Source organism: Notolepis coatsorum (assembly GCF_963971535.1).
Source record: "Notolepis coatsorum genome assembly, chromosome: 5".
Classification (NCBI taxonomy): domain Eukaryota; kingdom Metazoa; phylum Chordata; class Actinopteri; order Aulopiformes; family Paralepididae; genus Notolepis; species Notolepis coatsorum.
Window position 1 is genome coordinate 11,226,100 of NC_140169.1, and position 72,089 is coordinate 11,298,188.

Below are 72,089 nucleotides of genomic sequence, written 5' to 3' on the forward strand. Positions count from 1 at the left end.
ATGCACTCATATTATTACTGGTTTGGAAAAACAAGTTTCTCTGTGTTTTAAACTATTTTTACAAACTTGAGTTAAAATTCACTCATACTTTCAGATTCTACTGGTGCAGACAGGAATCGATAAGACGCTTATTTATACTATACCCAGACTTTAACAGTCAATTGTTCCCCAGTTGGAGTTTGGAATCGTCAGCACTGCTTCTGTCCGCCCTCGAGCAGCTGTGGAGAAAGAAAGAAAAAACAAAGAACAAACTTAATTCGCAGTGGCATTTCCCTTTCACAATCCATCATTATCTTTAAGCATGGAATGTCGGGCGTCTCTATACTAATATCACTTTAGAGAGAATTAGTGCAATTTATTTGAATTATAACGACTCAACCTCAGCTGCGTTTTGTCCTTTGTCCAATCTGGAAAACTGGATCTTCCAATCATCTTGTCGTGTATCCCCTCACACGACTCTGCGGACTGCCCATTGTACATCAACCTCTCCCATCTACTTGGTACGTTGATGGTCCTTTAAACAATCAGAATTAGTTTTCACAGCCTATCATTTCTAAACACTTGTGCTGGATATGGTAATTTAGTTGATTAAAATTACTTCTTCACCTTAATGAATTTGTAATTCCTTTCTCATAAAATATTCTAAATCCAGTTTAATGACTATGTGTATATGTAATTATAACATTTCTATCTATGTGTAGCTGTATTTATTTCTATCTGAGAAAGTCTAAAATGTATTCCTATCATACATCGCTTTTTACACCACAGTATTCACATAATTTATTCATAATTAATACACATTCCCCCGTTAACACCTAATTTCAGGTGTTAAGTCCACGCTTCCATCTCACGAGAAAAAAATTAATTTTCAGTGACTCATATCACCGAATTCCCGTGGCTTGGCACAGCGTCCCACAACCTGTTCAATAAATTACAGGTGCAGACACTATCCCCATTGAAATCCCTGCAGACCAATGTGTTACCTTTTTCTGTGTTAACTCGAACCTTAGTAAGAGTACAGGAGAGTGTTATCTTCACTCTAGGGCCGAAGTGGTCATGTACAGTCACGTACTGTTTTAACGTACTGTCCGGACTTCGGGGTAAATCCCTCTTGATGTGTGGTGGTGACAATAATCACTGGAAACAGTTATCTTCAGGACTGTGCATTTATTTCCATTGTATTCTTCATATCATGCTGTTGACTAACGTTACATATCTCACAACAAGCTACCTGCTTCTGTTGTTCTTCCTGTGTACACACTGTCTCATCACATTATTCGCTCCTTGCGTAGCTGACCTGTATGCGTGGGTGCCTCCCTCTTAAAGGAACAGACCATAATCTTATAACACTACCCCCACTCTGGATGGCAATTAACAATTAAATATAATAACATTCCAGCACCCCTATGACTACACACAAAATATCCTAAACAGATTACATAGACTTTTTTCTTTTTGAACACCCCTTGAGTCTCTGGAGTCCTTTAGGGTCACAATGCCCAAGAACATCTCCCCTTGACGGAGTAACAGTCCATAAGAAACAGTCCATAGGAAACAGTCCATTATAATCCTTAAGATAGTTGTTTCCCTTGAGAACAGGGTGAAATTGTGGAAGGTAGTGCAGTGTTAGGAATTTAAACAGTCCACCTCCTTTCAGTGCTTCTGAGGTTCCAACACACTCTGAAAAAGAAGCATGAAACACACCTACAACGCAACGAATACAGCCCCAATATAACCACAGCTCTAACTCAATATTAAAGGCAACCTCCCAGTATCCTCTCTAGCTTCTAACTGAGTAAAACACCTGCTTCACCTGTTCACCCCAAAATAATTGTATGGTCTCACTTTTCTCACCGTAAACAAGATCACCACCAAAGTAAACTTACTCATGATGCCACAGTGCCTCAAGTGTTTTTCTTTAACCAAAACAATACAAAGTCTTTCAAACAACAAACTCCTTTCAACTATTTTTTTCTTTAAACAGGAGTAATATAACCCTTTTTTTTTTTTAGTAAGTCACCCACTCTCCATATTTATCTGGAGGTCTCCTGGTCCTGCTAGACCTGCCCCTGGATGTTTGGCACTGAGTGGAGTCCATAACCGTTGCTTTTTTAGTACGTTGCACTGCACTACCCCCACTAGCATGAACCTCCTCTGTACTCGAGGAGACTTGGGCTGTGTGTGGCGAAGAGGGGAAAGCAACAGGGCTCAAGGGAATGTCTGTAGATGACTCTGCTTCCTGTCCACTATCACTCCCCGCCGCCGTATCCGGGAACAGATTAGCCAGGAACAGATCAGAGTCGATGAGGCTGGTATCTGGAATGGGTGGTAGAACCTCAGCAGGGTTCCAGACTTGTGCTTGTTCGATGACCCAGACATTATCCAACAGGGTACGGGAGTGGTATGGTTTGAGTTTGTCATGGTGCACTACTTTGACTTTTGCCTTAGGCCCCTTTTTGATGCGGTACACCAAGTCGTCCAGTTGGCCTAGGACAAAGTATGGCCCCTCGTATGATGGCAAGAATTTCCTCACCTTATCTCTTACTCTCTTGGTGCCTTTTACTAGGTGCCAGACAGCATCACCTGTGTGGTACAGAGTGCGGCAAACGTTCTTGTCATATTGCTTTTTGGCCCGTTCCACAGACTGACCTAGGGCATCTCTGGCGATCTGGTGAGCAAGCTCCAGCCTTTCACGGAGCTGAGTGACATACTGTGGAGGAGTCTGGGCACTTTCATGGCCGGGTGGCAGACCAGCCACCAGGTCAATTGGCTCAGTCACTTCCCGCCCAAACAACATCATGTTGGGGGTAAACCCAGTGGAGCTGTGCTTTGTTGCCCTATAGGCCATTACAGCATAGGGAATCATGATATCCCAATCCCAGTGGCAGCGTTCAGCTGTTGTGGCTAAGATATTTTGCAGAGTGGCATTGAAACGTTCAACCTGCCCATCAGACTGTGGCCTGAAAGAAGTGGTGCGCGTCTTGTCTATTCCAAGTAGTTCACACATTTTCTGAAACACTTGTGATTCAAAATTGGTGCCCTTGTCACTGTGCAAAGTCTGAGGTGCTCCAAAACGACATACCCATTCAGAGGTGAATACTTCAGCGACAGTTACAGCCTGCTCATCTGGTAGGGGATAGGCTTCCACCCATTTGCTGAAGTAGTCTTGAACTACTAACACATAGCGACTATGACGATCAGTCTCGTTGAGGGGGCCCATTATATCCAGAGCCACTCGCTCCATAGGTGCTCCAACGCGGACAGTGCCCATGGGGGCCTGGGGTGTCTTAGAGGGCCTGGCTCTGGCAGCACAGCTAGTGCATGTGCGGCACCACAGCGTGACATCTTCTCTCATACGATACCAGTAGTATCTTGTCTGCAGACGGGTGAGAGTCCGATCCACTCCAAAGTGACCCCCCACAGGACCATCATGCATTTGTTTCAGGACATCTGACTGGTACATACGAGGTAGTATTATCTGAGGGTAGAATATGGTTTCCTCTGCACAATAGAAGCGTCGCACCAGAATACCTTCTTTGAAATACAGTCTTTTCCACTGACTCCAATATGTTTTGGTGGCCGGGCTATGAGGTGAGATCTCCGCCCATGAGGGACGTTCTGTTCCCTGTTCCAGCGCTTTCCTGATGGGAGTGATATCAGGGTCAGCTATCTGAGCCTCCCTCAGCTGCTCAACGGTCCAACCGTGGAATAATTGCGCCTCTGTAGTCTCTGTGAGAAGAATCCTTTCTTCAGTTTGTGAATTTCCATCAGACCTTAAGTCCTCCACACCTGTGCTTCCCATTCCAGGGGATGGGGAGTCCACTACCCCCACTAAGCTCAACTCTATGGGATGAGCTTCAGTAGTTCCTGCTGTCACACTACCGCCCAGGTCACACTGCACAGCCTGATGTCTTGACTTTTCCATGTTCAACAACGGGTCTGGCACTTTGCAAGGGCAGAACTGACGACAAGGCCTTCTAGACAGAACATCGGCATTGCAGTGCTGCCGTCCTGGGCGATGGATCACCTTGAAGTTGTATTCACCAAGCTTCTCAAGCCATCTGGCTAGCTGTCCCTCAGGCTCCTTCATCCGTATTAGCCAGCGGAGGCTACTATGATCCGTGCGGACGGTGAAAGATCTTCCCAGCAGGTACTGGCGGAAGTGTGATGTGAATTCCACCACGGCTAGCAACTCCCTCCGTGTGGTACAGTAGTTTTGTTCAGTCTGGGAGAGTCTTCTACTGCCATATGCCAGCACACGCTCCTCACCGTCCTGCATCTGAGAAAGGACAGCTCCGATTCCAGTGTCACAAGCATCTGTGTCTAGAATGAGGTCCCCGGTATCAAGGGGGTAGCCAAGGACAGGTGCAGTGGTAAGTAGTTGCTTTAGTTTATCAAATGCCTCCTGGCATTCCTGTGTCCAGTGGAAACGGGCATACTTTTTGGTCAGGGCATGTAGAGGTTGAGCGACAGCAGCAAAGTCTTTTACAAAACGTCTGTAGTATGACGCGAGGCCTACAAACTGGCGGACCTCACTGACGTCGGATGGTGTAGGCCACTCTCTGACTTTCTGGACTTTCTGTGAGTCGGTAGCGACCCCCTGCTCGGAGACGATGTGCCCAAGGTAGGCTACTTGCCGTTGGAACAGGCAACACTTTGCTGGTTTCAATTTCAACTTGGCTTGGCGCAGTCGGTCAAACACCTGGGATAGCCGCTGCAGCATTTCTGGTACATCTTTTCCCAGTGTAATGATGTCATCTAAGTATCTAAGTATACTAAGCAGGTCTCCCATTGCATGCCAGCAAGGACGCGGTCCATTAGACGTTGAAACGTTGCTGGGGCGTTACATAGCCCAAACGGCATAACATTCCACTCAAAGAGCCCCTTCCTGCTGCAGAATGCTGAGGCCTTGCGTGCTCTGGGGGTTAGTTCCACCTGCCAATAGCCAGATGCAAGGTCCAGAGTGCTGAACCATTTGGCGCTGGATAAAGTGTCCAGAGTATCTTGAATACGAGGTAATGGGTACGCATCTTTAATGGTACAGTCATTCAAAGCCCTGTAGTCCACACAGAGACGATAAGTATCGTCCTTTTTGCGTACCATGACAATGGGCGCGGCCCAACTGCTGTGGCTGTTACGGGCGAGTCCAGTCTCGAGGCTCTGCTGTATCTGCTGGTCAGCATTCAGTTGTTTTTCCTGGGCCATGCGGCGGGGGTGTTGTTTCACTGGGACACCTGGCAGGGTTTGAATGTCATGTTGCACTAGGTTAGTACGGCCTAGGTCAGTGGGTCCTGTAGAGAAGATGTCGCCGTAGTCTTGCAGGAGCTTCGCTAGACTGCACTTTTCCCCGGTAGTTAGCTCAATGGAACTCTGGGCGTACAGAGTGGTGAGATGTTCTGGCACGGTGGGGAAGGCACGGTCGGACTGTTGGGATTCAGTGATGATGGTAGGGGGCTCCATTATCTCAACAGACTGGAGAAACCCTGCTACAGCTCCTTTCTTGATGGTAACATCAGTGGTTCCTGGGTTAAATACTCTGATTGGTATACTCTTACTGGGCTGGGCTCCTACTAAGACCCGGGCCACCAGCAATCGGTGCTTCTCAACAAAGCCTTTTGTAGGGCATAGCATCACCTCTCCTTTCACAGGGGTCCGGAAATGAGCATTTCCCGGTATAATGTACTCACGTCCTGGTGCTAGAACTGTGGTGCGAGCTACTCTTACTGCATGTGCTCTCGGCCTGTTGTCCGGATGGAAGTATGGTATTTGTTCACCGAACAACACAATCTTTCGGTTGCCAAAGTCCAGATGTGCTCTTGACTGCTCTAAGAATGGATGGCCCAGGATGGCCTCAGCACTGCCTGGCAGGTCGGCAAGTATGAAATCTACACCCACAGTCTGGCTGCCAATCTGAACAGGTAAGTGAGCTTCACCCAAGGCAGGGACATTCCCAGGACCAATGCCATGCAGGGACTGTACAGTTGATGGCTGGATAGGTGGTCTGACCTCCGGGGGGATAGAATTATAGTATCGCAAAGGCAGCACATTCCTCCCTGCCCCAGAGTCTAAGATGGCACAAATCTCCATGTCATACATCAGCAGGTGGATACACATTTCTGGGCTCTCACCTTTACCACTGGACCCTCTGCGTGCATTTTGGTTTTTGGAGACATTCAAAACTGTGTCCGCCTGCAGCTTAGTTGGGTTTGTTAGAGAGTGGCAATTACGCCACATGTGTCCAATACCCGAGCAGTTGTGACAGCGGATGCTATCCCAATTTGTATCTTTTTGTCTCCTTTGTTTGTATTGCGCGGGGTGGTTCTGGTTCTGCTTTGTGGGTGCTGGTGCTGCACCATTATTTCCCTCAGCTTCATCAGAGTGGGCATAATCGCGCACCATAGCCATTCTGGTTCTCCGCTCAGCTACATTCCGTGCTCCAGTCTGCATGAGCTGTGCAACGCTGGTAGCTGCTCTCCTGGTAGTTTCATAACGACGAGCAATGTCGTAAGCTTGGGCTAATGTGCGAGGTCGGTCTTCTAGGAGCTTCTGAATAATGTTGGCGTCCCCCATAGCATTAGTGAACACCTCAACACTGATTGCATCCTGCTCCTTTTCAGAACGGTCAGCGTATGCAATAGACACTTTCTCATATATGTCGTCCCTCAAGATGTGTAGTGCCTCACCTGGCAGGCGGATTCGTTGCCTTAACTCGATGGCAACAGCCACTGCATACTCTGATGATGGGCCATAAGCAACCTCCACCTCCTCAACAATGTCTCTGTAGTCCCAGCGTGCTGACCTTGGGTTGCGGTGGACCACTGCTCCTGCTGCACCTATGAGACAGAACCTCAACTGGACAGCCATAGTGTTCTCTGACCAGCGATTAGCCTCAGCACAGCTCTCAAAGCGCTGCAAGAAGTCCTTCCATGGTGTGGTGCCATCATACTGACCCGGTCGTAGTGTAGGAATCCTCTCTCGCTGAACACTGTCGTCCTCGCTGTCTGAAGACAGGTTGTACTGCACACGCCGGGGCAGCCGGCCACTTGGATGGAAGCCTGCTCGCCTGCGATGGGACTGATCATAGCCATAAGTCACAGCTTCATTACCTCCATGGACCGGTGTACTCTGCCTGTGGTGTACAGCGCCCTCTGGCTGCACCTGACGGGAACACACACCCGGTGTCACAGGGGTGGAAAGCAGGGTTGCAGGTTCAATATGTGGGGAATAGACTGTCACATTGTTCATAGGTGTGCAGCGTGTGCTCTCCATAAAGGCTGCTGGTTTAGCAGCAATGCAGGGGTTAATGTTATGGGTAGCTGCATCTCCTATGGTCATTGAATGCATTTGTCCATACAACATATTCATATGGGGAGGCTCAGTTCCATAATGACTTTGCTGCATTTCAATGCCACTGTCTCTCATACTTTGATCATTCATATGAGCAAAGGGGTTTGTGCTTGACAACGACAGATGAGCATGTGGGTAATTGTCACTGGCCATTATCAATGGCTTATTATGTGCAGTAAATGGGTTTGACATTGCACCAGTAGGGGGCAGCTGATCCTCTGTTATGAACGGGTTGAGGCTTTGTCCATGTTGGTACTTCATTTCACGTCTCAGGTTAGCGACATCAGACTGAGAGTACATGGTTGTAGTTGTGGGGGTTAACATGAATGGGTTAGAGTAGTTGATCACTTGCTCTTCATAGTTGGTCATTTCCCCGTCAACGTTACTTCCATGGGCCGTCATCATCTCAACTCAGTTCATTGACTGACGAAATTGCCTCGTGCGTCCTTTAGCATGAGCTAACTATACGTGTCCATAGTTTACATTACAACTCATTGATGAAATCAGGATTTTTCATATCCCGGACTCGAGCCCCCAATGTTACCTTTTTCTGTGTTAACTCGAACCTTAGTAAGAGTACAGGAGAGTGTTATCTTCACTCTAGGGCCGAAGTGGTCATGTACAGTCACGTACTGTTTTAACGTACTGTCCGGACTTCGGGGTAAATCCCTCTTGATGTGTGGTGGTGACAATAATCACTGGAAACAGTTATCTTCAGGACTGTGCATTTATTTCCATTGTATTCTTCATATCATGCTGTTGACTAACGTTACATATCTCACAACAAGCTACCTGCTTCTGTTGTTCTTCCTGTGTACACACTGTCTCATCACATTATTCGCTCCTTGCGTAGCTGACCTGTATGCGTGGGTGCCTCCCTCTTAAAGGAACAGACCATAATCTTATAACAAATGATATCCCACCGGTCCGCCATTCGCAGCCCAAGACACCCCCTCTCAGTTTGCAACCTGAAAGAGAATCCCCGGGCTCCCCACAAGGATATTCAAAATTCACACAACCTCCATCCACCGCTGCCCTCACACAGCATCTCAGATTCACACCAATAACAACAACCACCTTCACCTAAATATCCACACATAACATGACACAAAGCCTAAACCCGTACCCCAATGCACCCCTCGACCCCCTGCGACCACAGTGGGGGAGTTGGGAGCCGGTACCCCGTTGAAATGAAAAAAAATTACACCCCCTTCGCCGAAACCTAAATACAACCGTGGCAGGCAAGAATCCCTACCACCGAACCACCAACGCACTCTCAGACTTATGGCCACACCACCATGAACGCCCTGTGACGTGGCTCCTAAACGCTGTTGAGTGAAGCTTATAGCGGGAAGAGAGGGGGGTGAGAGAAAGAGGAGGGGGAGAGAAAGAGAAAGGGAGAGCGCGTACCACTGTACCTCATCCCACTTCCTAAAACACCTGTGCGTTCCCAAACCTACCCCCCACATTGCTCCACCCACCCATTAACTTAACACTGCCTGCTCCATTCTCCTTACTCATCACCAGCACCCAAAAACCGGCCATAACTGTGTAAAACTGACAGTCCCAAGCCTAAAGCTCCCATCCTCAACATCAATTCAAAAGTAAGGAAAGAGGGGGGGGCACAGAATATTACCACTAAGCGAACCAATGAAAGTACATTGGAGAGGGGGGGTACTGAACACTTACCACTAAGTGAAGCAACCCCACCCACGGAAGGAAAGAAAGTGGAAAGGAATGAAGAGGAGAGGGAGGGAAATGGGGGGAGGAAGGGAGGGGGAGGGGAAGAGGGGGAGAGAGAGAGAGCGAGGGAGAGGGAGAGAGAGAGAAAGGGAGGGAGGGAGAGGAGAAGGAGGGGAGGGGGAGAGGAGAGAGAGGGAAGGAGGGGGAGGGAGAGAGGAGGGGAGAGAGGGAGGGAGAGAGAGAGGGAGAGAGGGAGGGAGAGAGAAAGAGAGAGAGGGAGAGAGAAAGAGAGAGAGAGAGAGGGAGGGAGGGAGGGAGGGAGAGAGGGAGGGAGAGAGAGAGGGAGAGAGGGAGGGAGGGGGGGAGGAAGCCAGGACCCCACATCCCACTACTAGATTAAACTATACCACCAACATTACTACAGCATAACAATCTAATTCCACTATCAAATTAACCTTTAAAAGAAAAAACCTCCTGTGTGTAGGAAAACATGAAAACCAAAGGAACTCTGAATGGAAACCTAAACCTGGCCTCTGCCGCCCCCTACTGCAATCCCAAACAAACACCACCTAGAAAAAATAAATCCCTCAAAATGGACGCCCCGCGCCCCTACCAAGATGGCCGCGCTCCTTGTTTACATGCCAAGTCGTATTACTAGCACATCGCGAGATATCCCGAGAGTCCCACCATGCTACGCGTTAGCATAGGTAGCTTAGCATATTAGCTTCGTTAGCTATATGTGTGATAGCCAGCGCGGCTAGCTAGCATTAGCTTAGCTTCAACCATGACCCCGCAATAACTGCCCCAAACGGCATATTGTCCCGTTTTGCCGCGCGGGCCGACACACCGCAATGTTAGCACAACACAGCTCCACCTCGCCGCCGAACTCTAATCCCTTTAAGTGCCAGTGTACAGATTTAATCAACACAAAAACATTACAACATACCTAGGCCATTCCAAATGCTAGCTTGACCCCGCCGCCATTGTTTTAGCTGAGCCTAGAACGACTTCCGGGTCAACATATTTGTCCCATTTGATTCCTTACTACATTAAACAATGACCTTAAACCCACCGAATTCGAAAATTCTAACGTACACTACACACCCCAATAGCCTCCTGACACTCCCGATCGCTTCCATACACTCGATACCCCGACGCCCCGTCCATAATTAACTTCGGTCGCCCCCGTGGCTAATGTAGCAGCTAATGACTGCCACGTCCCGATAGCCTCAGATAAAACGGCGTCTTTCATTACATTTCCCTGCGGTCGTTGGTCACTAGAATTTCATAATAATACAACAATAATCTACACACATATGGCATCCATTCCTAACCACTAACAAACACTCCTCAAACATACATAATTAGAGATACACATTACCTTAGTCATACACATCCATTCACAACATTCAGTGTTGAACAATCCCAGTAGTATGGTAGCCGTGAGCCACGACGAGCGGCCTACAATATTGAATAACCCCTAGTAGCATATAGCACGCAGCTAGGTAGCCGCTAGCCACGACGCCACGGCCTACAATATTGAATAACCCCTAGTAGCATATAGCATGCAGCTAGGTAGCCGCTAGCCACGACGCCGCGGCCTACAATATTGAATAAACTTTAAGTTAACATAAGCGCTTATTTTTATAGCTCAAAAATAACACTTCTCATACTTGAATTGCTAGAACGACTTCCGGTTGAGTGTTTGTTGTTCTCCGTTTCTGAAAGGCTATCTTGGCCTCCTAGCTAGTCGATAGCTCGGGCCTTAGCCTCAATGTTTTCCTAGCTTTAACACTAGTATCACCACACATTGTTACTATTTTCAATAGCTTCGCCGCACTCATTTTCACCGCGCTTAAGAGCATTAGTACACTATACATGCAATGAACGTTTACATTACAGACAGCATATTGAAACGAATTGTTGCTAAGCGCTTTTGTTCCCGTTTGCCACGACGAAACGTGTACCGAAATATGCTTCGAAGTCAAACACGTTCTAATTGGATTTCCGCCGGCTATTGTTTTTTGTAATCAACCATCTCACTGGTTAACAAACAACATCAGCATCTTCTTAATCCTCTTAACCAACCCTTAATCACGGATCGATTTATATTTAGTTCGGCTGATATCCCCCAGAGAAACTTGGGTTTGTCTATAAACCAGGATGCAAAAACCATTTCGTCTAGCGCAGCCCGGTACTTCAATTTGCGAGAGGCGTACTAAAAACGTCCCCGCTGGCTGATTGAACCAATCAATACGATATACTGCGCGTTACGCACCCCAACCACCCCATTATCTCCCTCCCCGAGAGACACTCATGAGGTAACCATCGATCCCAACCCCCGTTCGAACTGAACGCTCTCCATTTTCAGTCATCACGGCCCGTGTCCACTCACCTATTTTTCAGGATTCTGTCGTGATGAATCTCCCAGGCGCCGATTAGCCGAGAGTCAGAAAAAGATTCTTGAGCGTGTAACCTACTGTAATTCAACACTATCAGTTCTTTCTGCAGTGGTACAACTATCAGCTATAGGTTCAAGGAGACTGGCTCTAAGAAAAAATACACAGGCACCGTGATCTACGTTTTACCTTTTATATAACTTAAAGGAGTTCACCAGGTTCAGTACATATTACAACATCATAGCTTCCATGCAATGGTCCACATTTATAGAAAATAATAAATGAAATAAAAAAGGTACCCAATAAAGTCTGTTTTGAGTGCACTCAATTAAACAAAAAGGGAACGGATATTCTGTTCCTACCACCAGGGGCCAAGTTAAAGTTCACCAGCCGACCGTTGGGTGATGGTGAGTGGAGAAGGTCAATGAAGAAGACCACTTCAGTTGATGCAGATCCGTGTTTACTGAAGGGGGTAACAAAAACCAATCAGGATTCTTCCATTTGTTTATCAGTCTTTCAATTGGCAATGGTTTCTCCTCCAATTCGGTCTTCAAGTCAGCTAGTCTTTTCTTCTCTCTTCCTTGTCCAGTTCCAGCACGGAATCCTCTCTTTATCCTCTATATTTCATCTTCTGTCCAAGTAGTTTTCTGTTCAAGTATACCGTTTGTCACTTTTCTAATATTCTCCAACTGCTCCAATATTCTGTCTCTCCGTTGATTGCTTATCAAATGCTTGCAGCCAGGAACAGTTTTCCACACGCTGCTCACAAGCAGGGCTGTACCACGTAAATCTCAGGGGAGCGTCAACAAATTACACTCTTCCAGGGAGCGTCAACAAATTACACTCTTCCAGGGAGCGTCACCCAATTCACAGTCCATAATGAATGTTTCAGCTAGACAAGAAAATAGCATGGGCTACATACTCCCCCCCTAGAACGCTTGAGTCCCTTCATGCGCTTACCACCTCTCAGGTTCTGGGAGGAGGCCTTCCAAACTCTTGCAGAATGCAACAATTGCCAGAATCAGGGGTCTCCCAAGACTCTCATAGTGTAGTCTATCAGGCTGTTGCCGTGATCTACTTGACCTTCTGACTTCAGCTTGTGGCTCTAGGTTGCCTGACTGTTCAGCTTGAGACACAGGATCGATGGCTGCTGCCACATCTTCTACGGCTGAGTGGTCTGATCTTTCATTCCGTTCATGTTGATCTTCGTCCACAGGCTCAGCATTGGTAAGAGGTTCCATTGCATGTTCCTGACAGTCACCTTGGAGTGAATGACGTTGGTCACTGCAGACACTGTCAACATCAGCTTCTAGGGTCCCAGCAGTAGGAGTCTGATCTATGTCTGTTTCTTGTCTGGAGGGTCTCCTCTTGGCTCCCATCTCCAGAGTTTCGATGAGAGGTTCCATCACAGTGACTTTGGGCCTGTAGACAACTGTATATTCCTCTTCGTCGCAGCTGCTACAGACATCATCCTCTTCATGGCTCAGCATGTTGCCTCCTGTATCCATCACCGGCTGCTCCCGGGATCTCAACTTCATCCTCTTAGTGGACCTTTTTTGTTCGGTTTCCTTCTCCTCTGTGATGGGTAGGAACCCCCACGGTAAGAGGAGGTCTCTGTGGAGGGTGCGTACAGGCCCAATCCCCTTTTCTGGCTTCACAACGTACACTGGTCCATCTCCCATCCTCTTCTCCACTAGATAAATCTCTCTCTCCCATCTGTCCGCCAGCTTGTGCTTTCCTCTGATGTTTACGTTCTGTACCAAGACTCTGTCACCTGCCCTTAGTTCTGCAGCTCTGACCTTGGAGTTGAACCTTGTCTTGTTCTTTTCCCCCATCTCCCGTGCACTCTCTGCAGCTAGAGCATAGCTTTCCCGAAGCTTCTCTCGAAGGGCCTTTACATACTCAGAGTGAGTTCTGGCAGGATTCCCCTGTGGCTGGAGTCCCAGGACAAGGTCAATGGGAAGAGTCAGTTGCCTGCCGAACATCAGTTCATAAGGAGAGTATCCAGTAGTGTTGTTCCTCGTGCAATTGTATGCATGAACGAGTGGTTTTACAAAGTCTCTCCAGTGGTACTTATCTTTGTCCTCCAGTGTTCCAAGCATGCCAAGCAGGGTTCTGTTAAATCTTTCAACTGGGTTCCCGCGGGGGTGGTACGGGGTAGTCCTCACCTTTTTCGCTCCCATCAGGGAACACAGCTCTTTGATGGTGTGACTTTCAAAATCCCTCCCCTGATCACTGTGAAGGCGAGCAGGGAACCCGTAGTGAACAATGAAGTTCTCCCAGAGTGCCTTGGCTACGGTCTTTGCTTTTTGATCCCTTGTGGGAACAGCCACAGCAAATTTAGTGAAATGGACTGTAATCACTAATACATTTCGTGTATCTCTGCTGTCGGGTTCAATGGACAAATAGTCCATACAAACCAACTCAAGGGGGTAACTTGTACTGATGTTCATCATGGGAGCAGCCCTCTCGGGATTTGCTTTCCTTCTGAAGCACCTCTCGCATGTGTGACACTTCACATCAATCGCTTGAGCCATCTTTGGCCAGTAGAATCGGGTGCGGGCCAAGTTAAGGGCGCGCTCAAACCCAAGGTGGCCAACTTCATCATGCACCCCTTCCAGTGCTTTGGCTCTGTATTTCTCAGGTAAGACTAACTGGTAGCCCTCTGTTCCTCTGTCCACATATCTCCTGAACAGAACTCCCTCCTTGAGTTCAAGTCGGTTCCATTCTCTGAGGAAGCACCTCACCTCTGGTAGCTCTAACTTAGCCTCTCTGTACGAGGGTTTAGCTTCTCTCTCTATGAGTTCAATGATGCGCCTTATGGGTGGGTCTGCCCTCTGAGACTTATACCAGTCCGCTTGAGACATCCCTGGAACTGTTGTAACAGGTGTCACTTGGGGGAATGGCAGAGGGGGCCACCGCTAGGGATTCTGCTAAAACGATGGTTTCCTGGAAGTATTCACAGGGCTCCATCCGCACTGCGTGTCTTTGGCAAAGGGCAGTGAAGGTGTCCTTTGAAAGCATTTTGTGATCTCCATCCAGCACATGTTGACGGAGCTCGCGGATCCTCTCTCTTTCCTCGAGAAAAGCATGGTCTTCTGGTGAGGGTTCCTGAGGGCGCCTTGACAACCCATCTGCATCTTGGTTTGTATTACCAGGCCGATACTTTATCTCAAATCGGTATGTTGACAGGGCTGCTAGCCAGCGGTGGCCTGCCGCATCGAGTTTTGCAGAGGTCAACACATAAGTGAGAGGGTTATTATCTGTAAGAACTGTGAATTCTGCTCCATAAAGATAATCATGGAACTTCTCACACACAGCCCACTTCAGTGCTAAGTATTCAAGCTTGTGTGTTGGATAGTTTCGTTCGCTCTTGGACAGCCCTCGACTGGCGTAGGCTATGGCCCTTAGTTTCCCTTCTTGCTCTTGGTAAAGGGCTGCACCAAGGCCCTCTCCGCAGGCATCCGTGTGGAGAATGTAAGGGAGGTTGGGGTTGGCAAAAGCCAAGACAGGTGCTGATGTTAACTTGTCAATGAGCATTCTGAAAGCGGTTTCACAGTCCTGTGTCCACTCACTTCCAAAAGACTGACTGGGGCTCACTGACATCTGAGGTTTCGGCCTACTATAGTCCTTCCCTCTTTTCCTTGGAGCCACGTAGCCAGCTGTGAGGGCGTTCAATGGCTTTGCTATCTTTGAGTAGCCTTGCACGAAACGGCGGTAGTACCCCGCAAATCCCAAAAAGCACTTAAGCTCTTTGCGATTGGTGGGCCTTGGCCAGTCTTTTAAGGCTGAGATCTTTTCGGGATCAGTATGGACACCGTTAGCGTCTACAATGTGGCCCAGGTATCTTACGGAGGACTGAAAAAAGTGACATTTGTCAGGGGACAACTTCAGCCCGTAGTCCTTGAGTCTGTTCAAAGCCTTCATCAGTCTGGTTTCATGCTCCTCCAAGGTATCTGAGAAAACTATCAGGTCATCCAGAAAAACCAAGACTTCATTCAGGTGCAAGTCTCCGACGCACTTCTCCATCAATCGCTGAAATGTTGAGGGTGCATTAGTAATGCCCTGTGGCATGCGGTTAAATTCCCAAAAACCCAGCGGGCATGTGAACGCGGTCTTGTGTTTGTCTTCTTCAGCCATTTCAACCTGATAGTAACCTGACTTAAGGTCCATCACAGAGAACCATCTAGCTCCACTAAGAGCCGAAAAGGTTTCCTCGATGTTGGGGAGGGCATAGGCATCTTTAACAGTGTGCAGGTTCAGTTTTCGATAGTCCACGCATAGTCGGATCTTTCCGTTTTTCTTTTTCACAACAACTATAGGGGAAGCAAATGGACTCTCCGATTCTCTGATGATCCCAGCCTCCAGCAACTCCCTAATATGTTGCTTCACAGCTTCCCTATCACATGGATGAATTGGTCGGGACCTCTCCTTGAAGGGGGTTTCATCTTTTAGTCTTATCCTGTGTTTGACAGCAGAGGTACACCCATGGGTTAAGTCGTCAACTGCGAACACTTCAGGTAGGGCATTCAACTTGTCCATGATGCGTTTCTTCCAATCGGCTGGAATGGGAGAGTCTGCTAGGCTGCATGTTACTTTGTCACTCAGGGGGGTTTCTGTGTCAAACGTCTGAAGACCACACAAGATGGGGGTGTCATCGGATTTCATAGGTATCACACACTGAGCTGCCGTCATTTCTGCTATCACACGGTTTGGGTGTAGTGTGACGTCGTGTGCACTCATATTGCAGAGAAGAACAGGAACTTTGCTGAAAGACTGATAAGGAACATCCAGTAGTGTTGGTACTACGAAGATGCCACCGGGCAGAGGGGAGTTCATTGGAGCCTCTACTGCACATGAGGTTTGATCTGAGGATGCGTCCATCCTAACGCCTCCTAGCACACGCACTTTCTGTCCAGCTGGAACGATGACCGGGTGACGCCCAATCAACTTCACCGGTCTTGTTCCTACTTTTTCATTGTGAGTCTGAGCAATGTGCTGAAATAGCATGACACACTCAGCACTTAGTTCACACCCCTGTAGGAATTTCTGCCCTTCTCGGGTAACTCCTTTTTCGTACAATCTATTAAGTACATTTGTCCCTATCAACAGAGGGATCTCACGGCTTAGGTCACAGTCGGGTACAATGAGAACTAGGGAAGACACATTTTCTTCTATGCCAGTAACACTCTTAGGGAGAGTTAAAAAGACCTGGGTGTAGCCTATGTAAGGGACTAGCTGACCCCCTGTGCCTGTAATCTCAAGTAGTGCATTAATGGGTTCAACAGGGAATGATGAGAGGTGTTCTGAGTAATAGGTCTCTGAGACTGTACTAACCTGTGATCCAGTATCTAGAAGACATTTACATGGGAGGCCTTCAACAAGCACAGTCAAGGTGCAACATGGCCCCACAAGACCACTGGGTAAGGGTCTATAGTTACAGGGTGGGCCATTCTGAGCATAGTTTGTGGCCCTAACTACATTAACTTCTAAGTCTTGCATGGGACTAGATAAAGGGGGGTTCATGGCTCCTGATTGCCCCACAACAGGGGCCACTACATGTTTAAAGGGAACTCGGGCTGGCCCTGGTGCTGCATGTTCTGAGTTCAAAGTTCTTTTGCCGTACAGCGGCAGGGTTTGGCTCATTCGAACATTGGGCAGCAATGTGGCCGTCTTCTCCACATCTAAAACAGAACCATGCTCAGGGCATGTCGGAGGTGTTCCTGTTCATCTTGCGGCTTGTCGCATTAGAGGCCATACAGTTCCCCCTAACAGCATTCTCGCCCACCGGGGTTGTTTACATTCTGGGGTCCAACTGCTCTTAAAGTTAGCTACTTCTTTAGCTCCGCCACTTCCTGAGCGAGCCTTTGGGTCTCCGTGAGATGTTTTTTCACTTCCTTCTCGCTTGCAACAGGTTCTGTCTCTTCCAGCTCTTCACATTGGGGCAGGCCATAGACTGTATGCATATGTGACATAGCTTTATTGCTCCCAAGGTGTTTCTTCATCCTGTTGAATTTTGTTTGTCGTCTATCCTCCTGTTTCCTCAATAGCAGTAGTAGCTCAGGGAAGGATGGGGGATTGGCCTTCTTTTCCTCAAGCTGGAGCTCAATGAGCATGGCCTGGTCCCAGCAACCCCTACAAAACTGCCTGAGAAGTTGCTTCTGGGAATTTTCAGCAGACACCCCTCCTCCAGTAACAGCTTTCTCCAGCATCAGGTGTAGGCGATTCAAGTAATCTGAGGATTTCTCTCCGGCATTTTGATTTGCACCCAGGAATGCTGCATATAGCTCTTCTCCATCTGCTACTGCCCCAAAAGCTGCGTCAAGCTGATTGAGATACTGTGAGGGCAAGGAGTCAATACCAAGGCTTTTGACTAGGTCACTTGCTGGGCTCAGTAAGCTCTCTAAAATCCTTCTGACCTTCTGAGTATCCGAGCTGGAAGGATCACTCAGTAACAGTTCAACTTGAGTGTGCCACGTCTCATAATCAACTTCTCCACTGGGTTTTGGTGTTCTTCCTGAGAAGGTGCGGATTTTGCTGACATGTGAAGATTGATGTTCAGTTTTTATTCCATGCTCCACAACTACTTTCTGAACACTGGGGGGGGGGGGGGGGGTTGATGAGGCTCTCATCCAGACATGGCGGTGTTCGAGGGGACTCAGGCGCCAGAGTTTCAATTGTCTCTTTACCTGCTGTGTCACTATCAGTCATCTGAAGTTTAGAAAGATAAGTTTGGAGCATCTGGATTTGACTAGTCTTGCTTAGACCTGCTACTGCTGCAGCAAACTTTTGTTCATCAACGTTTTCTTGTTCTTCTGTTTCCTGAACTGTCTCGTCTTGTATGGTGGTGATGTACCATGTGGCATCATCAGAAATTAATGGTTCAGTGAAGAACGCTGGATCCATACGAGCTATTACTCTTTCATCTTTATATTGGACCAGAGCCCTGCCTTTAGGTTTACCTGGTTCATTAGGGACTCGTACACATTTCACTACTTCTCCATGTGTCTTAAAGACATTAGCAATGTCAATTTCTAAATACTTATTATCGATATTGGAGACAAAAAGGCAGCCCTGCTCATGCATTTTATAATGGTTACAATATTCCATTTTGTATTACCAGTCTCCTGGCTGGCTCGCCACTTTATGTAACCTACTGTAATTCAACACTATCAGTTCTTTCTGCAGTGGTACAACTATCAACTATAGGTTCAAGGAGACTGGCTCTAAGAAAAAATACACAGGCACCGTGATCTACGTTTTACCTTTTATATAACTTAAAGGAGTTCACCAGGTTCAGTACATATTACAACATCATAGCTTCCATGCAATGGTCCACATTTATAGAAAATAATAAATGAAATAAAAAAGGTACCCAATAAAGTCTGTTTTGAGTGCACTCAATTAAACAAAAAGGGAACGGATATTCTGTTCCTACCACCAGGGGCCAAGTTAAAGTTCACCAGCCGACCGTTGGGTGATGGTGAGTGGAGAAGGTCAATGAAGAAGACCACTTCAGTTGATGCAGATCCGTGTTCACTGAAGGGGGTAACAAAAACCAATCAGGATTCTTCCATTTGTTTATCAGTCTTTCAATTGGCAATGGTTTCTCCTCCAATTCGGTCTTCAAGTCAGCTAGTCTTTTCTTCTCTCTTCCTTGTCCAGTTCCAGCACGGAATCCTCTCTTTATCCTCTATATTTCATCTTCTGTCCAAGTAGTTTTCTGTTCAAGTATACCGTTTGTCACTTTTCTAATATTCTCCAACTGCTCCAATATATGTGAACCGGACTTGCATTGCTGCACTATACAATACTTCATCCTTTGCAAGTCAACGCCCCCCCCCCCCCCCCTCCTTCCATCAACTCACTGGACTGAAATATTTATATTTATTAATTTATTTGCACAAGCACTAAATGCACTTGGGACAATGATGGTATGTTATATATTGGGACATTGGGACACTGATACTTTATTACTTTATTACTATATTACTATTATTATTGACATTATTATTTTGCACATGTTATATCTTATGTTGTATGCCAGTGGTGATGTTCCTAACAAATTTCGTTGTACCAACAATGACAAATAAAGATCTATCTATCTATCTATCTATTCTGTCTCTCCGTTGATTGCTTATCAAATGCTTGCAGCCAGGAACAGTTTTCCACACGCTGCTCACAAGCAGGGCTGTACCACGTAAATCTCAGGGGAGCGTCAACAAATTACACTCTTCCAGGGAGCGTCAACAAATTACACTCTTCCAGGGAGCGTCACCCAATTCACAGTCCATAATGAATGTTTCAGCTAGACAAGAAAATAGCATGGGCTACATAGGGTCAAAGCACCAATTTGAAGTAAAAAGGGTTCTTGGTTCTTATATTAAGAACCAGCTAATTCCTCTGCGTTGTGTTTGTCCGTTTACTAATTCCCTTTTACTCAAAAAGGCCAGGGATGGCCTTGTAACGACGGCGGAGCAGGAGAATGAAATGAAGACCATGAGAGTTTGCTAGTTCTCAGATCCAGCTTTATTTCAGAGTAAAAAGTGAAATAACAAAAGGCTTGAATTCAAAACGTGCAATGAAACAAAGATACCATTGAGACTATGCCCTCAGCTCTTTGTTTCAGACTAATCAAAAGGAAGTTACTAAAGGAATGGTCAATGTAGGCCTCTGTTGCCTGGTGGCAACAAAGGAATCTGGTTTCGTCTGAAGAGCGTCTTCTTCTCTGTTCCTGCTGCTGTCCTCCTGTGGGTCTCTGTCTGGGCTCAAGAAAGCGTGTGTGTGTTGTTGCGTTCGTTCTTCTTGTCCTCTCTCTAACTAGACTGCTAGTCTTAAAGCCTTAACTCCTCCCCTTCGGAACCTGCTAGATCTTACATCAGAGGCGGAGGACCCCTTTGTTCTGATTGGCTGAAACCCTAGAGCGGCCATTTTGAGCCACCCACTATGGAGACCTTTGAATTCTGGGGGCAGTCTTGACTATTTTAAAGTACAAATGTACTGTTTGGTTTTAACGTTTTTAAAACATGCTGCATTCCTATTTTACTGACTAAAACCCAAAGATTACTCTTAACTTTAATTACTTAAAATAGTTTAGTTCTTTTGCCGTATTTTAATACCTATGTTAACCTATTATTTGAGTATAAGATCTTCTCTTTGGTTTTAAGACACTCCTGTTATATTTTAATCATTATCCCTTATAAGCAGCTAGTTGTCAGTATTTATGGATATTCTAAAGATTGGTTCAGAAAGCGTTTTATGGCAACTTTGGTGCTCACTTTGGGTATGAACAATGCATGTTTCATATCATTTTTTTTTTTTGATCAAATTTTTATTATTATTCACATGAAACAAGACAACACATTAACCACAATCACAATACATAGAACTTCACAAGAAAATAACAAAAACAATAATAATAATACAGACTAACAATTATACAGACAAGAGAAAAGAAAACAGAGTTCAACCTTCTAAATTTTAATTCCAAGGGGTACTATCTAATAAATGGTCTTTCCCAGTGTTCAGCCCTGATTCCCGGCCGTGTGACCCTATATTAATAAAACGTACATCTCCAATCCACCACAAGGACCATTTTTTGCGAACACGACCCGAAAACAGAGCAATGAACCTTCATGAAAAAACAAAAACCTATAGAGGTGTTCCATAGACTCACAGAGACCGTGTAAAAGTGGCCAAACAGTGAAGAAATAGTTAAATAGTTAAATAGCTGCCCCCCCATAATATCCCCAGCTAAACTCAAGATGACAAGACAAAAGACAAGACAGACAAAAACATTTCCTCCTCCCCCTCCCAAGAGACCGCCGGACTCACCCGAACACGCACCCCAACCCCGCTCAGCCGCACACTGCGGTCTTTACCTTCTCAGCTGCTGCGAACCACAGGTCAATTCCAGCCTGCCCCACCCCAATCACCCGGGCTGTGGATATCTCAAGATAAATCACATCCAATAGAGTTAGGGACCAGTTAATCATTGTAAGTTTCTCAGGCTCCTTCCATCTCATTGTTATTAGCTTCTTCGCTGCTGTGACGCCCGCTAGGACAACCCGTTTCAGTTGTACGGACGCGGGTAGTGTCGTTATATCGTTCAGGAGTAGCGTAACAGCTGTGAATGGGATAGTTAAGCCACACAGATCTGAAAGTTTGTCCGTTATTGACCTCCAGAAGCGGGCCACTGGTGGGCAATCCCAATACATATGCATATACGTGCCAGTGGCCTTTTGAGAGCACAAAGTACACAGAGAGTCGGTTATCAGTCCCATAGCATACAGCTTCCTAGGTGTAAGATAGGTCCTATGAATATAATTAAAATTAATTTGCTGGTGATTGGGGTTGCGGGAAGATAATGCCACATTTGCCCAAACATCATCCCAGTCAAACTCGGGGTCCAACTCCGGGATATCCACACGCCAGATTGTATCCAATGATAAATTTGTATACGTGGATTGAATTAAGAGCGTATAAAAGTCGGAGACAAACCCTCTGGATGTCGTCCTGTCCACTATGAGCCTGAGGAAGGGGTGTGGGTGCAAGGCTTGAGCCCACGGTACGCCATGCGCCCTCAGTGCTGACCTTAGTTGAAGGTAAAGAAAGAAGGACTCGCCGGGAAGATCATAAAATTCTCGTAAGTCCTGAAACGCACGGAGGCCGTTCTTATCATAAATATCCTCCAGAGTATGCACTCCCCTCCTTTGCCATTGAGGAATATTAACCGGCTTGTGTCCAACAAGTAATTGCTGGTTATTAAAAATTGGAGAGTCCAGGTGCCAAGGGCATTTAACCCCACACGACCTCTGTACATTACGCCACGCTTGGATCACGTGAGTTATGATCGGTCCATACCTCAGCCGGCATTTCGAAATAGAGACAGTGGAGTACACTACATCCTGCAATCTTAGCGGAGATACCGCCGCCGCTTCTAAGGAGCGCCACGATACAGCCTCTACAGGGTCTAGCCAGCACATCAGAGGTCTCAGTGAAAAGGACCAGAAATAAAGTTTAAAATCAGGGATTGCGAGGCCCCCATCTTGTTTTCTACGTTGAGTAGTAGCCCTTTTGATTCTCGGGCGTTTGTTATTCCAGATAAACTTAGATACCATCGATTGTACCTTGCGCCAGTGGTCTATTGGAGGGGGCAGGGGGAGCATTGAGCTAATAAAATGTATCCTAGGCAGGATGTTCATTTTGATTATGGAAGCCCGGGCTTGTAAGGAGTTAGGAAGGGACGACCACCTGTCTAGATCCTGGCGTATTTTATCATAAGTACCCGTGAAGTTGTACTTAGTAGTTTGGTTCAGCGTGGGGAATATCTCTATGCCCAAGTATTTAAAATGTTCTACTATGGGGATATCAGCTGGTAGTCGTACCGCCTTGGCCAGTTCATTAAGAGGTAGGCAGGCTGATTTGTTCCAGTTAATCTTAAAACCTGACAATTTACCAAAGTCGTCGATTATCCTCAATAATTTTGTGGCCGACCGGGAGGGGTCGTCCATGAAAATCAGCAGGTCATCCGCATAGAAAGCTATTTTGTGTGAAGTATTGTTGACCATTATGGGGACGATGTCCTCCGATTGCCTAATAAATTGGGCCAAAGGTTCGAGGGAAAGCGCGAACAGTCCCGGGCTCAGAGGGCAACCCTGTCTAGAAGATCTGGAGACTGGAAAGAGTGTGGAACAGTTTTTGCCTGTCAGTATCATCGCAGACGGCGAGGCATACAGGACTTTAATCATATGAATAAAACTCTTTCCAAGACCCATGACCTCAAGTACCTTCCACAGGTATGACCACTCAAGTCTGTCAAACGCCTTCATGGCATCCAAAGACAGAACTGTGGACGGAGTTGTATTGTCTTTACTGTTATCGATTACATGCAACAGCCTCCTAAGATTATCTGCAGCCAGACGCCCCGGGATAAAACCAGTTTGATCGCAGTGTACCAATACAGACATAAATCTCTGCAGGCGACGGGCCAGCACCTTGGCAAACACCTTTAAATCGGCCCCGAGAAGACTCAAGGGTCTATAGCTACCACAATCATTGGGATCTTTGTCCTTCTTGAGAAGTAAAGAAATCAACGCCATATTGACATCTCTTGAGAACTCCCCTTGTTTGATAGCGTAATTGATCATATCGAGCATCAATGGACCCAGTTGGTCCCAGAAAGCTAAATACACTTCGGGTGGAATACCATCCCAGCCTGGTGCCTTACCCCTCTGCATTTCAACAATCGTCTCCCTCAATTCTACGAGAGTAATCGGTCTCCCCAGTTCCTTGGCCTCTTCCTCAGAAATGTGGGGTATCTCAAGCCCGCCAATGAACGATTCAAATTTAGAGTCATCAAGATTACCCTCTGAGCTATATGTGACCCCGACCAGTGCTATAGCCTACATGTCTATTTTTTCATTTTCCAGATTTTTCCAGATTGTGAAAGTACAGAATGTAAGCTTTCAAATGATGTGTCATACTTTGAAATCTGAGAATGTTATTATTGTGATGTGCTAATTTTAAATCTTGTAGCAGTCTTTTTTCCCCAGAGACCTAAGCAGAGAAAACAGCTCTTAAAGATTTGACACCTTTTGCCAGGATTCTGCTGGGCGTAAACAATACCTCCCAGCCACACCTCTCCCCTGAATAGTATTAACATAATTAAGTGCTGTGACAGCCATGCTGACAGATCAGATACAAAATCAAACATTTTCTATTGTAGTAGTAATATAACTACTAGTCTGAATAATGTATATTTCAGTTATTGAATTGAAAACCTTTATTTATGTATTCCAATATCTGTTTTATTGATTAATGATATATTTTGAAAGAATGCAGGTTATAGCTGTATAAAACAAATGTCTGTCCCATTGTACCAATCAATGGGATATATTGCATGTTGGCTATAATGATTTTATAAAAAAGAGAGAGATTAAATGCATGGCCATATATTTATACATTCATGTGACATCACAGCATATTCTTTGTATAGCCCAGTGTTTCCTGAAAACAGATATGTACAGTGTTCAGGTTATACATCTATCATTACACAATTACAACCAAAATAGGAAGAAATTATGTTGACCGCAGGGAATTGTAATGCATAGTTGGTAGAACTGGCCAGCGGAGTGATAGACACAAGCCTCATTATTATCATTATCATTGTTCCAACCTTTCATGTGACAACTGGATGAAAATCAGCAGACAATATCAAATCAATTGAAGAGGTTTATTAGTCACATACATACCAGGGCATACAGTGAAATGCGGGTGGTCATGCCCGCATCGATTGTGCAATAATACTAATAATAAAATACATAAACAGGTAATAAGAAGGCATAAGATGTGCATGATAAAAATAGACATGCTAATACAGTTTCAACTCTGTCATTATGCTATACTACAATAATCTAAACTATACAAGAACCACATCGGTTCTTTCCTTTAAAGTGACCTTTCCATTTAGTTTAAAGTGACATTTTTTTTAATTCATTGCATACCAGGGCATACAGTGAAATGCGGTTGGCCATGCCCGCTACGATTGTGCAATAAAACAATAGTAATAAAAATATAATGTACATGTATGATGTACCGGTACAACAATACAATTCTTCTATGTCCCTATGCTATACTAGTACTACTATACTATCAAGTCAAGTCAAGAATGCAATAATAAGAATCCAATAGGATGAGAATGCGACATTGTGCAATAATACAAGTAATAAGAACAAGTAATAAGAATAAGACATATCAGGTATATGTACATGAGTTTTACAAAAGCTTTTACTCTACAAGAACCACTCCTGTTCTTGTTTAATTTTTTTAAAGTGACCTTACATTGTGAGCGTGTGCAGCATGAGTGTGTGTGTGTGTTCATGTTAAAGTGACTGCTAGTACAGTGTGTGTGTGTGTGTGTGTGTGTGTGTGTGTGTGTGTGCTCTACATCCATGTGTCTAACATCGTACAGTCTTCTTGTTCTGAGGTGCTCTAGATGTTGGGAGTGGGCATGTAATGTCTTTTGCGTCATCAGAACAGTATTGTCTTATCTCCTTATACAGATATTCCTGTCGGTCATTGTCTAGACCAGGTGGGGGGAGGACAGGAAAACCAGAGATGGTTGGGTAGCGTTTTGGGTCTTTCAACAGCTGAAACGTGAATGGCTCTGTATCGTCACAGTGTAATTTCGCCGTCACCATGCCAGGACTGTTGGCATCGAAGCTGAAGTGCTGGTATTTCTTTATTTGTGGGAATCTTTTGAAGAAGCCTCCGAGATGTTGCTGCCAGTCGTAGCTTGGAACATAAACTGTGCCATCTTCGCGACCGACAAGTTGGGGGATATTGACTCCTTTCACTGCAGAGCTTTTCCTGACGATGTCTGCGATGCCTGCCAGGGTGTCGACCGCAGTCTTCCTGTAAACCTGCTTTATCAAACCAAAGCACCAGTCGGGGCCAAATTTAGTGTGGCCTGCAATTAGGAAGTGGAGAGCAAGCTGCAGGTGAAGTTTGTGAATAGTACGCCACGCAAAATACCACAAGACATAATTGTTTTTATTTTGCCCGGAGCAATTGTCGCAGTGCAGGTCCACTGATTTTTCTCCAACTCCATAGTTGGTGAAGAAATGATCCACATAGCTGATAACGGCATTGCTGCCTTTACCAGTTGACATCCCTTCATCAATTAGGTAATTCACTTGCTTCGTCAGCCCTTCACAGTGGACACCGAACAGGCCACATTTGCGCGGTGTTTGAAAAAAGATGGGACCCACTTGAAAAGGGTGAGATGGAAAATGAACCTGCAGGACAGAGAAAGAAGAAAAAGAAAAAAGGACATTGAAATAAGGGACATTGAAATAAGGGAACAGGGGAGGAAATTAGGCCACTTTACTAGCCAAATGCAAGTATTTTTTATGTTTGGCGAGTGATTCATGAAAAAATACTGCTAAAACTATAAGGAACTATTTTTACATAAAAAATTATCCTCTCTTTTCCTATTCTCTCCTCTCTTCTCCTATTTTCTCTCTCCTCTCTCCTCCCACTCTCATCTTATCTAAATACACTCCAAATACAACTCAAACGTTCCTGTAAGTTTTCCTTTAACAACAAAAAGCAACATTATATTGGATATTCACCTGCTGTGCGTAATCAAAGCTGTAGTGCATCGTGATATCTCTGCTTGCAGGTGGGGAGGGGCCTAGCGACAGATCCATGTTCTCGGCGCATGTGCGCTTTGTGGCGGCAGTCATCTCCTGCAACAGCTCGCGTTCTCTGTCAACAAGGGCCAGATGTTTTAACTGCACCTGGATGAAAGCATGAATGAAAGAAAACGTTATTTAACAGATTGCAGAATGGGTACAACACAGTACGGCTCAATACACACACACACACACACACACGGCTAATGAGGTGGCAGTGCTCAGTTATCCTCAGGTTATCCTAATGTCATGTGTGTTGAAGCTAGGGCTGGGCGATATGGCCTAAATATGATATCACGATATTTTCTGACCTTTCGGCGATACACGATACACATCACGATGTTTTTCTTTTTTTCCCCAAACAATTCATTATGAGGCTTACCAAGACAGTATTCGAGTTTGCAAGCTAACGTTAAAGACAAAATAAAATACCCATGCATTTAGCATTTTTATATTATATATTAGATTTAGATTATTGGATTATTAGATTATATATTGCATATATTTAGCAATGAGATATTATATGATTTAGATATGAAATATGATTAATTGAAAATGGGGGACCCTGATGGAAACAAGACGAAAGTCTTTCTCTGGTCTGCATCCCCTTAACAATTGTATGTATTGAGCTGTACTGTACCCATTCTGCAATATGTTAATAAAGTTTTAAATCAATCAATCAATCAATAGCATTTTAGCATTTTTATGAAACTACTGTATATTTGTATGTCTCTAAATGTTTTGATGAATTGAAAATGGAGGACCCTTATGTAAAAAAGGCGAAAGTCTTTTTCTGGTCTTCATCCTCCAGTCCACTGTTGTTGTATTGAGCTGTACTGTATTGTACCCATTCTATGTCGTCATCGGACGTTGCTATGTTTGGGTAAATACTGTAAACAAGCCACTATGGACGGGGGTACAGGGGAATAGATGGTGGTAAAAAACAGTCTGTAGTGTAGTAGTGAAAGTAGACTGTACACACCTGGAGTTTCTCCACCTGCAACTTCTCTGGCCTTCCCGCGGCTTGCTGTAATTGGTGATTGTTGGAGTAGCATTGAGCACACAGATCTGTCCTGGGTTTTGTGATCATTATCTGCGGAAGGAGTGCTTTCCACAACCGAAGGAAGGATCTCTGACCAACAACACGAAATCCTGAAAAGACAAGTGTTTTTGTTAGATTGGTAGAATAAGAAAAAGTGGGAACCATGTGTGTGTGTGAGAGAGAAAGAAAGGGGTGGTTTTGTGACATACCTTCTATACTGCTGTAAAGGCGCCACAGGGAAGCTTTGGTCAGATTGGTTGGCAGTAACTTTGCAGTGAAATCCTTGTGACCAGCATGACGGCCAGGCAACACAATCGCATGGAGGACAGCAAAGTTGATCAGAAATTTCACAACCCTTTTTACGTCAAAAAGAGACAAAAAACGCTTGTGATTTCTCGGCTGTTTCTTCCTCTCCCGCGGTGTGAGGCCATCTGTCTTGTAGTGTTTGAAAAGGCTTTTGAGAAGCGCATCGCTGATCCTAAACAAAAATGTTAACAATAGGGAAGAGAATTAATGAATGAAATACACACATTGTACACACTGTATCTATATGTCATATATTATGTTATGATGAATTGAAAATGGGGGACCCTGATGTAAACAAGATGGAAGTCTTTCTCTGGTCTGCATCCCCTTAACAATTGTATGTATTGAGCTGTACTGTACTGTACCCATTCTGCAATCTGTTAATAAACTTTTCAATCAATCAATCAATCACTCTTGTTTACATTCAGGTGTAGTTTTTAAGAATCCCTATCCTAGCGATGTGCATTACAAAATGGCCGCACAAAAACTACACTACCCAGAATATCCAAAATGGACGCCCTCGCAGGGTAGAATAGGATTCGACGACTATATCTAGACTTTAACACCTATTTAAACCGATTTATTGCTATTGCTAAACATACATATACGTCCAATACAATACATCTACGTCCAATACAATATACAAGCATAAAGACACTTACCCATAAATGAAACAGAACGTTGGACGACAGACAACAACGTCGTGAAATCTGTATGTTGTCCTCGAAGCCACACGGACAGCGTTCACTCTCTTGGTACTTTGCGTTTTTTCTGAAACATTTTGGCATGTTCCAATAATGGACAACAGACACATGTCCCTTTCTCTTGGTGTCAACGACGCGGTGTCCAATCGGTTTTGGTAAATTAGCTCAACCGACAGTTTTTTTGAACAAGACAGGGCAGATCGTTCTGAATTTTCCTTTCGGCGCGCCTGGCACTTGCAGTGGAAGGCGTTTATCTTTCTGAGTTCCTCTTCTATTTCGCCCTCCACCGTTAAACCAGACATCTTTTCAACTGATCGCATGGTCGATTCAGCTGAAAAGCCCAATGCTACAGTTTCAACGCAAAGGTCTCCGTCTTCCTCTGTTTCACCATCGTCGGCAGGTTCGATTGGATCTGGGACAATTTCATCTGCGTCTTCGGTCTCTTCATCGTCGGATGAAAGAGCTGGTGGCCGCTCACCTTCCGTGATGATCATGTAGTCCGTGATGTGGTCACTCATTAACGCCGAGGAGTCTATACTCATTCCATCTCTTCCTCTATTAAGAGCAGCTGATAATCTTTGTGCGGCCATGTCGATGTTATCTAAGCAGCAAAAAAGTGTTCTCTGGGCTACAGGTGCTGTGAATATAAACACCACACCGTGTGGGGGCGTACCTCACATCAACAGCAGCCTTTCACATGCAAAAATAGGACAGCCCGAGGGAACTGCCCCCACAGCTTCGTGAGAGACGATCAGAGTATGTCTCAAGGAGCCATTTTTAAACACAATTTAAACACAATTAGAGTTATTATATATGTTCGCTGTTATACTAAATATGTTCTTCAACCCTCGAACTGTAAGTATATATATATAAAAAAAAAAAAACGGAAATGAAAAAAAAAAAAAAAAAAAATCTTTCTCTTCTCGTGAGGAACCTGGGTCGCCGAGTTGTAGGCGCGCACGCTGGGCGGGGTCACATATAACTGTGAGTAAAACTCTTTAAAAGTGTCATTGATCTTTTTCGAATCAGTAGTGACTGCACCCTGGCTCGTTCTAATCGAGGGGATATCCGAGAAATGATCATTTGAGCGTATTTTCATTGCCAATAGATGGCTAGGTCTGGAGCCGTGAAAATAGTAATTTTGTCTTGTCCTATGTATCAAGAACTCAGACTGTTGTTTAAGTATGGAGTTTATTTCTTTTTTGACTATCTTACGTTGTGTGTTTAGTCGTTCATTATAGTTAGTTTGCAAGGATGCGTATAGGTCCGCATATAATGATTCCAGTCCTTCTAGCTTTTTTGACCGGGATTTTCGCAAATTGGAGGCAAATAGTGTGACATGACCCCTGATAAATCCTTTCAATGCATTCCACAGGACCCTGGGGTCTTCTACTGTGCCAACGTTGATCTGCAAAAATTCAGCTAGTTTACTCCTGAACTCAGAACAGAAGTCATCGTTCTTTAGCAAGGTCGAATTAAAACGCCATCTGGGAGCTCTTGCGGAGAGCCTGCCAAAGGTTGCCGTAAGGAAAATCCCCTTGTGGTCTGAGAGAGCCAAGGGAACCAATGAGACATCGAAACTATCAAACATATTAGGGGACGCGAATGCATAGTCAATTCGAGAGAAGCTTTTGTGTCTGGCTGACAGGTGAGAGTAATCTTTGAGGGTGGGGTTGCATAAGCGCCAAAGGTCTGTGAGCCCCGTGTCTTTGGCCCACATCCTAAGGGCCTTAGAGGCCCGTTTTTGGTCGCTCGTTTCAGAGGGCCCGGACCTATCCATCTCCGCATCCCAGCACGCATTAAAATCGCCACCCACAATGAGAGCGTATCCATTAAGTTCCAACATATTCTTCGTGATTGTATTATAGAACGCTGAAGCAGGAGCATACAATGCTATTATAGCCATCTTCCTATGCAAGAATTCAACTTTTGCTATAGTAATCCTTCCCTCCGTGTCCGACCATACATCCAAGATTTTGATATCAAGGTTACGTCTTGTAACTATGACTACTCCTTTCGTCTTATCATCGGCTGAGGATGAGGAGATAACGTGATATTGCCGATTTGCCAGTCTTGACACGTCACCTACCAATAAATGCATCTCGCTAAGGAGAGCAAGGTCAATATTTCTCCTCTTCAATAGCCAAAGGACACTGGCACGCTTGTGTGGGGCGTTAAGCCCTCCTGCGTTCCAAATTAAAATATTCAATTTAGCCATGGTCGAGCTTGTATAAATGCGTAGAGAACATACCAGTGCAGCCAGGCTGAGTACAGAGGTGCTGATCCCGGCGGGCCCGGACGGTCAATCCCAGGAGTTCAGAGGAGGAACAATTACACACATTTAAGACAACAGTACATAAAACACATAAAAATACCACCCCAGCTACAGCCCCCCCTCCTTCTACTCTAAACCCTACCCCACCCGTCCTATTATAAGGCCCCCTATACCCACTCTCCAATCCCCACCCTATGCCCCATCCACTGAGGATGGTCATCTTCCTATCACTTCCCACTAGAGACATGGATCAATAAGACGCTCCCCACTCCAACCCCCCTCTAAATAAACCCCTGAGTAAACCCCCACTAGTCCAATAAACACAAATAATAATAAAAATAAAGTTCAATAAAGATATCGGTCGAAACCCACCTGAGCCCTGGCCCCAACATGAGACAACCATAATGGTAAAAATAGCCATTATTAAATAATAACTCCACATCAACCTGCAACCATCTATTTCCGAATCTGCGCTTCAACGTCGCATTGTAATAGCCCAAAAGGGTATAGGAAAATTCAAAACAAAATTAAATTAAAGCATCCCAGCCGATAGTCTAAGGCAGGATCGGGTCACAGGTTAATTGTGCAAAATTGTGTGAACAATGTCAATTAAACAATGACAAAAAAAAAAAAAAAAAAAAAAAAAAAGGAAGGAAGGGAAAAAAAAGGTGTTATGGTCAAAGTGCACCCCTTTAGCTGTCCCTCTGATCAGGCACAACGGCTGAAATGACATAACCTATGTAAGAATAGAATTAAACACATTCATTAATTAATTAATTAATCCGGGGATGGTAATAGGCAACACCTGACACCACCTGTTATCATACATTGTTTCAATAAAGATATCGGTCGGAGCAGTTAGTCCAAGGTAGGATCGAATCACAGTTAAATTGCTCATTCAAATGCCATTAAAACAGCGACAATAATTATTATATAATTACTCAGCATCAACCCTGTAACCATCTACCTTGGAGTCTGCATATTAATGTCGCAACGTTATAGCATAAATGGATCACGGAAAATTCAAAACAAAATTAAGGCAAACCAGCAGTTAGTCCAAGGTAGAATCGGATCACATTTAAATCGCGCATACAGATGACATAAAAACAGCGACAATAAGAAAGAAAAAAGAAAGGAAAAGAGGGGCATGGCTAAAGTGCAAGCCATATAACCATATAGCCATGAAGTGCAAGCCATACCCGACCCAACCTGTTATCATATATTGTATATGCATATTCAACCGACCTTGGCTTCTACTATGGATCCCAAAGTTCAAAACAACCTGGATATAAAAATAAAAGCATACCAGAAGTTAGTTAGGGATTCGATCACTCTTGAATTGTGCAAACCAATGTCCCTTTGAACAGCAACAGCAACTAAAATACGTAACCATTAACGGGTCTCGAATGTCTCAGCGCAGACTATAGACGAAGCCCGCTGGTTAGCCCGAGGCTAGCGCGTAAGCTAGTGATGAATCCGGATAGCACGTTAGCCTATTATGTACATTGTTCAGCTAGCTCGTTAGCTTCCAAAGAGGCGATACACAAGTACGACCATGAGGTCAGCTTTAGCAAATAACAGAAGTCATTGGGAAGCACCGCCAGTTGGATGGGCATTGGGCAGTTAGCATGTCTGGGCATGACAGCAAGTATTTGTGAACAGTCGGCCTAATCAATGTATATAGGCCCAAACCGCCAAGTCACTCACCCGCCATAGATATCAAGCAACAGACTCGGGTGTCTCCGCGAGATATTCCTTCGCTTTAGCCAACGACCAAAACAAACGCTGACCACCGACCCTCTCCAACACAGATAATTTCGCGGGAGCGAATAACGTGGGCCTCAGGCCTAGTTTCCATAGCTTAGTCAGGACCACCTTGTATTCGGCTCTCTGTGCTTGAACCTCCGGTGTAAAGTCCTCGAAAATGGCCACTTTGTGATCGCCAAGCCTCAGATTACCCCTTCTGGTACGAGCCGACCGCATGATGAGATCTCTCTGCTGGAGTCTGTTCAGCTTGGCTCTTTGTTCACGCCGGGAGAAAACCTGCCCGCTCTGTAGGCCGATTCGCAGATAGGAGGCAAAGGGAGGACGTCCGTCCCTAGTATCTTCTGCAGCAGTTCGGGCACGGTCTCAGAGAGACGGCCCTCACCGCTGGTCTCCGGTACTCCAACAATCCTGACGTTGTGGCGTCTATCCCGGGACTGCATCTCCTCCATTGCCGACTGTAGTTTGTTGACTTCAGCCTGCCTAGCCAGCAGGGCGGATTCGAGACCCGCCATCTTCTCACACTGTAATGATACCTCCGTCGTTAGCATGGCTATTTCGTTAGCATTAGCCGATGAGGCAGCGTGAATCGTCTCCATCTTGTCTGTCAGCGGGACTACCGCCAGCCGTATTTCTTCTGATATCTCCCGACGGAGGCTGACACAGAAATCCGCCAACACTTTCTTCTGTGCTTCAGCGATGCGTGTCTCAGAGTCTGCGTGTAGCTTGGTCATGACCAAGAGCACAGCTTCGCTTAACTCCCCGACAGCGGGAGACGGTGTGGCTAGGCCCGGCGGTGACGGCTTGCTGGTTGTGGCGCATGGTTTCATGGCTCTGGTTTCCACCCCCGTCATCGTAGAAAGTCGAAAAAAGTCGATGAATGTATACTAAACACGACGACTTAGCAAACAAATAAAAAACAAATAAAAATAAAATAAAGACTAATGGGGAGAAACGTATATTCAGCACGGTAGAAGGGAGCTCATGTGAAACACGTCTACTCCATGATCGCTCAGCTCCGCCCCCTGCATGTTTCATATCATTACGTCCAACCTAGCACAACATAACTGTAATATTTGTAGTTTAATTTGGAGTTTCTTTAACGATATAAAAGTACTTTAATGACTGGAGTAATGAACTTAGTGTCTCCTGAAACATGTGGTCTCTCTACAGTGCCCACAGGATGTCTGCAGCCTAGGGCTCTGTTCCTGTTGCTTTGTGACACTTGTATGTAAATTCGTTCAGGGAGATCAATGGACTTTTGGTGAAACCAACTGTCTTCAACTGTTACACTATTTTAAATAGTGTCTCCATCAGCTGTGTAAATAGCACAGGGGAACAGAGGTTTATCTAACACAGGGAAATGCTAATCCATTTCTCCCCCAGGGCCTCACTCTTAACAGCCAAACCCCCTAGTATTGTATGTTGTTCAGACTACTATGAGACTTCTAAAAATCCATGTACTATTCTAAAATGTGTGTGCACTGGTCCCACCATTTTCAGCTTAGTCCCAGTAGCGGCCGACCTCGGGGAAATACAGATTTCAATAGCATTTTCCCACCCCTAGTGGTTTCATGAGTTTGAGCTTGGGGAAATCTACTACACTTGCTTGCTTACTAACTAACCTTACTTACTTACTTACTTACTTACTTACTTACTTACTTACTTACTTACTTACTTACTTACTTACTTACTTACTTACTTACTTACTTACTTACTTACTTACTTACTTACTTACTTACTTACTTACTTACTTACTTACTTACTTACTTACTTACTTACTTACTTACTTACTAACTAACCTACTTGCTTACTTACTAACTAACCTACTTGCTTACTTACTAACATTACTAAATTGCTTACTTTTACTTTTATTTCTACGCCCCACTATCCGATGGGTGCATACTATGACATTTATCATGGTTTGTAACAGATTACAGAAATTCAAGAAGCCTATATTGGAATGTGAGGTTCTGATATGATTTGATTAATATATCTGCATTATTTTACTGATGTAAAGCACTTTGAACTGCAATCCCCTGTATGAAAGGTGCTATACAAATAAAGTTATTATTATTATAATAACTATGTACATTACATTAACACCACAACAACAAGGAGGAGAGAGGAAATTCCCCAGTCTGTCTGAAGGGACCAGAGGCTCATGGGAGACTTACATCAACACCAAGATAATAATGTACAATATACACATCAGAGCCTGAGAGAGTGAGGAAGTAGACAGCAGAACATATTGATGTTCTCCTTTCGCTGTGTGACTCTGTCTGTCCATCTGTCCGGCTGTCTACCTGGCTGTCTGTGTGTCTGTCTCATTGTATGTCTATATAGCTGTCTGCCTGTCTATCTCATTAAGATCTCTCCCTCCCTCCCTCCCTCCCTCCCTCCCTCCCTCACTCACTCCCTCCCTCCCTCCCTCACTCACTCACTCACTCACTCACTCACTCACTCACTCACTCACTCACTCACTCACTCACTCACTCACTCACTCACTCACTCACTCACTCACTCACTCACTCACTCACTCACTCACTCACTCACTCACTCACTCACTTACTCATTCACTACCCTCCCTCCCTCCCTCCCTCCCTCCCTCCCTCCCTCCCTCCCTCCCTCCCTCCCTCCCTCCCTCCCTCCCTCACTCACTCACTCACTCACTTACTCATTCACTACCCTCCCTCCCTCCCTCCCTCCCTCCCTCCCTCCCTCCCTCACTCACTCACTCACTCACTCACTCACTCACTCACTCACTCACTCACTCACTCACTCATCAGCATTTTGGGTTGAGAGAAAACAAACAGAATATGAAGCTAAAAGATGGCGGCACATCATAGACTCTTTACTTCTCTCTGGCTGCCGTCATTCCCACAGACCTGGCAGAGACACCGTGGACTATGGAGAGAAGTGAGGAGGGTGAGAAGAGAGAGAGGAGGAGGAGGAGAAGTGAGGAGGAGGATATGATGGAGGAAGGGTGGGAAGAACAGTTTGGTCTGGACTTAGGCCCAGAGGTGAGCTTGGGGCTGGATTTGGAAGGCTGCCCCTCCACAGTGGGGGTGGATGTTGTTCCCCGCCCTGAGGACCACTGCACTTCCCCCATCACCGCCTGCCAGGAGGGCATGACTGAGGTATGTATGTGTGTGTGTGTGTGTGTGTGTGTGTGTGTGTGTGTGTGTGTGTGTGTGTGTGTCAGGAGTGTTGAGGTATTAGCTCCCTCTGTCAAAATGACTCATGTCCTCTAGCAGTTTTCAAAACAACCACCTGACTTACTGGTTTAGTAATGAGAGACCAGGAAAACCAGCCTCCATGCAGTGGTTTCAGCCGGCACGCTGATCCCCCCTGCTGGCCAAAACCTAGAATGCAGCTTAATCCCCTCAGGCCCAGAAACGCATTTCGTAAAAAGATATATCTTCAACATGTAGATATGTCCTCCAATAACTTTGCTAATGATGTACCTTTTTACCATGAAGATGGTTTATTTTGAAAAGTCACCCAGAGCTGTAACTTGGTGAAGTTGACTAGTAGAGCAGACAGCATCTATCTATCAGCTGGTGAAGTTGACTAGTAGAGCAGACAGCATCTATCTATCAGCTGGTGAAGTTGACTAGTAGAGCAGACAGCATCTATCTGAATGAATGAATGAATGAATGAATGAATGAATGAATGAATGAATGAATGAATGAATGAATGAATGAATGAATGAATGAATGAATGAATGAATGAATGAATGAATGAATGAAAACTTTATTTAACAGATTGCAGAATGGGTACAATACAGTACGGCTCAATACATACAATTGTTAAGGGGATGCAGACCTGAGAAAGACGTTTGTCTTGTTTCCATCAGGGTCCCCCATTTTCAATTCATATAGACATTTATGACATACATAACATACATGACATTTATGGCATAGGGACATATAGGTATTTAGTACTGATACATTTGTGACATAAACAGTATTCAAATATACAGTACTGTTACCCCTAGATCCTGACAGAGTATATACATATGATGGGGAGGGGACTGTACATTAGGAGGGGGTGGGTGGGTGGGAGAGATATATACATACGGCGGGGAGGGAATATATACATGCGGTGGGGAGGAGACTGTCTATTAGGAGGTGGTGGGGGTTTTGGGCATTTACGGTGGCCAGTTTCGAATTGCAGCCTCCCGTAGGTGCTCTTTAAGAGCGGTTTTGAATGTGGGCAGGGATTCACATTCCTTTACAGCTTTGGGTAGGGCGTTTCACATTGTTGTGGCATAATTGCGAAACGTGTTTAGTCCCTTGTTTGAGCCGAATCTGGGTTTAACATGATTTGTTGAGCTTCCTCTGGTGTAGTGGTTGTGGTATTCACTGACCTTTGGGAAGTATTTTGACATGTACATGGGCACCCCGGTCGTATAGTGTATCTTGTAAACCAGGCCCATTGCAAGTTGCTGTACTCTGTCGTCTACTCTAAGCCATCCTAGGTTGTCAAAGTGGGCAGAGTGAGGTGGGTTCTGGGGTTCAGGTCAAGTAGTAGTCTGACCAGTTTGTTTTGTGATGTTTGTAATTTTGTTTTAAGCGCCTTTGAGGTGCTTTGGTACCATGAGGTGCACGCATAGTCATAGTACCCTTGAATGAGTGCTCCTGCCAGAGTCTTCAGGGTATTCTTGTTTACCAGAGAGGAGATCCGGTACAAGAATCTAGTTCGTTGGTTGACTTTTTTTTATTACATTGGATGCCATTTTGTCACAGGAAAGATTTGCCTCTAGGATGGAACCCAGGTAGGTAATTTCGTCTTTCCTTGTGACAATATTGTCACCCACTGTAACTGAGAAGCCGTCGGTCTTGCTGAGTTTGTTATTTGAACCGAAGAGAATGGACTCTGTTTTGCCCATGTGTAATGATAGTTTGTTATCAGCGAGCCATATGCAGATTTTGCCTAGTTCCGAGCTGAGGGTTTTTTCAACCTGCAACTTGTTCTTGTCAGAGACCAGCAGGGCTGAGTCGTCCGCAAACAGGAACAAGTTGCAGTCACAGGCTGACGACATGTCATTTGCATAAATTAGGAAGAGTAGCGGTCCTAGTATGCTTCCTTGTGGAACACCACAGCTCACTGTGAGGGGGGGGGGATAGAGTACCGTTTACCTCTACCATCTGTTCTCTCCCCTCCAGGTAGGATTGCATCCAGCTCACTGATAAGCTATCAAAACCAATTGCTTTTAGCTTGTCCATCAGAATGGAGTGATTGACAGTGTCGAGGGCCTTTTGTAGGTCCAGCATGACCATGCCGCCATGACCATCTATCTATCAGCTGGTGAAGTTGACTAGTAGAGCAGACAGCATCTATCTATCAGCTGGTGAAGTTGACTAGTAGAGCAGACAGCATCTATCTATCAGCTGGTGAAGTTGACTAGTAGAGCAGACAGCATCTATCTATCAGCTGGTGAAGTTGACTAGTACTGAGCAGACAGCATCTATCTATCAGCTGGTGAAGTTGACTAGTAGAGCAGACAGCATCTATCTATCAGCTGGTGAAGTTGACTAGTAGAGCAGACAGCATCTATCTATTAGCTGGTGAAGTTGACTAGTAGAGCAGACAGCATCTATCTATCAGCTGGTGAAGTTGACTAGTACTGAGCAGACAGCATCTATCTATCAGCTGGTGAAGTTGACTAGTACTGAGCAGACAGCATCTATCTATCAGCTGGTGAAGTTGACTAGTACTGAGCAGACAGCATCTATCTATCAGCTGGTGAAGTTGACTAGTAGAGCAGACAGCATCTATCTATCAGCTGGTGAAGTTGACTAGTAGAGCAGACAGCATCTATCTATCAGCTGGTGAAGTTGACTAGTAGAGCAGACAGCATCTATCTATCAGCTGGTGAAGTTGACTAGTAGAGCAGACAGCATCTATCTATCTATCAGCTGGTGAAGTTGACTAGTAGAGCAGACAGCATCTATCTATCTATCTATCAGCTGGTGAAGTTGACTAGTAGAGCAGACAGCATCTATCTATCAGCTGGTGAAGTTGACTAGTAGAGCAGACAGCATCTATCTATCAGCTGGTGAAGTTGACTAGTACTGAGCAGACAGCATCTATCTATCAGCTGGTGAAGTTGACTAGTAGAGCAGACAGCATCTATCTATCAACTGGTGAAGTTGACTAGTAGAGCAGACAGCATCTATCTATTAGCTGGTGAAGTTGACTAGTAGAGCAGACAGCATCTATCTATCAGCTGGTGAAGTTGACTAGTACTGAGCAGACAGCATCTATCTATCAGCTGGTGAAGTTGACTAGTACTGAGCAGACAGCATCTATCTATCAGCTGGTGAAGTTGACTAGTAGAGCAGACAGCATCTATCTATCAGCTGGTGAAGTTGACTAGTAGAGCAGACAGCATCTATCTATCAGCTGGTGAAGTTGACTAGTACTGAGCAGACAGCATCTATCTATCAGCTGGTGAAGTTGACTAGTACTGAGCAGACAGCATCTATCTATCAGCTGGTGAAGTTGACTAGTACTGAGCAGACAGCATCTATCTATCAGCTGGTGAAGTTGACTAGTACTGAGCAGACAGCATAGATCTATAAGCTGAAAACACGTACTGCACATGTTCTATGAACCAGAGGACCACGTTGTTTACTGAACTTGCCTGACATGCTTCCCTACACCAGTGTATGAGCTGGGTGAGCAACTTACGTTGAAATGAATGGGTGGCCATTTTGCCATCCTTCCTCCAGTTTTATAATACCTCCATGGGGAAAACGGATGATGGTTATGTCTGTCCTTTGGGTGGACTTGGAAGGGGGGGGGGATTTGATAACTCGCTCACTCATGACACATTACATGATAGTTTATTTATAATGTGGGACTTCTAAATTTAGTCCAGCAGCAATGATCTTGTGTCAGCCAAAGCAGTATGCAGTATCTAACTTGATTGGGTGTTACATAATTTATGATGACAAAAGTAAACAGTTAATCTACCTACACTTGAAAGACACATTGTCCACATGGGTGTTTAAAATTGTCAGCGAAGTCTTGCCTTTTAATGTCATTTCTGGTAAAGTATAAATCCAACATAACCATGCTAAGACAGTTAACATATAGCGCCAATGTTCAGTAGAAAGCTATATTAGGAATAACCCCTTGAGATGAACCATCTCGTTTTCAAGGAGGTCCCAGATTACAAAAGAATCATACATTTACGACAAGATATTTTACAGACAGTTCAGACAACATCAATCAGACAAACAAACAAAACAAAGAACTAAACAAAACAAACACTTTCAAAAACTTTAAAAAACACTCTCAAAGAACACCTACGGGAGACTGCAATTCGAAACTGGCCCATGTAAATGTCCTAACCCAACCCCCTCCAATGTACAGTAAATGACCAAGTATGGTTTTGTCAATATTCCAATGTACAGTTTTGCTTGTACAGTTGTACAGTGTCCCCCACCCATTCATTTTAAACATGTTTATTTTATTTCCAGGGCCCAAAAAAATTATAATATATATATATATATATATATATATATATATATATATATATATATATATATATATATATATATATATATATATATATATATATATATTTTTTTCTTCTTCTTCTTCTTTTAACCAGGGAGGGCGGCGCTCTAGCGCCCACTATCGGCCGGCCGCCACTGGTATATACTCTCTTTTCTGGACTCTTTTTGTATCACAAACAGTACTGTATTTGCAAATCTGGTATGTCATAAATGTATAGATGTAGCAGTACTGTCTATCTGTATGTCATGTGTGTCATATATGTCCTGATGAATTGAAAATGGGGGACCCTGATGTAAACAAGACGAAAGTCTTTCTCTGGTCTGCATCCCCTTAACAATTGTGTGTATTGAGCAGTACTGTATTGTACCCATTCTGCAATCTGTTAATAAAGTTTTCAATCTGTAGCAGTCTGAAAATATTGTATATTATTCAGGACTGCTGACTGGTGTTTTATATTCCCTTTGTACACAAAGACATCATTGATATTCACACGAACAATGACACAAGCGTCCCCTTCCGAAGAGCACTGGAATATGGATTATAAACGACAGTACGGGATCATATTCTACAATGCTTTTCCCTTGTGACTGGCAGGCGGGACCAGCAGGGGGCGGTAGCAGGCAGAGAGTGGCGGAGAGAGTTGGTAGGAGATATAGGGAGGAGAGAAACGGAAGACGCTCTCTTCGGCAGTGAACTTGAACAACGAACAGTCGCAGCGAACGGGAGCTCTGGAGAGCCCTGTTGCTAAAGTTATGTCAGAGGGCCCCGTGAGATAGCAACGGGTGATAAGAAGTACTGGCTAGTGGACACGATATCCTAGCAGTACCAGCGATAGTGTGTGAACAATTAGAGTCGTCATCGCTCAGCACACGCTCTCAGCTGGCACTGCCTCTCTGCCCAGCTCCGCCTGCTAACATCCTCGCCGAACATCCTACTCGTCTATCTAGACGACATCTTGGTGTTCGCCAGGGACTTCGAGAGCCACTGTCAGAAGTTGGACCTGGTGTTTGGACGACTTCGGGAGCATGGGCTCAAACTCAAGCTCCGGAAGTGCTTCCTTCTGAAGACCGAAGTCAAGTTCCTGGGACACGTCGTCTCCGCGGCAGGCATACAGGTCGACACCGACAAAGTGAAGGCGTTGGAGGACTGGCCGGCGCCACGCTCAGCGAAGGAAGTGAGGCAGGTGATCGGGTTCCTGTCTTATTATCGGCGGTTCGTGCCCCGCTTCGCACAGGTGGCCCAGCCGCTGCACGCCCTGATGGGGAAAGAAAAGAAGGGGTTCGCCAAAGGCCGGCCCGAGGCCTTCAAGTGGACTCCGCAGTGTCAGACGGCCTTCGACCACCTGCGGCAGTGCCTCCTGGCACCCCCGGTGCTGGCCTACCCCGACCTCCAGCTCCCCTTCATAGTGACCACAGACGGGAGTTACTTGGGACTGGGAGCTGTACTAAGTCAGAAACAAGAGGGAGTGGAGCGGGTCATCGCCTTCGCGAGCCGAGGCCTGCGTGGGTCCGAAAGGAATGACCAAAATTATAGTGCGTTCAAGCTGGAGCTCCTCGCCCTGAAGTGGGCAGTCACTGAGAAGTTCAGAGACCTCTTGATGTACGCCCAGTTCACCGTGATCACCGACCACAACCCGCTGTGGCACCTTGGCACGGCCAACCTGGGAGCCGTGGAGCAGCGGTGGAACGCTCAGCTTGCGGAGTACGACTTCGTGGTGCACTACAAACCTGGTCGACTCAACCAGAACGCAGACGCTCTGTCTCGCATGCCGATGCGATCAGAACCTGAAGTGGAAGACACTGAGAAGGACTTCCTAATGATACCCGCGGCCGGCACCCACACCCGTCAGGGTCTCCAGGAACGGGCCGCTCCATTGTCCGTCCCCGCCCCAGTTGCCCGCGAAGGCTACGTCGTGGTCCCAGCGGAGGAAGTACGGGCCCAGCTGTGCTCCGGGAGACCGACGGAGACGCGGGAGGTCTCGAGTGTCGGTGCACGACGGATAGCGGCACAGAAGGGGAACAGCGGATATGACTGGGTGGAAATGCGGCAGCTCCAGGCAGACGACCCCGAGTTGGGTCCGGTGTGGCGGGCGGTGACACAGAGGGTCCCTCCCACTAAAGTACAGCTGAAGGAAGGAGACCCGAAACTCCGCAAGTTATACGGGCAGTGGGACCGATTCCGTCTGCACCAACAAGCGCTGTTTCGGCGCGTAAGCGATCCCCGGGATGGAGAGGAGGTTCTCCAGCTGGTGGTGCCCACAGCCCTGCGAAGGAGGATCTACGAGACCCAGCACGAAGACGCGGGACACTACGGGGGACGAGGGACGGTGGTCCTGATGAGGCGAGGTTACTACTGGATCGGAATGGCAGAAGAGGTGAAGCAATGGGTGCAGCAATGCAAGCGATGTGCATTAGCCCGCGACGTGTTCCCTAAAGCCCAGGCCCAGATGACCTGCACTAACGTGACGGCACCCATGGAGGTCCTGGCCATGGACTTCACCGTATTGGAGAGGTCGGCGGGTGGCTACGAGAACGTACTGGTGCTGACCGATATGTTCACCAGATTCACTTTTGCCGTACCGACCAAAGACCAGACTGCGAAGACCACCGCCGCTGCCATCATCAAGTACTGGTTCGTGTACTACGGTTGCCCTGCCCGACTCCATGCCGATCAAGGGGCGAAATTTCGAGTCGAGCGTCATCAAGGAGCTCTGCCGACTGTACGGGATTTCAAAGAGCTGTACCACGCCTTACCATCCCCAGGGGAATGGGCAATGCGAGAGGTTCAATCGGACAATGCACGACATGCTGCGTAGTCTGCCCGCGGAGAAGAAGAGGGACTGGAAGGAGCACCTACCCGAGTTGGTACTTACATACAACTGCCACGTGCTTTCCTCCACGGGATACTCTCCCTTCTACCTGCTCTTCGGGAGGGACGCTAGGATGCCCCGGGATGTCCTGGGGGGCAGAGACGTCATCGAGGAGGGGGCGGCGGACCTAGACAAGTGGGTGCAGAGTCACCATGAGCGACTAAAGGCCGCTGCGGAGGCCGCTGAGGCCACGGCGAAGCAGGCGTCTCATCGACGCAAGAGAATTTACGACAGGAAGAGCATAGGTGCACTCCTGCGGGCCGGAGACCGGGTCCTGATACGCGACCACCGAATCCGGGGCCATAATAAGATACAGGACAAGTGGGAGCCTATGCCGTATGTGGTGGTTAGGCAGAGCCACGAAGGGACGCCGTGTTCACGGTCAGGCCCGAAGCAGGGGGTCCAGAAAGGACCGTGCATCGAGACCAGCTCAAGACCTGTCCCTTCCCGGCTTCTGACCGGGAAGTGCGGGGGAGGGCCCCTCGACAGATCCCGGTGGCACCGCGGAGCTCGTCCGAATCAGACATCGGAGGTGCTTTCGGGCACCGGCGGGAACCGCATCCTAGGGCGTGTAACCACCCCGGGCCCCTGCGGGACGCCCCTGAGGAGGCCGCGAGTGCCGAGTCAGAGGTGGAGTCGACCCCCTCAGGAGAGGAGGGGGAAGGCGGCGGAGACGGAGTCGAAGATGAGGTTGAGGGCGGTCCACCGATGGCCCCGGAGGGCGCGGCTGTGGTCCATGACCCGCCGACGGACACTGAAGAATCCGACACGGAGTCAGAGGTGGGAGAGGTGGAACCCCCCAGAGTGGAGCCCGCTCGGCCCCAGAGGAGCACCAGAGGTCGGCTACCCACTCGGTATCGCCAGGACTACGTGCTCAAGAGTGTGTTTGCTGAACAGTGTGTCCAACTCATGAAGGAGTGTGTAAAACTGTTAGCATAATGTGTGATCGTCGATCGATGTGTGAAACTGTTGGTCTCAGGACCGTGTTCATGCATGCGTTGGTTGTTGTTGTTAACTTGCAGAGGACTTAGCAAGTTCAAAGTGGGGGGAAATGTAGCAGTCTGAAAATATTGTATATTATTCAGGACTGCTGACTGGTGTTTTATATTCCCTTTGTACACAAAGACATCATTGATATTCACACAAACAATGACACATTCCCTTCACACACCCCTTCCGACCCCTTCGGACACCCCTTCCGAAGAGCACTGGAATATGGATTATAAACGACAGTACGGGATCATATTCTACAATGCTTTTCCCTTGTGACTGGCAGGCGGGACCAGCAGGGGGCGGTAGCAGGCAGAGAGTGGCGGAGAGAGTTGGGAGGAGATATAGGGAGGAGAGAAACGGAAGACGCTCTCTTCGGCAGTGAACTTGAACAACGAACAGTCGCAGCGAACGGGGGCTCTGGAGAGCCCTGTTGCTAAAGTTATGTCAGAGGGCCCCGTGAGATAGCAACGGGTGATAAGAAGTACTGGCTAGTGGACACGATATCCTAGCAGTACCAGCGATAGTGTGTGAACAATTAGAGTGCAGAGCCAGGCACTAGCAATCGGGTTATAATAGTTACTGTGTGCGGTATAGGTAACGTGCGGCTAACCGAGTATCCAAGTCCTTAACCATCGAGTTATAGTAGTTACTGTGTGCGGTATAGAGTGCCAGCCCCAGGACGAGCGTGGGCCGACAACCGGTCTGCTCCGGCTGACTTCAACCAGATCTGCACCCGGCTGCCTGCAATCAGTCTGCTCCGGCCGACTTCAATCAGACCTGCACCAGGCTGCCTGCAGCTTACGGGAGTTCCCCCCGTCCAGCAGGGGTCGTCATCGCTCAGCACACGCTCTCAGCCGGCGCTGCCTCTCTGCCCAGCTCCGCCTGCTAACATCCTCGCCGAGAGCGTTCGACGCCATCTTGCCTCCCGGACAACAGTGGAGTGGCGAGGCGGCCATTTTGGATGAGTACCAATGAGCATTGATGCTCCCGAGTTATTATACAGTACACAGTGTGGTGCAGCCTGCGGGCGAAAGTAACGTTGCTACTACCATTCCATAGGGGTACCCCAAACAATATATGCCGGCATTAAAATAGGACTTACTGGTATTTCGTGTGCCCACTCTTTTGTTTTCGTTCCTTTTCTTTGAGCGTGATAAAATGTGTGTGTCCTAATATTTCCCATTCAGTGAAACCTTCTATTTCCTCCCTTATGTTCCCCTCTCCTTCCCCATATTACCGACCTGGAGCAGTATATGTAATCCCTTAGGGAAGGTGGATACTGTGTCCCGCCCAGACGTGGGCAGCACTTAGTCTGTGTACAGTGGATAGCACTTAGTCCGGGTACCGTGAGAGCACTTGGTGCCTAGGTGGAATTATATAAGTACCAGATTGTAATTGTTGTGTGATGATACCCATGGTGCAATAATCACCAGACGTAGCAATGTTGTAACTAGGCCATGGTATAATAACTCTCAGACTGAACGGGAGCACGGTGTGTGTGTCTTTATTTGAGTCTAATTCTAATCCTTTGATGCGGGTAATATATTTATTATTAACCCCTTCCTGTTCAACCTCCCCTTTTCCCATTGTAAGGTTTCTGGTGTTACTGAGGGAGGGTACTGCTTGCGGGGGGAACCAAGTTATTTATTTACCATTCGGTCATTAGGTGTGGGGGGGTGCTAGGGGACAATCGGGGAGAGTGAGGGCGTGTTGGGGAGTACTGCTGACTGCCCAAGAGAGAGGGAGGAAGACCAGAGTACCAGACTAGGTTTGTAAATCCTGGGCCTCACACACCCCACTGCCAGCCTCCAGTTGACGCTCCGGACCCCAAAGACGGAGGTGCAGCTAGCCAGAGTGCTACTGTGTCTCGCTACCTAGTGACCGTGTACCACAGTTCCCACGAAGCAGGGATAATCCACCCTGCTACAAATCAATCAATCAATCAATCAACAAAGAAAACACAACAGTAACAACTACAATAACTACAACAGTACACATAATAACACATAATTATTTATCATTGCGTCAATGAACTGTGATAATGATGAATGGTCAAAACATGATGATTAGTCAAAACATGAACAGGTAATCTCAAAGTGAGAGGAAAGAGCAGTTTTAAATAAGTGAAAAGATGTCATTGAACGGATATGAAGGTACTGTAGATTGTTCCAGTCAGAAGGAGCCTTAAACTTAAATGATTTTTTGCCAACTGATGTAGACACAGTTGGAACTTCAAAATTAAAATCTGGGAGCAATGTCGTAGTTAGCCCCTTTCGTGACTGCGATGCAAGCCCCTTTCGTGACTGCGATGCAAGCCAGGGGCCCTGGCTTGCATCGCAGTCACGAAAGGGGCTATGTCGTAGATGTATGGAGGTTCCAAAATACTGTTTAAGATACTGTGGGTACTGAAAATTAATAGGCTACATTTGAAAATAAACTGCAGCCAATGCTGCTGTCTTCTTGATGTGGGAGATGGTGAATAAATGAATGAATTAATTAATGAAAACTTTATTTAACAGTTAACCATTTTCAATTCATAGTGGAGCAGTCTGGTAGATTGGGATTTTCATACAGGGTACAGTGGTGGGTCAAATATGGACAATCGAGCACAAATCTGCATAAACGGTTGTATATTGCGTTAAGTGGAAGTAGGTTTGTTTTGGGGGCAGTCTGATAGACTACAGCAGCATAATCAAGTATTGGTATTATGAGTTGTTGAACAACTAGCCTAGCTTACAAACTCAGGGAGAGACGGGGGGCTCCAGTAGCTCACCGCATATCTCGGCGCTATTTCTGCGTCGGGAAAAACCGTGATGGGTCACGGATCTGGTGGACTCCGAGTTCGATTCCCGGACCCGCCGTCATTTGCCAGAATGTCTTCCCCTGCTCTACATCCCGTTTCACCCTGTATCTGTCGGTCATGCTTGACCAGAAAAGCGATAAACGCTAAACAATAAAGTAAAAAAAAAAAAAAAAACTCAGGGAGAGGTGTTTTTGACCATCATAATGTTGGCATGTTCCTTTAAGACTACTAAACCTCCCTACTGAAAAGACCATTATTTCAAAAGTGTCATAGATGCGAAGCATTCTTCATGACATTGATGTTACACAGCATGCCATGCCTGTGAGCTGCCACTAGGGGCAGAGTGGCAGACCATGAGTGAGTGACATCACAGTCTATGAGGTGCTTTAGCTTTACATCTACAAACATAATAAACGCTGATGACTCCGTGTTTCAACAAGATAATTCTGATTCAACCACGAGTATTTCAGAGAGCAACACCTGCACTAAACTGTTATGCACTTTCATAAATGTTTTTTTTTTGTATTTTATTTTTTTATTATTTTTTAAACAAACACATAAACAAACATGACAACACACGATAAGATATACAAGCATTAGTTGACAGTGCACATCCAATGAAATCACATTTTAGTTAATTGTCATATATAGGATATACCCTTAATACCTGTTATCTAAAAACCTACACACATATGCTCCAGCTCGTACCCCCCCCTCCTGGACCCCCCATTGGATAATCCATCCATTTTCCCTCGCTCCTAACCAGACATTACCATTATATGCTAGCTTTTATTTTCTCCACCACTTCTAACCACAATGTCATTTTGGATTCATTGAGACCCAAAATTCTTGCTGTAGATATTTCTTGATAGATCACATCGAGATATGTAATAATCCAGACCTTTCGGCACATTTTTTCCGGTTGGAACCATCGTGATGCTATCAGCTTTTTAGCCACTGTGATACCCGATAAAACCAATCTCTTTAGCTGTGGATGTACTGCACACTCAAAAACATCATTCAGCAGTAATACAGAGGGGTGTACAGGTATATTCCAAGTTAAGAGATTTGATAATTGCTGGGTCACCTCTTTCCAGAATAGCTTAACTGGTGGGCAGTCCCAGTACATGTGCATAAATGTCCCCTCGTCCCCATTTGTACATAAAGAGCATTTGGAGTCTTGTATAAGACCCATTTTTTTTCAGTCTTATAGGAGTCAAGTATGTCCTGTGAATATAGTTAAGATTGATTTGTTGATGTTCCGGGTTCCTTGATGTGAGTCGAACATTTGCCCAGGCTTCTTGCCAATCAAAATCACTTTCCAGGTCTGGTATATCCCTCCTCCAGACGGAGTCTAGGTGGAGGGTTTCATATGAGGACGTTAGTAATTGATGATAAAAATCTGAAACAAAACCTCTTGATGTCTCTCTTTCATAGAAGAATTTGTGGTATCTGTGGTGTTCAATTGGTTTCGTTAATGGAACACCTTGAGTCTTCAAACATAACAATAACTGTAAGTAAAAAAGATGTGTGGACTTGGTGAGATTAAATTTCTTCTGTATTTCTTCATAACTACAGAAACCCTGTTTGTTAAAAACATCCCCTAATGAGTGTATGCCTTGCTTTTCCCATATAGGGAATCTTATAGGTCGTTTTCCAATCAAGAGTGCATTGTTATTGAATAAGGGAGTATGATTGTGCCATTTATGTGGGTTAAGATATTTTTTTTGTGTTTCACGCCATATCCGGATTGCATGAGTAATTATGGGGCCAAATTTCCGTTCGCAATGCTTGATTGGTAGTTTAGTGTATGCTATGTCCTTCAGTCTATGTGGGGCTACTATGTTTTCTTCTAATTTTCTCCAGGATACTAATGCTTGGGGATCAAACCATGTTGTCAATGGTCTTAATGTGTACGCCTTAAAATAGTGGAAAAAATATGGAAATGCCATGCCACCGTCTGCTTTATTTCTCTGTGCGGTGGATCTTTTTATACGTGGTGGTTTGTTATTCCAAATAAATTTGTATGTGGAGGAGTGTAATCTTTTCCAGTAACCCTCTGGAGGGGGTAACGGTAGCATTGAGCTGAAGAAGTTGATTCTAGGTAGTATGTCCATCTTAACTATTGATATCCGTGCCTGTACTGAGTTTTTAAGTTTTGCCCACCTATCAAGGTCGTCTTTGATTTTGTTTTGGATTTTTGTGTAATTGTGCTTCACCGTTTGTCTTATGGTGGGGAATATTTCCACTCCCAAACATCTAAAATGTTTTACCATAGGTATCTCTCCTGGGAGGGTTATATCTTTTTTTGCAGGGGCGTTAAGTGGAAGGAAAGCCGACGTCGGCCAATTTATCTTGAATCCCGATAAATCTCCAAAGTTCTCAATCAACTTGAGCAGATGAGGCAGTGTGGTGTTGGGGTTTTGCATGAACAGTATTACGTCGTCCGCATATAAACAAATTTTATGTTGTGTGCCCTTGATTACGATTGGTTCTATGGATTGGGATTGTCTTATATATTGTGCTAAAGGTTCTAATGATAGATCGAATAGTCCGGGACTAAGAGGGCAACCCTGTCTAGCTGAGCGTGATTCCGGAAAGATTCCGGAGGTGATTATACCTGTTGTAATCATGGCCGATGGGTCTTTGTATACTACTTTAATCATATCAATGAAACCTTTACCTAACCCCATCTTCTCTAATACTTCCCATAGATACGACCATTCCAGCCTGTCAAAAGCTTTCATTGCATCCAGGGACAGCATCGCCTTAGGTATGGTGTCGTCCTTGTCGGCATCTAGTACGTGCAGTATTCGTCTTATGTTATCAGTGATCAGGCGGCCTCTTATGAAGCCAGTTTGGTCCGGATGAACTAAAGACGTCATATGCTTTTGTAATCTGATGGCTAATACCTTAGAGTACAGTTTGATATCGGTTCCGAGGAGGCTTAAGGGTCTGTAACTACCGCACTCGGTGGGGTCTTTGTCTTTTTTGAGAAGGACTGTTATGAGTGCAATATTGTCGTTCTTATGGAAGTTCCCCTCCTTGACTGAGTATAAGATCATATTTAGTAATAAGGGTCCAATTATGTCCCAACAAGAGAGGTACATTTCTGGTGGGATACCGTCTCTTCCAGGAGCCTTACCACTTTGCATTTCGGATATGGCCTTCTTGAGTTCCTCTAGTGTGATCGGTGTTTCTAACTGTTTAGCGTCATCCTCTGAAAGTTTAGGGAGAATAATTTGATTAAGATATGTGTCCATTTTGTTTTGATCGAAGGTCGTTTCTGATTTATATAAGTTGGAGTAGAATTCTTTGAATGTCACATTTATTTTTTCCGGGTCTGTTTCAAGTACTTGTTGTGCTCTAATGGTAGTTATATCTGCAAATTTTGCATTAATTCTTAATCGCATGGCTAATAGGTGACTAGGTTTAGAACCTTGGGAGTACTGCTGTTGTCTTGTGCTACGTATTTGTATTTCCGATTGTTGTCTGTATATGGCATTGATCTCTTTTTTTAGTACCTTAACTTGATTTTCTAGTCGAGTTGAGTTGTTGTATTGTAAAGAATTAAATAACGTTGAGTAAAGCGTTTCCAGTTCAGCCAGTTTTGTGCATCGATTCTTGCGCATTTTGGAGGAAAAGCTATCAGTGAAATCCTTGATCATTCCCTTTACCGACATCCATATTATTCTGGGGTCTTGCACCGAGTTTGCATTCTCCCGTAGGAATACTATAAGAGCTTCTTTGAGTTGTGTAATGAATGTGTTATTAAGCAGCATCGAGTTAAATCGCCATCTTGGGGCTCGGGAAGATAGTATACCAAATGTTCCTTTTAGGAGTAAATAACAGTGATCTGATAGTGCATTGGGTATCATTTCCACTTCATAGTTATCAAATAGTCTCTGGGATGCAAAGACATAATCTATTCTGGATAATGTGTTATGTCTCGCAGATCGACAAGAGTACTTAAGTCATAAGTCATTTACACCTGTAATCTTCGACCAATCCTTTAATGCATTAGATGAATTATTTTGTTCGCTGGAAAAGGCGAGGTAAGATTTGTCCATCCTTGGATTCCAAATGGCATTAAAATCCGCACCTATTATAAATGAGTAATCGGGAAGGTCTAACATTGCTTTGGTTAGTGTAGTGAAGAAACCCTCTTCGTACAAATTTGGGGCGTATACCGCTGCCAACGCTATTTTCCTGTTCTTGTGTACAATCTTAGCTATAGTTATCCGACCATCTACATCAGACCATACTCCCTTTAATTCAATATTCAACTTACGTCTAACGACTATGGCTACACCTCGAGTTCTTGTACCAAAAGAAGAGTGACTAATATTATGATATGTGTTGTCCGCTAACGTATCTATGTCTTTCTCTAGAATGTGCGTTTCGCTTAGCAGAGCAACGTCCACCTGTTCTTTTTTCATCAGTGTGAGCACGCTTTTGCGTTTGTGTTGGTTGTTTATTCCCCCAGTGTTCCAGATCATTATATTCAAACTAGCCATAATCTATACATGTTGTTGTGTAGTTATTGGTAATGCTTCTGGAGTGCGAGGCAACAATAGATATACATCCAACTAGTGAGGTCCCGTTGAGAGCCGAGCTTAAAAACATACATATATACAAATAAAAATCCCCTTTCCCCCCCTCCCATCGAGAGTCGTACAGGATTGTGTCCCATAGACACATCCTACACTTATGACTCCCTCCCTTAGGCCACCTGATTACCCAAATTGAGTTTTGTAATCCTATTCTTCCTATGCTAATTGCCATAGGATCTAAAACTTTCATTCTAATTCGATAGAATGTCGCTTTTGGTCTTGCGCCTTCCCATTAATGTACTAACAATAGTTTGAAAAATGAAAATTATACCTTCATTAATATATTCATTTGAACCTTCTACTAACTTATGTAGGAAACATCAGAAAAAGGAAAAGAGTGGAGATAAACACTAACACCTTAAAATGAAAATAGATAACAATGAAAGATAAAAAATAAAAAAGGAGTGAGAACTAAAATAAAACTCATCAGAGAAAAACAGAGAAAATAAAATTGAGTAAAGAGAAAAAAGAGAAAAACAGAGACTTTTAGAGCTACATTGTGCAAATCTCTAAATCAGTGGAGTAATTATTTAAAATATTAGAATAACCTTGTTGTGCTTATACATTTAGATTTGGCTAATGTCTTTTTTTTTTTTTTTTTTTTTAAAGCCTTATTAAAGCCTAATTAAACTTCAGTCCTTGAATCCTATGCTTATTCACACCGGATGTTAGTGTTAAATTTACAGGCCTTCGTTGAAGGGGTGCATTATATTCTAGAAGGTTGTAGAATACTAGTAAATATGTAAACACTGCTGTTATGATCCAGAATGATCTTCCTACCCAGGGGTCATGACCTTCTAGTATTTTCCGGGATATTCCTTTGTGTCCCTGAGCAGTCGAGAGAGGAGCCCAGAATGTTCCAGAATATTCATAATGTCAATGTTGGATTATTGTCTCCACAGAGACCAGAAGACTGTAAATATAATGCCTTACAAGCCATATTAAACATCTTGTGCCTTATTGTTGCCAGCGTGCATATCATCTGTTACTTTTGTTGAGCCGTGGTAAAGTCATTCTAATAAAATTACTAAAATACAAAGAAATAGAGAGATGAGTAAGCTTATCTGATTCGAGCCAGTGTTGCGTCCTGCCCGGGGGGACCTGATCAATGTAGCTTCATGTAATCTTCGGCGGCTTTAGGCGTGCGTATTCCCTGTCTAATACCGTCTTTTCCCATGATCGATAATAGTGCCGGGTAGTTAAGAATTGGCCTGAGACCACTCTTGAACATTCTCTGCATCACATCCTTGTAGGGGAAACGCTGAGCGATGGCCTCCTTACATAGATCTTCGTAGATAGCTATTGAATTTTCACCATATTTCAGTTTCCCCCTTTGATTGCGCGCTGCTCTAATTACCGTCTTACGCAGGGTAACAATGATAACTCTCTGACCGTTACCTCTTGTCTCGTGTACCGACTCTGTAACATTGGTCCACTGTCTGCGCTGTGGGAAGGTTGTTATTACCTAAAATATCTACTAACACTGTTGGAAAGCTGTCGTCTGTGCATTTGACTGATTCATCCAGCCCCACGATGCGGATATTATTTCGCCTGTAGTAACGTTGGGTCTCGAGCTGCCTCTCCATTGCTTTCTCTTCGACTTCTTGTATTTTCTTCCGACATTCTTCCTCCACCTGTTTTATCTCCGTCGATAATTCTGTTAATCCATCGTTGAGGTTCACTTGGACCCTCTGTGTAATTTCTATCACCGTATTCTCCACTGCCGTGATTCGCCCGGCCTGTACAGCGGCTGCTTCCATAACCAGTTCGAATTTATCATCGATGTGTGCTTTGAATTCCTCGATAGCGACCATCTGTTCCTTCATCAGGATAGTCAGAGAGTTGAAGTCGGGATGTGAAATTGCACTGCTTGTGTCAGATGATGTTGTGGGTGCAATGATGGACCCGATGAGTTTGTTAGAGATTATCTTCTCAAATTCCCCTGCTTTATCTTTTACGGTATTTTTACACGTCGTTACCGTTGTGTCGTCAACTGCTGTCTCCCTCTCGGGGCCAGTCGTCGTTGGTCCCGGTATATTCTCTGCTATAGTCCCCCCATCGGGGCTAGTCTCCAACGGTACCGCTGCTGCGTCAGCTGTGCCCTTCGAACGTGTCAAAATCGGCGCCGTTGGAGGGTTTTTCTTTCCACTCTTTTTCTTATCATTAGTATCCATGTTGAGTCTTTCTGTCTTTTGATATAGTTAGTAGAAGGTCTTATTAATACATACAATGTGGTTTAATCTCTTTTGGTATTGTTCACATAAGGTTTTTAAACGAAATTAACGTTGACGGGAGCGGAGCTATAACCAAACGCGTATCGCTTCACATTGCGTTCAAACCGGAAGTCCATAAATGTTTTTAAATATGTTGGCACTGGCAGGCGGTCCATTTTCTGCTGAAGATAGGGGGCAAACAGACGGCGCTGCGCGCAAGTTCTCCCGACCTCCAGAGGGCGATGTTGGTGTGGATGTCCTCCAGGCATCACCTGCCTCCCAGCACTCAGCTGCTTCAGGCTGCCTGGCGGGGTGACTCCCACCGTCTACAACAGCTACTGGTGAGCGGAATTACTGTGGGGATCATTAAGTTAGGTTAAGGTCAGGGTTAGGTTAAGGTCAGGGTTAGGTTAAGGTCAGGGTTAGGTTAAGGTCAGGGTTAGGTTAAGGTCAGGGTTAGGTTAAGGTCAGGGTTATGGTATGGTCAGGGTTAGGTTAAGGTCAGGGTTAGGTTAAGGTCAGGGTTAGGTTAAGGTCAGGGTTAGGTTAAGGTCAGGGTTAGGTTAAGGTCAGGGTTAGGTTAAGGTCAGGGTTAGGTTAAGGTCAGGGTTAGGTTAAGGTCAGGGTTAGGTTAAGGTCAGGGTTAGGTTAAGGTCAGGGTTAGGTTAAGGTCGGGGTTAGGTTAAGGTCAGGGTTAGGTTAAGGTCAGGGTTAGGTTAAGGTCAGGGTTAGGTTAAGGTCAGGGTTAGGTTAAGGTCAGGGTTATGTTAAGGTCAGGGTTAGTTATGTTAAGGTCAGGGTTAGGTTAATGTCAGGGTTATGTTAAGGTCAGGGTTATGTTAGGTTATGGTTAGGGTTAGGTTATGGTCAGGGTTAGGTTAGGTTATGGTTAGGGTTAGGTTATGGTCAGGGTTAGGTTAGGTTATGGTCAGGGTTAGGTTAGGTTATGGTTAGGGTTATGTTAAGGTCAGGGTTATGGTAAGGTCAGGGTTAGGTTAAGGTTAGGGTTAGGTTATGGTCAGGGTTAGGTTAGGTTAAGGTCAGGGTTAGGTTATGGTCAGGGTTAGGTTAGGTTAAGGTCAGGGTTAGGTTATGGTCAGGGTTAGGTTAGGTTAAGGTCAGGGTTAGGTTATGGTCAGGGTTAGGTTAGGTTAGGTTAAGGTCAGGGTTAGGTTATGGTCAGGGTTAGGTTAGGTTAAGGTCAGGGTTAGGTTATGGTCAGGGTTAGGTTAGGTTAGGTTAAGGTCAGGGTTAGGTTATGGTCAGGGTAAGGTTAGGTTAGGTTAAGGTCAGGGTTAGGTTATGGTCAGGGTAAGGTGTTAGTAATGAGAGTCAGGGGCGGAGCTATGGGGTGGCTACTGAAAAGCCCAGAATCTATTTAAAAAAAAGATTTTTTTTTTTTTTTTTTTTGACAATTCATCATTGTTACATGAAAATATGTTTGCACCAGATTTAGCAGAAGCTAATTTCCATCTGTGGTCTATCCAGCTGCTAACTGTATTTGAGTGAGTTAAGTCTTGGTGTCATGGTAGACTCAGACCTAAGCTTTAAATCACAATCAACAAGTTGACAAAAACTTAATTCTTCCACCTTAGAAACATAGCTAAAGTACGGCCATTTATAAATCAAAAGGACGCTGAAAACCAGATCCATGCCTTTATCTCAAGCCAACTCGACTACTGTAATGCACTCCTTACCGGCCTCCCGAAGAAATACGATGATAACTATTTTATTGCAATGCACTATTGCATTATTTTATTCTATTTTACTAACTATTTTATTGCACTGCACTATTTTACTTTGTATCAGTGAATCATAGACGCCTGGCCATAAGAGCATTCGGAGCATCTCTGCTCTCCCACTATTGAACTTGGGGGAGCAAAGGTATGCTCTTGCTCCACCACTTTTTGATCATATGAAAAATATGATATACCCCCCCCAATATATAAATCTAACCATAACTACTGAGTTAACTGAGTTTTATAGTGAAAAGAGCAGCTTTATTGGTCAAGATTGAAGGCTCTATATTGCAGGAAATTGCACGTACAGGTTAATTAAATTCAAAAGAAATCTGCCGTGGAGGGGGTCGTGCCTGACCCCCTACAAACCACCCCTTGCCTGAAAAAAAAAAAAAGGATAAAAAAAGGATAAAAAAAAAATAAAAAAAAAAAGGGCATCTATCTGGGCTAAGCCCCGGATCTCCTATAATCCTAAATCCGCCCCTGATGAGAGTCTACATCAGACATTTTGACACGTCATCATAGCTGTAACTAATTACATTTTAACAATAGGTTTATGTTACAGCTGAGTTTCTGTGTGTGTGTCTGCGTGTGTGTGTGTGTGTGCGTGCGTGCGTGCGTGCGTGCATGCGTGCGTGCGTGCGTGCGTGTGCTCCAGGCTCAGATAGACGTGGTGGATGTGAACGTCTCCCACGCCCACGGCGTGACGGCGGTGATGCTGGCGGTCAGGGGTGTTGACCTGTTCCAGGGCCTGGCCACATGGTTGCCATGGGAACACCAACCTGTGGAGGTGGTCAGAGAACTGCTGGCTCTCTCAGCGTGAGGAGACACACACATATACATATGTTAAATTTGTCATACAATGCGTAAATATATTACTTGCGGCTATAACATAACGTATATTAAGTACCTTATTTCCTGTGGTCGATAAGTGAGATTGGGCTGCTCCAGTAGACTGCAGAGAGTCCGTTTTGGTAATGGTATTTGAAGGCCAGCAGTATGGATGGTCAGTTTGGTTTTTAATCTCTGGTCAGCACTAGATTTAAAATGATCAGCACATCTCTGGTCAGCACTAGATTTAAAATGATCAGCACATCTCTGGTCAGCACTAGATTTAAATCATCCTTCTGAAGGTGGGAAACACAATTTTACAGATGATTTGATTTAACTAATGGATTAGTCGACAGTCCTGTGACTGTACGAGGATGAGGATCTCAAATGCAGGATAAGATTACGACTCCTAACAGGATATTCCAAGTTTCAGAATTGAGCTTTGGGTTGAATGAAAGGCTAATTCGTGTCAGGTTGTAAGGCGAAGGCGGTCGGCCTGGATTCCGTTCGGCCCGATGCATGCTGGGTAATTTTAGTTCAGCGGTAAAGCAACCTTTTCTCTCCTCACCAGTGACGTGTGTTTGCTGGACGACAGTGGCTGCTCTGCTCTGCACTACGCTCAGCACCTCGCCAGCCCGCTGAAGGACGAGATCGTTCACATGTTAATGTCAGGTAAGACACACTGCCGTCACAGTGGGGCTTCAGACGTGTGATTCTTTTTCGTAGCCGCAGTTTGCGAAGACGCTCTCTCCACTGACACATGCCTTCTCTATTTGAACGACCACATCAAACAAGAGGTGGACGCGGGACCGACGGCTTCTCAGTTACAGTGGGTGACAATATTGTCACAAGGAAAGATGAAATTACCTACCTGGGTTCCATCCTAGAGGCTAATCTCTCCTGTGACAAAATGGCATCCAATGTAATAAAAAAAGTCAACCAACGAACTCGATTCTTGTACCGGATCTCCTCTCTGGTAAACAAGAATACCCTGAAGACTCTGGCAGGAGCACTCATTCAAGGGTACTACGACTATGCATGCACCTCATGGTACCAAAGCACCTCAAAGGCACTAAAAACAAAATTACAAACATCTCAAAACAAACTGGTCAGACTACTGCTTGACCTTACTCCTAGAACCCACCTCACCCCTGCCCACTTTGACAACCTAGGATGGCTTAGAGTAGACGACAGAGTACAGCAACTTGCAATGGGCCTGGTCTACAAGATACACTACACGACCAAGGTACCCATGTACATGTCAAAATACTTCCCAAAGGTCAGTGAATACCACGATCACAACACCAGAGGGAGCTCCACAAATCATGTTAAACCCAGATTCGGCTCAAACAAGGGACTAAACACGTTTCGCAATTATGCCACATCAATGTGGAACGCCCTACCCAAAGCTGTAAAGGAATGTGAATCACTACCCACTTTCAAAACCATTCTCAAGGAACACCTACGGGAGACTGCAATTCGAAACTGGCCCCTGTAAATGTCCTAACCCAACCCCCTCCAATGTACAGTAATTTACCTATTATGGTTTTGTCAATATTCCAATGTACAGTTTTGCTTGTACAGTTGTACAGTGTTTCCCCCCCCCAACCCCTCCTACCCAACCCCCCCACCCAACCCCACCCAACCTCCTCCAATGTACAGTTTTCACGTCAAATGTATATACTCCCTTTTCTGGATTCTTTGTGTATCACAAACAGTACTGTATTTGCAAATCTGGTATGTCATAAATGTATAAGATGTAGCAGTACTGTCTATCTGTATGTCATATATGTCCTGATGAATTGAAAATGGGGGACCCTGATATAAACAAGACGAAAGTCTTTCTCTGGTCTGCATCCCCTTAACAATTGTGTGTATTGAGCTGTACTGTATTGTACCCATTCTGCAATCTGTTAATAAAGTTTTCAATCAATCAATCAATTGGCTAGCCCGCATACAGCGAAGAGTGACCCTCTCTGATTGGTTTAGCTCCGAAGGGCTCTGGGATAGAAATGTCCGCCTTGTACATATATATTCTCTCTTTCGAAGTGGGTTATGCTAGAGTTTGGAATCAGGGCTGGTGGTCCATCGCCCTGCTCTAAAGATAAACTCTAGCATAACCACTTCGAAAGAGGGCCAAAGCATAACCACTTCAAAGCAGAGAATATATATGTACAAGGCGGAAGAGCCCTTCAGAGCTAAACCAATCAGAGAGGGTCTTCGCTGTACGCGGGCTAGCCAATCAGAGAGTGTCTTGGCAAACTACCTTGGAAGTGGGCGGGGCTTCAGACCCTGCAGGTGGGCGGGGCCTCACAACCTGGTGGTGGGCGGGGCTTCAGACCCTGGAGGTGGGCGGGGCTTGTGCAGGACATTCTTGGCGTTGGACATTCTAACACAGAAATCTATTACAATCTCTTTTATAGATTTTTTGATTATAGATTATAGATATTTTTTTCTTTTCTTTTTCTTTTCATAGATTTTAATGACAGATATCTATTACAAATTTTCCGGGAGGTTTTAATATCAATTCTCTGCTCATTTTATGCCCGTCTATAATTATGCAAATGTTATGCCTATGTCTATTTTGTGTCTACTACATCACTGCTGTGAAGCACTTTGGGCTGCAATTCTTGTATGACAGGTGCTATACAAATAACTAGGGCTGTCAGTTTATCGCGTTAATTAGATTAATTAATTACACAGCAAATTATCGCGTTATGAAAATTAACTCAAAATTAATTACATTTATTTTTTTTATTTTTTTTGAATTTTTTTGTATCTCATTCATTCCATGATAATGTAGAATACACATTTACAGACTTTTTTTTAATATGGTCCATTTGCATGTTCTTGGTATCTGATTCTAGGGACATCTATGAATCTCAGGGAATGTATTCCCAGTGTCAGAAATACTGTGGGCTAGATCCACAAAGAATGGATTGCACGGTGCAAGTTGCACCCTTACTTACAATTCATTATGAATTGAAAATGGGGGACCCTGATGTAAACCAGACGAAAGTCTTTCTCTGGTCTGCATGCCCTTAACAATTGTGTGTATTGAGCCGTACTGTATTGTACCCATTCTGCAATCTGTTAATAACATTTTCATTCAATCAATCAATCTGCACTGTGATTGATTGAATGAAAATCTTATTTTGAGTCAATTGTAATGAACCAAATGAGAATATCAATACATTTTTTTTAATCTTTGACTGTGAATAACACCATGCTCAAATTGACCAGACCTGAAAAATCTAAGCAAATTAATAGATGGAAGATGATTAAACAGAAGGTTTTGTAGATACAGTACTGAATTCTGCCATCTGGACACATGCAATTTGAAATATGATTATAGAATATAGAATATCGGGCATAAAATGGTTATGCGATTAAAATGCGATTAATTAGATTAATTAATTACAAATCCTGTAATTAATTAGATACATTTTTTTAATCGCCTGACAGCACTACAAATAACGTTTATTATTATTTATTATTATTATTATTATTATTATTAGCATATAATCCACACAGCCTTTATTACCCAGTGTAGGTTCTGTATCTAACCTTTATTTACCCAGGGTATGTTCTTTATAAACTTTATTTACCCAGGGTAGGTTCTTTATAAACTTTATTTACCCAGGGTATGTTCTTTATAAACTTTATTTACCCAGGGTATGTTCTTTATAAACTTTATTTACCCAGGGTATGTTCTTTATAAACTTTATTTACCCAGGGTAGGTTCTTTATAAACTTTATTTACCCAGGGTAGGTTCTTTATAAACTTTATTACCCAGGGTAGGTTCTTTATAACCTTTATTTACCCAGGGTATGTTCTTTATAAACTTTATTTACCCAGGGTAGGTTCTTTATAAACTTTATTTACCCAGGGTAGGTTCTTTATAAACTTTATTACCCAGGGTAGGTTCTTTATAACCTTTATTTACCCAGGGTATGTTCTTTATAAACTTTATTTACCCAGGGTATGTTCTTTATAAACTTTATTTACCCAGGGTAGGTTCTTTATAAACTTTATTTACCCAGGGTATGTTCTTTATAAACTTTATTTACCCAGGGTATGTTCTTTATAAACTTTATTTACCCAGGGTAGGTTCTTTATAAACTTTATTTACCCAGGGTATGTTCTTTATAAACTTTATTTACCCAGGGTATGTTCTTTATAAACTTTATTTACCCAGGGTATGTTCTTTATAAACTTTATTTACCCAGGGTAGGTTCTTTATAAACTTTATTTACCCAGGGTATGTTCTTTATAAACTTTATTTACCCAGGGTATGTTCTTTATAAACTTTATTTACCCAGGGTAGGTTCTTTATAAACTTTATTTACCCAGGGTAGGTTCTTTATAAACTTTATTTACCCAGGGTATGTTCTTTATAAACTTTATTTACCCAGGGTAGGTTCTTTATAAACTTTATTTACCCAGGGTATGTTCTTTATAAACTTTATTTACCCAGGGTATGTTCTTTATAAACTTTATTTACCCAGGGTATGTTCTTTATAAACTTTATTTACCCAGGGTATGTTCTTTATAAACTTTATTTACCCAGGGTAGGTTCTGTATAAACTTTATTTACCCAGGGTATGTTCTTTATAAACTTTATTTACCCAGGGTATGTTCTTTATAAACTTTATTTACCCAGGGTATGTTCTTTATAAACTTTATTTACCCAGGGTATGTTCTTTATAAACTTTATTTACCCAGGGTAGGTTCTTTATAAACTTTATTTACCCAGGGTAGGTTCTTTATAAACTTTATTTACCCAGGGTATGTTCTTTATAAACTTTATTTACCCAGGGTATGTTCTTTATAACCTTTATTTACCCAGGGTATGTTCTTTATAAACTTTATTTACCCAGGGTATGTTCTTTATAAACTTTATTTACCCAGGGTAGGTTCTTTATAAACTTTATTTACCCAGGGTAGGGACACACACACGCATGTGCACGCACACACACTACACGCAAGCACACATAAGTACACATAAGTGGTTATTATATAAACATCTGTAGTTTTAACGAATGTACTGACTAGATGAAAATGACTATCCCTTATGCCTATTGCTTATTAACAGCGGAGCAGTGCTGCCGTTGCTTCCACGTTTTCCCTGATTGGCTGCGACACGCCCCGCGGCAGGCGCGGCAACCGCAGAGCGGAGCGGCAGAGCTTGCGGCATTATGTAGCCCTAATCCGCCATGATTTTCATTCGAAGCTCAGCTCACCTGGCAGCGCAGCGGTCCTGCGGTCCGTTGTTCACAAACGAGTTCGAAACCCATAAAAACATTTTTTTTTACCGTGTATTCTTTCGCCGGTTAAGGTTAGGCATGGTTAAGGTTAAGGTTAAGGTTAGGCATTGTTTCGGAGTTGGTTAAGGTTAGAACGGTTAAGTTTAGGCGCTGTTAAGGAGCTGGTTAAGGTTAGAGTTTGTCTTAGAGAATGGCAATATTCTTTCTATGGTTAAGGTTAAGGTTAGGCATGGTTAAGGTTAAGGTTAAGGTTAGGCATTGTTTCGGAGTTGGTTAAGGTTAGAACGGTTAAGTTTAGGCGCTGTTAAGGAGCTGGTTAAGGTTAGAGTTTGTCTTAGAGAATGACAATAGACAGCCTATTTCCGCACTGCCGCTCTCTCGCGCTGCCGCGGTCACATGGTCAAATTGTCACATTCTTGCACTCCTCCGCTGTTAGAAAGCAACACGCATCCCTTATAGGCCGGGAGCCAGGTCCACCCCTCAGGATGTTTTTTGCTACCTTTTTTTCACTATTATTGATTCTGCCTATAAAATACAGTAATGACAGGGCGCTGTGGCTAATACAGACACACGTTTAGGACACATATCTAATGTGAGACATGGATTGTGGAAAAGGGGGTTTAACTCAATAATATGAATATGTTCCTAATGTTTATACACTGAGTGTATGGCAGGTACATGCAGATGTATTCATGAATTGTTTAATAAATGAGATTAGCAATCGTGAGAAAATACTGTTCTTTAGTTGACTGCAGATAGACTGGATACACTATGCATGTGATCTGCAGATAGACTGGATACATGCATGTGATCTGCAGATAGACTGGATACATGCATGTGATCTGCAGATAGACTGGATACATGCATGTGATCTGCAGATAGACTGGATACATGCATGTGATCTGCAGATAGACTGGATACACTATGCATGTGATCTGCAGATAGACTGGATACATGCATGTGATCTGCAGATAGACTGGATACATGCATGTGATCTGCAGATAGACTGGATACATGCATGTGATCTGCAGATAGACTGGATACACAGTGCATGTGACCTGCAGATAGACTGGATACACTATGCATGTGATCTGCAGATAGACTGGATACATGCATGTGATCTGCAGATAGACTGGATACATGCATGTGATCTGCAGATAGACTGGATACACAGTGCATGTGACCTGCAGATAGACTGGATACACTATGCATGTGATCTGCAGATAGACTGGATACACTATGCATGTGATCTGCAGATAGACTGGATACACTATGCATGTGATCTGCAGATAGACTGGATACACTATGCATGTGATCTGCAGATAGACTGGATACACAGTGCATGTGATCTGCAGATAGACTGGATACATGCATGTGACCTGCAGATAGACTGGATACATGCATGTGATCTGCAGATAGACTGGATACATGCATGTGATCTGCAGATAGACTGGATACATGCATGTGATCTGCAGATAGACTGGATACACTATGCATGTGATCTGCAGATAGACTGGATACATGCATGTGATCTGCAGATAGACTGGATACATGCATGTGATCTGCAGATAGACTGGATACATGCATGTGATCTGCAGATAGACTGGATACACTATGCATGTGATCTGCAGATAGACTGGATACACTATGCATGTGATCTGCAGATAGACTGGATACACTATGCATGTGATCTGCAGATAGACTGGATACACAGTGCATGTGATCTGCAGATAGACTGGATACATGCATGTGATCTGCAGATAGACTGGATACATGCATGTGATCTGCAGATAGACTGGATACACTATGCATGTGATCTGCAGATAGACTGGATACATGCATGTGATCTGCAGATAGACTGGATACACTATGCATGTGATCTGCAGATAGACTGGATACACCATTCATGTGATCTGCTGTGAGGAAACAGATTATCCAGGATGTTCTAGATTCTAATGTTACTTTAACAATAATAATCATAATCTGATTATGATTATGTGGTCAACAAAGGTTTCTGATGTTTTCTGTGTGATAGTATTTCACATCTAGGCCTAAAACGAAGCGGCACGCTGCTGTTAAATGAAGACATTTCCAGAAAACATTTTGACGTCCACTTGCCGTCTACTGGCCGTTAGGCCAGGGCGCTGAAACAATGCAAAACTATTTAGTGAGATACAATTAATACAACTGCATCTGCAACTGTGTTTTGATTGGGTTGCCTTAGGGTCATTACATCTGCATGGAATAACATGTCAACTTCTAAACTTGGAGGCGATGTTAACTTTTCACCACTTGACGTTTTTGACCGTCACCTTTGTTACTGATTCGTATTCTCTAGTTATTCATTAAACTACTCACTCTAGAGGCTAATCCCATTTACACACACACACACACACACATACACACACACACACACACACACACACACACACACACACACACACACACACACACACACACACACACACACACACACACACACACACACACACACACACACACACACACACACACACACACACACACACACACACACACACACACACACACACACACACACACACACACACACACACACACACACACACACACACACACACACACACACACACACACACACACACACACACACACAATGCCCAGCTCTTTCATAATTCTGTTTATCCATAGTAAAACCTCAGCCATTGCCCTCAAAGCCAGCACTATATTATAGGAAAACATTTCTAAATTCCAGAGGGGTTTAAGTGTTTGTATTTGTGTGTGTGTGTGTGTGTGTGTGTGTGTGTGTGTGTGTGTGTGTGTGTGTGTGCGTGCGTGCGTGCGTGCGTGCGTGCGTGCGTGCGTGAGAGAGAGCCCTGTTTGTGCATGTGGAACTGACCATACCTTTAAGAGACTGTGTGTACTTCCACTGTGGAGTTTTCCTTTAAACGGTTACAACGATATCAGAAAACGTAAGAACTGATCAGATTTTTATACAGCTATCCAAACTGGTAGAAACAGATTTTGTAATCATATTTCACTCATTGTTTCATTATTTTCTGTTGGAAAAACCTAGATTTATGTCAGAAAGTAAAAAATAATAAAAAAAAAAAGTTTCAATCTGATTTGGTGCTCCTGTGTAAACGCTGCCCTGTTCCCGCCTCTAGCCACGGACAACCAATCAGGTGTGGAGCTGGACTCTGACCTGGAGTTGGATCTTGACTCCGCCACTCTGACCCACCAGCCTGGCTCTCCTGCACGCGGCCGTGACGCTGCGGTGAGCATCACAACACTGTCACCGTGACGAACTAACATCTCTGAACATTCTCATCATGATGTCACAATGGCTGTACTGACCATTGAAAACTAGCTTTAGAGTTTTTAGAGGTTTCGATTATTCTAAGATATGATACCATAAGATACGATAAGATAAGATATTCCTTTATTGATCCCCTGGGGGAAATTCATATCATAGCAGCATGGGGGAGGGGGGAGGGGAGGTACAGGTATGGGCAGGGTAATAGTAGAAGACATAAATACAGGCAATACAATTATAGTACAGTAGAAAAGTAAAAATAGGCAATGTAAACAATATAATTAACTCTGAATATAAGCATATGAGCAAGTAAACAGTGTGATCAAAGGTGCAGATGAGGGTCTGTATGCTCTATATAGTACATTTAAACATGACACTTGTCAACCAAAGTGATTCACATAGATGCTTGGTTCATACACATACAGCTCATTATAGTAATATTCCACAATTATTACACTTGGTAGTAATAATGGCACACATAAATCTCACACCAACATGCGCATTTGTTGATACATGCAGGACTAAGTCTTGAGACAACGTATGTGTATCACTGCTGCCATGTTAACGGCGCGGAACACCCACGGGGGGGGGGGGGGGGGTTGGGGGCGAGACATCATCAGCATCCTGGTGCCCCCCCAGCCACAGTGTAGCTCCGCTGCCATGTAGGCGCGGAACACCCGCAGGAGGGGGGGGGGGGGGCAGCTGCTAAAGTCTTATCAGCTCTGTGGGTTATGTCCTTGGTGGGTCGTCTCTCCGGAATTTGTTTTGGCTGGCAGGCATTCTCAGAAGAGAAGAATGCCTTCTGAGTAGGCATTTCTTCTAGGAAAAATGCCACGTCGATTTAAATTAGATTTTGGGTAGAGTGAATTTTAACAACTCCGTTCAAAATGACTGAATGCAGTCGTTGGTCCTCTGCGTGGAACGCAGCAAGTGTCTTAGTCAGTTCATTGAGTCAATAACACTAGAATCTAAATACTATGAGTAAGTAAGGTATACAGTATACACAGGTGCAGTACACATAAGGTACCTATGTATATAATATACATATGTATATAATATATAATATATATTTATATATATATATATATATATATATATATATATATTTATATATATATATATATATATATATAACTGGCGTGATATACGTCATATGTTATACATTGTAGTCTGTGCAGTTTAGGTGGTAGGAGTCAGACACACTCAGTGACCAGACATTCCTAGTAGTTCTCGAGTTCTGCTGCCGTTGGTTCTCCAGCTGCTGGCAGCGGTCCCTGCCCACTGTTGTGGGTAGAAGCTGGGGGGGTAAGTGCCTTGCTCAACGGTACTTCAGAGGTTGTGTATTGAGGGACAGGAGAGTCTTAATCATTCACATCCCTAACCCATATTCGGTCATGGGAATTGGATGTGTGACGTCCCTGTTACAAGCTTCTCTAACCTTTAGCCCCTCCCCCACCCACATGCACGTGTCACTCTCTCACACACGTACTGTACATGTAAGCGCACACATGCACACACACAGTACACAGAAGCACACACATGTATACACACAGAACATACGCACACACACAGTACACAGAAGCACACACATGTATACACACAGAACATACTCACACACACAGTACACAGAAGTACACACATATATACACACACACAGAACATACTCACACACACAGTACACAGAAGTACACACACATATACACACACAGAACATACTCACACACACAGTACACAGAAGTACACACATATATACACACACACAGAACATACTCACACACACAGTACACAGAAGTACACACACATATACACACACAAAACATACTCACACACACACAGTACACAGAAGTACACACATATATACACACACAGAACATACTCACACACACACAGTACACAGAAGTACACACATATATACACACACAGAACATACTCACACAGACAGTACACAGAAGTACACACATATATACACACACACAGAACATACTCACACACACACAGTACACAGAGGTACACACATATACACACACACAGAACATACTCACACACACACAGTACACAGAAGTACACACATATATACACACACAGAACATACTCACACACACACAGTACACAGAAGTACACACATATATACACACACAAAACATACTCACACACACACAGTACACAGAAGTACACACATATATACACACACAGAACATACTCACACACACAGTACACAGAAGTACACACACATATACACACACAGAACATACTCACACACACAGTACACAGAAGTACACACATATATACACACACACAGAACATACTCACACACACAGTACACAGAAGTACACACACATATACACACACAGAACATACTCACACACACAGTACACAGAAGTACACACATATATACACACACAAAACATACTCACACACACACAGTACACAGAAGTACACACATATATACACACACAGAACATACTCACACAGACAGTACACAGAAGTACACACATATATACACACACACAGAACATACTCACACACACAGTACACAGAAGTACACACACATATACACACACAGAACATACTCACACACACAGTACACAGAAGTACACACATATATACACACACAAAACATACTCACACACACACAGTACACAGAAGCACACACATATACACACAGAACATACGCACACACACAGTACACAGAAGTACACACACATATACACACACAGAACATACTCACACACACAGTACACAGAAGCACACACATATACACACAGAACATACTCACACACACACAGTACACAGAAGTACACACATATATACACACACACAGAACATACTCACACACACACAGTACACAGAAGTACACACATATACACACACAGAACATACTCACACACACAGTACACAGAAGTACACACATATATACACACACAAAACATACTCACACACACAGTACACAGAAGTACACACATATATACACACACAAAACATACTCACACACACAGTACACAGAAGTACACACATATATACACACACAGAACATACTCACACAGACAGTACACAGAAGTACACACATATATACACACACAAAACATACTCACACACACAGTACACAGAAGTACACACATATATACACACACAGAACATACTCACACACACAGTACACAGAAGTACACACATATATACACACACACAGAACATACGCACACACACAGTACACAGAAGTACACACATATATACACACACAGAACATACTCACACACACAGTACACAGAAGTACACACATATATACACACACAGAACATACTCACACAGACAGTACACAGAAGTACACACATATATACACACACACAGAACATACTCACACACACACAGTACACAGAGGTACACACATATACACACACACAGAACATACTCACACACACACAGTACACAGAAGTACACACATATATACACACACAGAACATACGCACACACACAGTACACAGAAGTACACACATATATACACACACAGAACATACTCACACACACACAGTACACAGAAGTACACACATATATACACACACAGAACATACTCACACACACAGTACACAGAAGCACACACATATACACACAGAACATACGCACACACACAGTACACAGAAGCACACACATATATACACACACAGAACATACTCACACACACACAGTACACAGAAGCACACACATGTATACACACAGAACATACTCACACACACAGTACACAGAAGTACACACATATATACACACACACAGAACATACTCACACACACAGTACACAGAAGTACACACACATATACACACACAGAACATACTCACACACACGGTACACAGAAGCACACACATATACACACAGAACATACTCACACACACAGTACACAGAAGCACACACATATACACACAGAACATACTCACACACACACAGTACACAGAAGCACACACATATATACACACACACAGAACATACTCACACACACAGTACACAGAAGTACACACACATATACACACACAGAACATACGCACACACACTGTACACAGAAGCACACACATATATACACACACACAGAACATACTCACACACACAGTACACAGAAGTACACACACATATACACACACAGAACATACGCACACACACAGTACACAGAAGCACACACATATATACACACACACAGAACATACTCACACACACACAGTACACAGAAGTACACACACATATACACACACAGAACATACGCACACACACTGTACACAGAAGCACACACATATACACACAGAACATACTCACACACACACAGTACACAGAAGCACACACACATATACACACACAGAACATACTCACACAGACAGTACACAGAAGTACACACACATATACACACACAGAACATAAATCAAATCAAATCAAATCAAATCGTTTCACGACAAAAGCAAGAGCTTTCTGGCCGCTTAGAATTCTGAGGAAGACCTACCCCCCCCCCCCCCCCCCCCCCGGGTTCATGTAAAATGTGTTTTCCAGTCACCAGGTTTTCCTATTTGCCACTGTTGACAGAACGTTAGGTTATAACTATAACCAAGTTCTGTTAATAGTGGTGACGCTCGGCGTCACTCATGCACTATCCTCGCCAGTGGAGGTTTCTCTATGACAACACGTGAAACACAAATTCACTCATAATTCATAATTATTATTAATTTACATATACCTATATATATATATAAAAAAAAAAAAACTATATATATATATTTTTTTTTAATTATTATTATTTTTTTTTATTATAAATGTTTTCCTCTGTAAAAAAAATTCCAGTGAATTTTTTTTTCTTCAAAAATGGCCAAAATTGTCAGCTCTGAGCAGGCCTGCACTGCAGTATTGCCTGCAGTAATTATTCGTGAAGAAAACTTCACAGGTGTGACCCATTGTTAAATAAATAATAAATAACAGCGAATCAAAATAGGCTATTAACTTCATCTAAGAACGGTCTGTGCAGTTAAACTCTTGCCATTGAATGGAGGATTGATTGATTGACAGCCCTTGACATCCAATACACGGAGGTTGAATATGATTGGCAGCCTTGCAAATCCAATCAGAGATTTCTGCATTGCAAAGTCAAAATGGGTCCAGCTGCATGTGAGAATACAGAATACTTTTATACAAAATGTAACATAAAGAAGCATTTTGTATAAAAGTATTCTGTACTTCTGTATGACAACTAATAAAGAAACTTGAGAAACTTGAGATTGGCCCGAGCTAAACCTATCCTCCTCACATGCAGCTGGACCCATTTTGACTATGTGAAAGTTGAGACTATGAGAAAGTTGTTGTTTAGTAGTTAGTAAGCTGTACAGCTATAACAAGTCAGGCTAAATTAAACTTTGCGCCAACATTAGGACCGAAGTATAAACCAGCAACTGAGCAACATGAAGAAGTGGATTTATGCATCTGGATCAGAAAAAACGTTGTGGATGAAAAAGTAAGTAGGCTACAGTGCTTGTATGCTAACAGTAGCTAGGCAGCTTAGCCTACATCACAATGATAATCACCAAGCTAACTTACTGTACACACTGTAGGGCTGGGCAATTAATCGAAACAGAATCGCGATATCGATTCATAGACCTATGCAATCTAATTTCTAAGTTATGACTATTTTCTTTTATTAAAAAAAACGTTTTTTTTTTTTTTTTTTTTTTATTATTTTATCTGGGTTGAACATGATTTGTGGAACTCCCTCTGGTGTTGTGGTCGTGGTATTCACTGACCTTTGGGAAGTATTTCGACATGCACATGGGTATCTTAGTGGTGTAGTGTATCTTGTAGACCAGGCCCATTGCAAATTGCTGTACTCTGTCGTCTACTCTAAGCCATCCTAGGTTGTCAAAGTGGACAGGGGTGAGGTGGGTTTTAGGAGTAAGGTCAAGCAGTAGTCTGACCAGTTTGTTTTGTGATGTTTGTAATCTTGTTTTTAGTGCCTTTGAGGTGCTTTGGTACCATGAGGTGCAAGCATAGTCGTAGTACCCTTGAATGAGTGCTCCTGTTAGAGTCTTCAAGGTATTCTTGTTTACCAGAGAGGAGATCCGGTACAGGAATCTAGTTCGTTGGTTGACTTAGTTTTATTACATTGGATCCCATTTTGTCACAGGAAAGATTTGCCTCTATAGGATGGAACCCAGGTAGGTAATTTCATCTTTCCCTTTAAGATAAGATAAGATATTCCTTTATTGATCCCCTTGGGGAAATTCAGGCATCATAGCAGCATGGGGGAAGGGGGGGGTACAGGTAGTGAAAACAACACAAGCAGTGTAAACAAATAGGTCAATATAATTTACTATCTAACTAACTGAAATATACATTATTCATTATTCACAGTATCACAGTATCCACATAAGGTGCAGTATGCATAAGGTAGTGTTATTGTCCTACTTGGGTTCCTATTAGTTCTAGGTCGATGTCTGGCAGCAGTCCCTGCCCACTGTTGTGGAGCCTGATGGCCACTGGTATGAAGGACTGTCCGAGGCGGTTAGTTGAGTGTCGGGGGGGTATGAGTCTGTGGCTTCCTTGTCACCTTCACCTAATATGTTTTGATCTGGTCAGGTGCGCTGTCACCTAAAATGTTTTGATCTGATCAGGTGCGCTGTCACCTAATATGATTTCATCTGGTCAGGTGCGCTGTCACCTAATATGTTTTCATCTGGTCAGGTCCGCTGTCACCTAATGTTAATATGTTTTCATCTGTGTCCACTGACCACTGACACACAGTGGGGGATGTTTTAAAAATATTATTTAATATATAATATAATATAATAATTTGTGCTTCACCAAAAAATTTGGTCAGCAGCCTCCACTGATCCTCGCATATGTGAATAAAATTCCACAATGTACCTTTATCCCAGTATTCGTCTGACCACACCCCTCGTTAGCTTACCTTCATAAGCAGGTGTGTGGTCACCTGCTCTCCTCCTTCCCAAGCTTTCACCACAAGGTGAGGTCAAGGGCTGCAGCGGCGTCGGACGGCGAGCGTCACCACTATTAACAGAACTTGGTTATAGTTATAACCTAACGTTCTGTGACATAGTGGCTCCGCTCGGCGTCACTCATGCACAAGGGAGGCCGAGCGGGAGCCACCGGCCGACAAATACACCCCGCTGAAGGCCCCCCACAACCATCAGAACAGGGAGGGCCGAGCCCCCCCGACCCCCCCTAATGGAGGGCACCCC